Raw genomic sequence first — 72,089 nt, 5'->3', positions numbered from 1 at the left:
GCAGAACAAGGTATGATATTGGGATTTATTTAGCCCTGGATTAGGCCTGTCAGGGTTAACACAGTGTATTAGGACATTAGATTTATTAGACTACTGTAGGTGCTTTTGGTAGTAAACTCAAACTCACTGTTATTAATTTAAAAAACATGACTAGATGATCACTATCTGGTCAAAATATATACTTAATCACTATGAGTGGACAGTGAAAGTCTTTTTTTATGTCATGCATAGAAAATACTCGTTTCTGATTGGCTGGCATGTAATGTCATGCCATGACATTTTAACCAGTTTTCTAAATCAGAGTGTAATACAGTATATTATTTGGTATATTAAAATAGAAGTAACCATAGCAACAGTACTTAATGCTGTATTACCAGCTAATAACTCTCACTGAAATGGACCTAACAATGTGAACAACACTGAAAAAGGGTTTATGACTTGAACGCAGCCTACCTTGTTATTCTTTGGTGAGTGGCAATAGCATGAGCACAATAACACATCCCAAGGTGTTTGGATATAGGAAATAATAGACTCAGTGGAAGAACCACAATCAGAAAGTCATTTAATCCATGTTGAAAAGGTAAAAAAAAAACGAGAAAAAACCGGCAATGACAGACTTATGTTACCGAAACTCTAAAGTGTGCAAACATGCATGGTTTGAATCTGTTTGGACACAGCTATGATATTTATTTCTCTTAACTGCAGCACACACACATCTTCTCAAATCAAATTTTAGTGAGGTTAAACCAGACACTCTCAGTGCTTTTGATACCCATCAAAAATAAACAGTGCAGCACAGGGATGCAGGGGGGTAGGGTGGGGGGGAGTGGGGGGTACAGAGAAATGCCATCTGTGTGTCTCTTTTTGGTTTGGGAGTGTGTCTGTGAACAAATCCCCGTTGTGACTCATGTTGACGCTCATCACAGCCTTCCTAAAAGAGTGAGTCATCCTCACGCCTGCTCGCTCTCTCCTTCTCCGTCTGTTCAGTCTGTCTGAGCCACAAAAAGACAAAACTGAGGCAGAAAGGTAGTCGAACGTTGCCTTTTTTTATTACTGGCATAGGGGGAAGGCAAAGGCACATAGACTAAGGTTTTGGGTGTGAATGAGTATTGCAAGAACAGCCTATGAATACAGCTGCTTAATGGCATAAGAGTGTAGTGTACGGGCATAGTGTTTCTCTTTCATTAACTTGAAAGTTTTCTGAGACGGTAAAAGCCACCGTTTATGATACCTAGAGAGTTTATTCAGCCGTGAAGCCTGTAGTGAAAATAGAAGAAAAAACAGCCGATTATAATCAGAACGATTGTTTGTCGTAGGAATGTGTTTTCATTTTCGGTGTTTTTTCATGCTTATTTGGAGCAGCAGCTGGTCTGGGCCAGGGTTTCCCTCCCTCTCTGAGCTGTTTTTATTGGCCGGCTGCAGCAAACCCCCGACCTTGGGCCACATCGTAGGCTCCCCCTTGTTTGGACTCAGTGGTAGTGTGAGCTGTGATGGGGTTATAAGGCGGTGGGGGGGTGCTTGGGGGGAAGAGGAGGAGGGGGGGGGGGGGGGGGGGGGGGGGGGGGTCTGGTTTTGGCTTATGAAAGCGACTCTGTTGAAGTTGAAGTGGGTGCCTCGCTGAGAGACCCTCAGTGTACATGGAGGGTTGGACCCCAGGCCCAGCTGCTACAGTGTGAGCTCACTGTGTAGTAGGGGCCAAACAGATAGTGCACTTACACTGGATAAATACAGGCACTAAAAAGCTGCTTACAGGTGCTAAAGGGCCCACGGCCTGTCTGTCAGCTCCGGTTACACTCATATTGATTGTCACCGTTGTCCTGAGAGGAGCAGCATCAATAGACAACTGACAGGGAAACGCTCTGAGAACCAGACTGAAACCTCTCGATCTCTTTACACCTACAGATCAAATGAGAAGTGTGGCGTTGTGCGTGGTGGAGATGGAGGCAAGTGTCAATGTGAGGACTGTGGATTCCGCCTTAAGGAAGCCAGTGTGCTGCAAAAGTGCACCAACCTCTCCACAGAATCCCCTCCACGTAAATGCAGTCACTGTAAGGTTGCTTTCGCAGCCAAAGGTGAGGACAGACAATGGAAAACACTGACACAGGTCTGTGATGCTTCTGTTCACTCAGTTCGTCACTTTCTCTTTTGTTCTTTCAGGGAATTTCACCGAACACCTGACATCTAAGCCCCGTGGAAAAGAAACCTGTTGTTACCCAGATGACACAGGTGAAGGTATGCTATGTTGTTTATCTTTATGTGTGACTGCGTTACACATGTTGCGCTTTCTTTCGCTGCAGCACTACCAGTAAACAATGGGACAAATTGGCAGTAAGACTAAACGGTGACGCTGTATCGAGCTGTGTTAATACAGCTGTGGTTTACATTGTGCCTCAGTGCCCTTGAAGGCTCTGCTGTCAGTCAAACGTGAACACTGGCAAACCTGCTGAAGGTCAGAGGAACATTTCTACTGTATCACCAAATGATAAAATGTAGAAACAGAATTTTTCACTCATTGCTTCAAACACAGTAGATTGAGTACATTGAATTATTGGCTTTATTTGAGTAATTTGAGTCTCATGAATTTTCTTGTTTGAAGACTTAGGATTATGCACTTTGCACTAATTATGTCAAGTTATATAATTAGTCTCTTTAAGAGTGAAACATAAACACAGCATAGCATGGTCTTGGGCGTACAAGTTAAAAGATGGAAGATGCGTGGGAGAAGGTTTGACGCGGGAAACGTGGGAGAGGCTCTCATACGTTGTAATGTACTCAGCTGATTGTGACTGGCCACAGCACAGCTCACTAATGCTCGCACAGTCCGATGTTATGTCCTGGACATTTACACACATTGGTCCATTGAGGAAATGGAAGATATTTAATGACCCAACATGACATTTCATGTGTTTCTACCAGAATTTTATGCTTGACAGGGTATTAAAAAAAAAGTCCAAATGAGTTTCGGTTGTATGATTAATTTGTTGAGTTGTTTTGACTAAAGAATGGAGTTGGTTGGTGGAGTAAAAAAAGTAAAGATGAAGCAAAATGTGTTGAAAAGTGGATTTTCCCTAACCTAGGTGTCTGTGAAGACCAATCAGTTCTCCCAGATAAACAAAAAGATCAGCAGTACTCTGATCTGGGGAAAGGTGGACATGATGAGGACAGCAATGCAAAGGACAAGGAAGGTAGATGTGAAGACAGCAGGTCCAAGCTGGCTGAAAGCTCTCACACTGCCCCCTCTGACAGTGAGGAACCTCATTCAGGAGGCCAGCCGATGGAGCCCGAGCCCAGCCGATCGCTGACACTCACCCCCAAGGACTCTACCCAGAAGAGCTCGGCCAGGACCAGGAGGGCCCTGTTTGCCCGCAGACGCCTCGACGCTTCAGCTTCGGTGTCCTCCAGAGGCTCCCATTCTCCTAGTACTCAGTCCCTGACTCCACGAAGGGAGCTGTCTCCACCTCCTAGCGCTTCTCCCAGGCCTCGCCAGTCCCCCGGTCCTCCTTCCTCCCTCTCCCCATCCGGTTGTCATGTCTCCACCTCTCCACTGAGGCCAGTCTCCCCCCTTAGAGGTCTTTCTCCTGTAATAGTCCAGCCCCATGGATCGGACTCCTCTGGGCCTCTGGGCTCCCTAGCAGACACCTCTGCTCAGTGTCTTCACCCATGGGACCGACCGTCTACAGCAAGACTGGTGAGTTCCTTCAGCTTTGGCTTCCAAAAACATGATGTAAACATCTGTTTTAATATTCTACAAATAATAGCCATTATTTTTTTCTTTGTTTGTTTATGTTATAGTCTGGATTTCGCTGTGTTTACGTTGTGTGTATAATTAACGCTGGTCGAAACGTGGCTTACGTTCAAACCACAGTCTTCACTCACCTGTGACTTGATCCATCTCTGTTAGTTTAGCCTACAGTTTTAAATAAATCAGCTTTTGGCTTACAAAGCTAATCTTGTGTGGCTCAGTTAAATCCCAGTAAGTCAACACCTAGAACAAATATAGATAGGCTGGTACATATGAGGTTATTTTAAAGTCGCACATTTATTGGAAAAGGAAGGAAAGGCAACTCTCTTGTTTTATATCAGTCAAACCAAGCCTGCAGCTCCCAGCCTTAAAATAATGCAGGAGAGCTCCCAAATAGACACAACATGTTTTCCCTGGGCAGCCGCTGATAAAATGAGAAGCAGGCCGATCGTTAAATACCAGAGATTGGAACCACATGTCCACGTCGAAAACACCGTGGGTGAATATGTCAGTTCACCCTAATAAAATAAAATAAAATAAAATAAAATAAAATAAAAACACTTCTACAAACTTGTGGTGATGTTATGGTGTAACCTCACCACTTCCTCCCCACACTAATATAGGTCTCATAGGAGTAGATACTAATTCACATTCTCTACAGGGCAGTTGTGTCCATGTTAGCTACAACTGTAAACTGTCCACTCATTTTTAAATGCCTAAATATTTGATGGATCCATGTGTGACCTGATGTAACCCTGCTACACTTGACTTTCTTTATGTCCTTTCTCACGTAGATTTTCGGAACACACACATGTATTTTGCTTTTATTAGTCCGATTGTGTTTCAGCATTATTTTTCACACCATTGTAACACTGTAATTTCACCTGTAAAATGTTCCACTCAGTGTGTATCTTTAACAACCAAATGTAGGGGAAATCAAAAATTCAGAATCTAACAGGCACTAATTAATTCATTAGTGCCTGTTAACAGTTTTACTGTTGAAATCACACAGTTCAGTGTCCTCAGGCGTTTGCTGCCACAGCTTTACTTAGTCTGGAATGACCAGTAGCTTATGGTGGCTGATGTTAACTAACTCTAGATGGATATTAAGTTGGTATTGACAGTAAAACTCTCCCTAATTATTTGGGCATTAACACTTTAATCAAATCTCCAACTGAGGATCCTCACTTTAAAAGGTGGCCTCAAGCCGTCCACAGAGTCCTAAGTTGACTCTGTGGAAGTCCACAGAAAGTGCACTTGAGGCCCCGTATGGACCTGATGAATTTTGGATCTGGATAGCCCTCTGCCCTCGCAGACTTCCCAGGAATGTGCCCATTACTTCACTAAGTCTGCAAGTGTGGGAAAGTCCAGACATTTGGATTCAACCACAGTTCCTCACCAGGAGACATGTTTGTTGTTTCCTGTCTGTGGTCCCATTCCACTTGCTCTCAGGCAGGTTGCCTCATAATGATGTCTTTAAAGAGCAACCTAACAGCGGACTGAAAAGCAGTGCTTCTCTGAGTGTTTCACCACATTCATCTTCACTGTCGGGTCTTGTCAAAAGGGTAATTAGTTGCGCCTGTGACCACACCCAGCAGTGATGTGACGGTGTCCTGGGGTACACCTGAGACAAGGTGAGACTAGGATGCTCTTTGTTGCTCCTGTAGTTGGTTAGCTATGGCCAGAGTGACCTCTGTTTAACAAACGTTTCACAGCCTCTGTTTAAAAGGGATTTAAGAAACAAGTGAAGAGCCTGGACCTCTGACCAAACTGAGACACACAAACATGCTAAATGTTCTTGATGTAATATCCAGTGTGTTCTTTTGTTGCGTAAGACTGAGGCTTTTCAACCTCCAGAGATGAAAAATGTTTTTCACCACAGGTCAGTAACTCAGCACCTCTCCAGATCCTGGCTTTTATGAATTGTTTTCTCAGCACCAAGGCCAAGTAATTGTTGAGTCACTGCTATTGATGTGCAGCATTAACGGTTGTTAATCATTTAAATCTGCCTCGCTGACTTTCTGTCTCTACTGTATCCTGCTTCAGTCGCTGGTGTAGTGACCTAACTTCCCCCAGCAGATCCATTCAGGTTTTTATTTCATCTCGTTTTGTTGCAGTCAGTGGATGAGGTCGGTCTGATCCACATCACCCCACATCCCACGCGGCTTCGGGGAGCCCACAACCTCCTGAGTCATCTCCCTCTGCACTCCCAGCAGCCGAGCAGGGCCCCGAGCCTGCTGATTCCCATTGGGGGGATTCACATGATTCAGCCCAGGTCCCCCCTCCCTCTTTACAGCCTGGTGAGCAGCCCTGCAGCAGCCACGGCTAACCCCGCAGGTCCAGGGACGTCCTGGAGACTGAGTGACGCTTCGAAGGGAAGGTTCCCTCTGCTGCGGCGGCAAGACACTCTCAAAGAGACGTCGCCCGGTGGCAGAACCGACCCAGCGGACCCCAAGGCATCGGGGGAAATGTCTGGGAGCAGCCACTCTGACTCTCTGTCACACAGAAAGAGTCAAAGCCGCTTCAGCATCCAGCAACCATCGAGTCCCAGGACAGAGACGAGGCGTCCAGAGGTGAGCACAGACACACACGTTACAGAAAGGTGTGTTTACCCTGACAACACCCAAGGCCAAAAAAAGACTCCTTCCTCCCAGACACAGCTCTGATAGGAGGGAGGGTCTGAAGGGACAGTGCAAAAGACTGACGACCAGAGCCTGTGTGTGAAAATCCTGCAGCACGCTCTGGTTCAGACTCCGAGGACAAAAGGCAAGAGCACTTGAGCACCGCTTTTGAATGACGCTGTTATGTAATTATATGAATAATATATATATAGACACTATGTTAGATATGCAGTATGTTTTGTAAATCTTTTTTTACCCTCTGGTTTGATGTCATTGGTGTTAATTTATTTATGTGCTATTATGCAAATTCTGTACTATATGCAAAAGCAGCTGGAATGAAAATAGACAAAGTTTTAATCAGTTTCCCTATTAACCCCTTTGACAGCTCTAATATACTATTGCTGTGTTAATGTACTGTATTACCAAAATGGATATAGAAAGGTACTACAAATATTTATTCACCCCGACCAGTATTTTGAAGTGCAATTTTACGTCAAGATTGTGGTTTGAAATGTCATTCTTAAAGGCTGTGATTATTCTTCTTCTTATTATTTGTCAGTTGTTGTTTCTTTTTTTTCTGTTGTTGTTGTCGTCTTTGTTTGTGTTTGAAGAAGCAGGGTTACGATCACCTCCTTTTCTAAGATCTTTGAGAAAAGAAGTTTCAGATCAAGACATTTGGAGTGCACTGACAAATGATTTGATATCCAGAGGAAACCTGTTTCACCTACATGGTAGCTACGGTACAGTTTTTTTCATAAACAGATACATGTATTTTTGTGTTGTTGCTTTTATAAATGATACAATCACTGTCATTTTCATGTTTACCATTAAACTTCTCATTTTTACAGATTTATATTAAAACGGTGGTACACCTGTGTGTTTTTTTTGAGTCTGTTACAGCGACTGAGAAGTTTTCAAAATGTAAGTCAGTGACTGCCTGGACGGTTGGAAAGCCACATTTAAAAGTGACAAAATACAAAGCTGTAATGTGTGATTTGTAGTAAAAGGCTCTGGTTACCCAAACTCCAAAAACAAAAACCTTTTTTTGTAACTTATAAATGTGGTTTCTGACTTTGGTCATATTTGCACGTTTTGTGAGATTTAAGTCTCCAAACAAAAACACACTTGGAGGTGAGTGGGATTTAATTCATGGTTCTCAAAGCACCGAGAAATTACACTGAACAAATTCAACAGCACCGTGTCGTTCAACAAGCAACGTCCCGTATCGTAAAGCAGGATTAGCAGGGCAAGCCACCTTTGGCCTTGACTCTGGCTTTTCAGTCACAAAACTAGCTCAAGTTAATGCAAGTTCAGTTGCTATGGTAACTCAACACAGCAGTGAAAAGCCTGTCTTGAATTAGCCTAACGCACTGAACCAGGATTAAACTGTTTCATAACACAACTCAGAGCTAATGTGAGTACACAAAGCGAAGTGTGGTTTGTGTCATGACGTTGAAGCACAGACCTGAAACGTCCAGCACCAATTGCATCAGTTCACAGTTACAGAGAACATGTAACAACAAACAACATGTCCAGCTGTGTGTTTCAAACTGGACTCTGGTCTGGTGAATTATTTTATAGCAAGAAAATAATGTTGTCATTGCTGTTGAATTTTTCAAATGTAACTTTTCAATGATTTGTGTTTGATTTTTTCTTTTTTTTTTTGGGCTGCACTGTTGACCCTTTACAGAGCTTAAACATGAAACACCGCGTGTGTTCTTTTAAATACATTTTCAGTATATTATAACAGCTCATTTCTCTCTGCATGTCCACTGCAGCTTCAGGGTTTTACTTCCCTTAAATTTACTGCGCTGTATTTTTGTCTCATGTTGTTATTGTGCTGTGTTTTCTTTCATAATGTCAATTTCATAATTTCTTTTTGCTATTCTTTAAAAAGCCAGATTTTATTTTCCAGAGAGCTGCAGACGCTGTGTAGATGAATGTGGCAACACCCTGTGGCCGAGGTAAAGTCGTGCTCAGTGTTGAAATTCTGCTCCCCATCATGAAAACAATTGTTTTACTTCAAACCAATGTAAAGCTGCTTTGATGTTGTTATATTCCATTGTTTATGTGCACCTGATAACTCATCTGCCTGTTGTCCTCTGTGCTGTCGTCTTTATGCCTCAGTGCTGAAGATGGCCCATGTGACCACTGGGTGGCAGGAGAAAGCAAGGAAAAAGAATGATCACATCACACACTGAAGGTATTCACACTGATAACTTCTGAAGTGTAGAGGGAAGGGAGGAGTTCATTGTGTATTTTTATGGTTTCATGTTAACAGGCCATAGTTACAGAAGTCACAGAGGACAAAGATTTGGCTAAAGAAGAACTGTTTTTATATGGAGTGCTGATGATTCATTTCTTGTTAAGTGTTGTTCTTAGTCCTGTTTATCAGCCATCTACAGACAACCTGCCCCACCAAACCTGACGAAGGTGGAGGGACTGTTGTATGTGTTTGCTGTCAGGGGCTCCATGGCAACAGAAATGCTTGAATTTATGTGTCATCTACACATTCATAATATAGTTAAAACAAAAATATGAATCAAACGGTGTGACGCGTTTGCAAAGGTTGAGCGTGATAAGTTTCTCTAGAACAGGATACACAAGCCCTTTGTGTGTCCTGTTGAGCAGCGTTTCGGGGGGATTTCTTCCTCTGTACGCAGAATGGAACAACCAGCAGTGAATGGGGAGGGGGGGTCTTGACGTTTGTGGAAATCCACCTCAGTGAAAGGAAAGGAAAGGAAAGGAAAATGAAAGCCAACAAATATGAACAAATGATGCATCATGTTTCATTTTCTCCAACATGTTAAAGTGCTTGGTTTTCACTTGAAGATGATGTGAGTCAGCTGAAGTTAATGGACGTATCAAAGATTTTACAGCTGGGATAAACAGTATCTTCTCCTTTTACCTTAATGCAAGCATGCAGCTGAGGAAATAAGAATCTTTTTCCCCTCATAGAGCGGAAATGATTGGTAAATTAATTCATATTTAATATTGTCTGTTGATAGAAAAAAATAAATCAGCAGCTAATTTTATTCAACAGATTTGACGTTTCAGTCACTTTCAGTGAAAAACACCAGCCATGTTCTAGTTCAAGTTTCTCCGATGTGAGTGTTTGCTGCTTGTCCATGTTCTTATTCACTGAAAAAACACTGAATTAAAACGTGGACAAAATGGACAAAAGCCGTAGGAGGACGTTGCCTTGATCTCACAGTTTTTGGACGTTCCATGGACAGTTTTCATTCGTTGGTCTAAAACCAGATCCTGGTGCCAATGAGTCACAGATGTCTGTTGCTATGGGACTTCCACAGCCTAAGCCTTAGGTGATCTGCAAACATAGAAATAAATGAAAAGACTATAAATGGGAATAATTTTGAAATAAAATGTACGGCTTTCCATCTTAGTGAGGGACAGACAACACTGTCAGTCCAGCTGAGAAATGTTTCAGGCATTAAAAAGCATTGAATTGTCTCAGTTTTAACTTTTAATTAAGTTTTATAGGATTTTTAAGGATTTTATCCTCAGTGTTTAGTTTTTCTGTGACCTCTGTATTTCCCAGTATCATAAAGTTATTCCTTTTAAACTTTTTGTTTCAATGAGGGTTAAGTGCTCATGCTTTTTCCAGAGCTTCTGACTGCGCCGCATGGCCTTTCTCAGCTCAGTTGTCATCATGTGACTTTCAACAAGTACAGAACTTCTGGGTGTGATTGTAACCCCTGAGTCTCGTTTGCTGAAGAAGCCTATTGGATATGAACAAAAGCTTCTGAAAACGCTCGTAGACGTTTGTTCCCAAAGTTAAGATCAAATCTCTGCGCTCTCGTGCGTTGTTTAATTTGAGCTGAAGACGTTAGCGGCAGCAGTCTCATGTTTCAGAACACGGATGGTGTAATATAACAAAACTCATATTCATCGTAGCTACGAAGAACCACGTCACATGACTCAGAGCTTCCATCAGCCGTGTTCTCGTTCTTTGTGGTCTAACTGGTGATGTGTCAGAGTCTGCAGTCGACTGGTGGTTGCAGACAGGTGTAGCAGACAGCCCCCATCACTCCTTACAAATACGCAGAGTCAATCTCATTGTCGTTAGGTGTGATGCTGGTATCAAAACAACATTCTGCTCATACAGAGGCTGTTCCACATTCCTCACCTCGCTCATATCAGGGTCGTGTCTGTATGAGTCACCGCTCAGTGCTTTTCTCTCACCTCAAAACTCCACTTGCTCGCTGCCAAGCCTGCTTCCTGTCCTCCATGCATTTTTTGTCCCCATAAGGAAAAAGGAAGGCGCGGCGGTGTTTTTGTCTGATGTGATGTCACATTCTTGATGAAGTTAATGATTCAAAATTGAGCCGAGATGAGTGAGTCCTGCTGATGTCAAATAGAAAGCCACATCCTCCTCAAGTTTGGCTCACTGGAGTGTGGCCTTTCCCAAACCAGTGTAGGGCTAATGATTCGCTAACTCTTTGCCTTAAAAGTAATGCTGGGTTCCGTTACTACTGAAAGGAGTAAACTAGTTAGCTGGACATGCTATGCACCTAACATCAGAGAATATGTTTTTCTAAATTTCCAGGTTCATAAATGGCAAAGACACATTTTTATCTTTCTCACTCTGCCCTGAATGTGGGGACTTGTTTGTGTCACAGTCCATGTGTCCAACCTCATTTAAGAGGAATTTTCTAGGGATTCTGCAATAATGGTTCCGCTGTTTGGCATCACACCATCTCACATTCCTCTGTTGCCTCCAGCAGCAGCCGGAAGTGGGAAATAGATAAGGGCACATTTTTTACACTGCACAGGGGGAAAGGGACAGAGGGAGGGGGGAAATGGACAGGGGAAGGGGTACCTTTAGATTGAGCCCATTCTTCCAGTCTGCACCAATGAACAAATATTTGCTCTAGATGAGTTTTTTTTTTCTTCACTGTAACAAATTGTTGGTGTAATGCCAGTCTGTCTGAATTCTGACATCCTTTTCTAGCATTTCCTCTGCCACTTTACCCCTATAAACCACAGACAATGTTTGTCCCTGTTTCTCTAGGTGTCTTCTATTTTCCATTGAAGCTCTGATGTGAAATAATTTGACATTTCCAAGGTTTTCCATTCTTCAGCTGAAGCTCCTCAATGACAACGGAATTCATTGACAAAACAACTGTATTCCTTCCTGTTTCTGTTTGTGGCTTCCTGGTCTGACTCCTACTTTAGTTGGACTTAAAAACTATTTAAGGTAAAACTATAAACCTGAAACATGACTAATTGTAATTTCACTGGAACTTTGTTTTTGACGTCCAGAGAAAATGTCAATGACCATAGACCATAGTATTTTTAAAAAATGACCCGACTTTTCCTGCATGGAATAGCCAGCCCTTTATCACGAACTCTGATGTACCAGCAGGGGAAAACCGTTACTTTCACACTTTTAGAATATTTAAACTCTAGTAATGCTTAATGAATAAAATTAAATAAATAAACAAAATGTTTAACAATAACTAATAATGACATAAGGAATAATAATTAGTATATATTAACATATTAAGATAAAATGTTGGTGAATGAGAAACAGAAATATGGGTAATGTGGAAAACTGACTACATACAATATGCAGCATTTGGTATATGAAACATACATTTCTGTAAACGGGTCTCTGTTTAATGTCAGAGGTGTGTCCTGACTGACGGCCCTGATAAGAGGCCTTTAAAGTCAGCAGAACAGAAACACGTCGGCCCAGCCTCAGCTATGTGAACATTTAAATAATACGTGGATGTCAGACTGGTCCTTCGCTTTGACCACGTCTTTGTCCGAGTTTCGTAAGTCTCATTCCAAATTCGTCCTAATCCATCCTTTCTTCCCTGTGGCATCCTGTTATCAGATGCACGTACTGTGTTGGTTCCCTGTACTTGTACATGCCTGTGGATTTGCATTATATAATCCATTCTATAGCTGATAAGAGGAAGGAATACCTCAGGCTGTTTGCATGACATAGTGTAACTGTTTGGACTGTGTGAGCAGCCGAGCTGTGGTCAAATCCATGATGTCTGTTTTTGTCACTGGTAAGAGACAGTATGTTTGTGTGTGTGTGGGATTGTTTGTGTGTGTGTGGACTTGCACTAAATGCTTAGTGGTGTGTGTGTGGGCAGCAGAGAGCTGATGTGGCAGTCACGTTATGAAGGTCAAGGCACGTTCCTGTTGTTTGTGTGACAGTGAAGGGGTGTTTGAGACGATTGTGCCATGACCTCACCTCCTTGCTGAGGGGGGCGGTGGGATTGTGCTGACAGCTCTCCTTGACTTCATCATCCTCATATCATATGGGTGGCACATGCAAACCCTCTGTGTGTTTAGATGGTCTCTTCCAGATGCCCAGAGCCTCTTGGGGGGGGGGGGGGGGGGGGGGGGGGGGGAAGCAAAGGAAAACACAAAGAATGCCACCATTGCCTCACAGATCCTCCGGTCACTTCTGAATAGGCAATAAAAGTATGATGAACTCTTGTAATTTTGATATTTAATATTCAAAACTGCTAATAGTTGATAATGAATGAATGACAAAGTAACACAATCGATCATGTGGCATTTTATGTTAATGTAAAATTGAAAATTTGTAAAATTGCTTTTTTTTTTTCCAAAGTCAAGAATGAGCCAATGTGAGCCAATGACAGTGAGTCATACAGCCTGTATGATACCAGGATGCCGGTACTAGCTCACCTAAATGGAACGCAGCTGTCTGGTGCAAAACATGTCTGTAGGAGGTACATGAATGTAAACTGATAATTAATACTCGTGCACACACAGTAAGGATTCGTTTATGTGTGTGTCTCAGTCATTATACACCAGTTTATAGTTTTTATGAGACTTTGGCACAGAAGTATAATAATTTGTCTTTACTCTGAAACTGCACACAGACTGTGTGTGAAATTCAAACTCTTGACTTTTTTTTTAGATTTTTTTTTTTAAATCATCAGCATGTGATGGAATTTCACTCAGCAGTCTTAACTTTTTTCCTTTTACTTTCTTTTACTCTTTTTTTCTCTCGTTACATCATTTATTTTTTTAAGTTACCGCAATTTCTCTCACATTCTTTTGGTTTTCTCACTTCGCCCTTAGACATGTCCTCACACACACACACACACTAATGTGATACACTAATATGTGCAAACCAACCAAATCAGGGTTTTTCATCTTTTGTCTTTCACTTTTGAAGAAAGTCTTTACGTTTATGTTTAATGTTCCACATATGCTAGTGGAGCATATGGAGCAAAAACACTCCCTTCTTTATTGGCATGAAAAATCCACTTTGACTCCTCTTTACAGACACTAAAACCAGCCTACAGCGTAGTGTGCTGGCTCTTCTGAAAACCTCCTCACCTCTCCCTGCCCTTCTTGGCCAGCTGGGGGCGCTGACAGGTTTGTATGTACGTTAAGGTCAGTGCTGGAATGCGAGGAGGGCAGGTGGACTATGTGTGCGTTGTGTAACACCACTGTTCTGCATAGACAGATGAGGACACAGAGGTGGGAGGGGCCATTAGACATGGGATATAAGTAGGCGTCCTGGCTGGGACATGAACACAAAGCACCTGTTGCTGCTCAACACACAAGACTTTTAAGACTCGTCTACACCTCTTGGAGTGTGTAAAGTGACTGCTCCTGCTTTTACGCATCACAACTTCACACATCGAGGATGATGATGGATTCCTTCATATGCAAGACCCTGACTTTGATCATCATCTGCGTGGCTCTGCAAGAAGGTGAGCAAATGTTTTTTATATTTCTTAGGGTTTTAGTTCATCCAGTTACAAATTATGAACTTTCTTTCACAATATATTCATTTTGGCTGCTCATGTAATAAATGTCATGTAATAAAATCTTGACATAGACAGGTTTAAATAAAGGTTTCAGGGGTTTGCAGTTTACCAAAATAAGTAATGTTACAAAATTGTAAAAGTACAGATTAATTCAGCCTCTCACCCTAGAAAGAGGAGATGAATGAGCATTGGGTTCAACCTTGTACTTACTTAAGTATAACCCACATTTTATTGGAGAGTAATACATACAACCACTTCTAGTGAGCTTGCAGGATTGTTTGACTTGGATCAAGTTCCTTGATTTATAATACCTTAAATGGATTCCACTGTTGTCACAGCCCGTTTGTATTTACATGTGATAATCACTAACTTGCACAGTCATACAGCAAAGGATTAGTCGGCGCTTTTTAATCTCGGAATTTCTTGTGTTTTTCTAGGTTGTGGACTCCCCTTATCAGACCGGGCAGAGCTGCCAGCTCAGGCTCCACGCTCACAACACATCAGGACCAAACGCTGCTCCTGTAACAGCTGGGATGATAAAGAATGCATCTACTTCTGCCACCTGGATATTATCTGGGTCAACACGCCAAGGTGAGGCTGCTGAGTGCTTCAGACCCCTTACACATAGCCCCAACCTTAGGTCCCTGGCCCTAACCCCCAGTAGCACTCAGGGATTATTTCTAAACTAATCCCAGATTTGAACATCTTTTCACCAGTGTCTTAATCATTTTCAATTTCCTTCACAGTAAACTCCTTCCTTATGGTCTGGGAAGTCCCCCGTCTCGCCTTCGCCGTTCAGCCGACCGTTGCAAATGCCTGAACCCAGCTGATAAAACTTGCTCCGGCTTCTGTCGCGAAAGGTGAGCGCACTTCCCTCCCTACATTTCCTTCTTCCATCTACAAAGACCTAAAGCAGAGCAGACCCATCCCATCACGTACGCTCCTTCGGATGCTAGATAGTATCAAAGTAGTTTTTTTGTCTCCTTCCAGTTTCAGTCTGAGCCTGAGAGGTATGTTGATGTAGAGGACGAGTCAGTGAGGAGGCAGAGTGTGATTCAGTGTGTGATAATGGTTTAACAGTATGAGGGTAGGTTGGCCCGTGGAGAGAAAGGCCCGCATTTCCTTGGTGCCTTGCAAGAAATCACAAAGGTTTATTAGCAGTGCTGCTATTTCTGGAAAGTTTAGATTTCTGCTTTTGCTCACGGCAAATTTTTTTTGGCGTCTTTGAATTGCTGCAGTCATGAAACCACCCGAATGGGTTAGTCACCATCTCTAGATGTTATCCTAAGTGGTGTGCGTAAGACACACCCTGCATTTCTGCCCATGAGGCATCTAAAAATATATTAGTTTGGAATTTCAAGGAAATTGCTCAGTTGACCCTGAACTAATTTTTCTTCAAGTAACACAGTAATGCAAGACAATATCCCCCATTTGTAGAGGTTTAATTCCCTCAGGCAAGAGAGGGTTATGTCCATGTCTTAATGCTGTTGTTGTTTCTGTCCACAGCTCTCAGAATCCAAAGACTGAAATTGTGGGCCCGTTGGGGAAATCTGAGCACAGCAACAAACTGCTTGCATCTTTCAGGTAAATGAGGGCGAATTAACAAATCAACTTTTAAATCCATACTGTGCTGTGTTTGATGGTCACTGCTTAGACATCTTAACCACGTCTGACCTGTATTCCTCTTTTATTTTTTCTGCAGATCTGTGGTTAAGTCCAACATAGCTGGAGTCAACAGGCTCAAGAGCAGAACAAGGAGGTAGAGGACCGAATGAAAACCAGAAGTGGTTCAATCAGCCATTTATCTCAGCCTCAGCTGACCTTGAATCCCAGCACCAGGGTTTTCAAACAGGTCAAGAGTCTTATCAACTCTGGGGATGCAGAGATGGAAAGACGGAAGGCACAGAAAGCATGGGATCAAACGTTTGATCAACAAAACAGAGCTTTGGCAAACTGACATCTCCCCAAGATAGATGCCTCATGGGTGAAGCAATGTTGGGTGGAGACGTTCAGAGTCGTTTCTTGAACTTTTCTGAATTTAATAACAGTCTGCGTGCCAAGGAAGGATCTTGCAAAGACAAGGACATGGAAACAGACTTCAGGACTAATGGGAAACCACATAAAGAAATGTTACAATGACCAATCATGAGCAGTTATTTTATTTTATTTTTTTTGTGGGAAAATCTCTGGTTGACCTGTCCATAAGGACAGTTTTAGATCCACAACTGACCCACACTGTGGATTATAGGATCAGTACATATTCCAGAGTCATTTAAACTCTATATTTAGTTGGGAATTATTTGTCCATGTTTACTCAAATGTCTTTGAAAGAGAAATTTTGTCACTTCTAACCTTTGGTTTGGTTTCTAATTCCTCTGTATCAGAGCTGGAATCTGCTGTCCTGCCTAATGTTTATGGCAAATTAGCAAACCAATTTTTTTTTATTTTTTAGTTATAAAGCTTACTTGAAGATGGCAGCTTGAACACTCTTTGGCACACACTGTCACGGTGAAATGAAGGTCATCTCTTTGGGAGTTATCTAACAAACAATTAGCATTATACAAGGTCCATTGTCAGCTCCTCTACACACACATATACAGTACACTTTCTACCAGCATAACAACTGCAGTTGGTCTATTGTGTTTGCTGAAGTGTTTATTGCATAGCTCCGGTTTAATGTTTTGATTGAAGATAAGCCAGAAGGTTTCAATGATGTATGGCTTTGCCAAAAAATGCAACAGTTGTTTTTCTCCCCTGACAAATGTCCACTTACCCACTCTCTATTAGCTACTGGGAAATGTCTTACTTGTGTTATTCATTTCAAAAGGAATTTATCCGTGGCCCGCACTTTTTCTGTGCCATGAATCCATTCACTCCACCTGCCCTGTTTGACTGCAGTCACCAGGAACCGACAGACACATGGACATATAAGCCGTCATTGTGACAATATTTATCCTCAATGCTGTTTAGGATGGACAGCTTACTGGTCTAGACGTTTACTGTTGAATGCTGAGTGATTGAATTTATTTATTCTCTAACTTATTCAGAGATGTATTTATAATTGAATGATGCAGTACATTGTGCATGGGGAAAATAAAAGTACTCTGTCAGAATGGTGCTGCTTTGTTTCATTGCTGTGTCACTTATTGGGTCTTTGGCTACGACTCACATGTTGCAGCAAACACCTGGAATTATTTGAAGTGTTATTTGAAGTATTCAACACTGGTATGACAGTATGCTCTGAAGGGATCAGTTAACACGCTGAATTTCCTCTGGGAACATACAGTACTGTAATGACCCTGTACACAACATTCTAGATCGATTTAGTCACGTGTAGCTGATGAAAATGGGCCATAATTGTTGGCCTGATTCTTGCCGGACTTAAACAAAATTTAGTCTTGTTAAACTGCTTTCTGATCTGAATAAAATAAAAGTCACTGAGGGCAAAATACAAGAGGAGACAGACTAGACCTAAAGCTACTGCTATGACAAGGATGTAGGTGAAAGGCAGGGTGCAGAGGAGCGTAACGGAGCTGGGAGAGAGAGGGGCAGGAGGAGCAGAGTGGTTTACTTTCATGTCTCCTGCTATTGCTGGGATGATTTCCATAACTCACCTATTGCATCTTTAAATAAATCCTATCGTCAAGACCTGAAGGAGAGAATTTCTCCCCAAAGGAAGGAAATAGCACAGAAACAGTAAAGTTGTCTGCTTAGCTTCAGTGTGTAACAGCTCAGGCTTCATATTTAAGGTAGATCTGAAGGTGTGTTATTGATCTTCTCATATCTCTGAGCAAGAAACTTATTATGTAGCTCTCAATCAGCTGTCAATCAAACTCTGACGTGAGCTAAACAACTAGACCAAGAAAAGACCAAGTGTCGCATTTTGTAGATGTGTGATTTTAACATGAACAGAACTGGAGTTTATGTTTAGTTCACAAAAACACACACAGACACATGGTCGGTGCATCATCACCAGCTAGCTTACAGCTAACATACATCTGATACATGGTCTCTTTGGGATGAATGAACCCATCCTGTGTGATCTGAGCTGAAAACTCATTTTGCTTTCTTTGCAGCGTGATTTGCTTCAAGTCCAAACAGTGTGATTCTGATTTCTTCACATCAGTCCTGACAACGCGCTGACGATACAGGATGACAGCAGCCAGTCAGTGAGTAACTTGTCACTCTGTATAACTTCATGTTTACTGGTCTTGGTTTATTTGTATAAAAACAGTGTGAACACAAACTGGACCAGGATTTTGGATGATATGAACTGAACAGGTGTGAAACTGCTCTCAGATCATTTTTTCCTTCTTGCTTTGCAGGACTCTATAGGAAGTCCAAGGGCAAGGCTTTTGTGGACAGTTATTTTGTAAGAGTACGACAGATTAAGCCATTTACATGTTGACAAATGTGGCTCAAATATCCAAAAGATCTACCACGCCAGTCTGACCCATTTCGCTCATCCCTCCACTCCAGTGATCAAAGTCTATAACATCTGTCACTGACTTTGTTATAACAAACCAAAAGTATTTAAAGAGAAATCTGTAAAAAATAAATGGATTTTGATGTAGTTGAATTTGAAGGTTTGAGAGTGTAACTGCATTAAGAACCAATGTTCTAATTAGTACCAAGCTGAGTTCTAGGTATAAGCCTGTACATTAAAATGCTGAGGGATTAAATGGCAGTGGTCCCCTCCTGTACGATGCTGTCCATAAAACCCTTTCGAGCCTGACTGTGTAGAAAAAAAAGCAGGTGTGTGTGTTTCAAAGTTGCATTCTGAAGCAGTAAACAGGCACACAGTGAACCTGCAGGCAGAGGCGCAGGGAAAGCAAAATACAAAGAAGTATGTGGTTACTACACATAGGATTTCTTTGTCTGCAGTGTAACGTGCGGTGCTTATCTCTTCATGGTGGGTAGTCTGTCCTCTCGTCGCTCCATAAGCTGATGTTTACTTTAGATTAGGCTCTTCACAGAAAATGTTTATTAAAGAGGATGCTGGAGACTATTGGCTTCCTGTTATCTACAGGATGTCCTCAGTTACAGGTCAGGTGTCTAAGGAATGACAGATAATAAGAATATGTGAGTTATTAGCACTAATCAAAGTTGGTCACATCTTAACTTTATGGTTTATTGCTTATATTTTTGTGTCGTGCTCAGTGAAACTGATAGGGTATGGAGTGGAGGGACTGTGGGATGAAAAACAAACCGGACGCAGTAATAACATGCACCTGAGTCTCCATTAGTTCATGTAGTGACTTCCTAGTTATTTACCCTGACGTCAGTGTGAACTCTCAGACCCCCCAGCGTGCGCGACAGAGTGTGAATAGCTGACTAAGAGTGTGGAATGAAAACAGGATGCTTTTTTGCATTCCTCCTGGATTCCTTTAGCACAGGAGAGAACCCGGAGCGGAAAAGAAACAAAGGAAAAACAGGAGCATGTCTGCTGTTTGCGCAGGGAACTGATATGGGCTGGAGGCAGGATTGCGACTGCAAACCTAATCACGCTGTTGTCATAACAGTAGTTGCATTGTTTTGCTTTGTTTTAGTCCTTATTTGATATTGTTACCCTGATGGGTTTTCTCCTTAAGATGCAGGTTGATGGTGAATCATGATTATGTGATTGTAACTGTTTGTGAAACTCTCCCTGAGCCCCTGCCCGTTGTTTTTGACTCTGTCTGTGATACATGTAGTGTTAGGGTTGTGTAACTCATATTTCATTGCTTAATTAACAATGAAATGAACTTAGGCACTGTATGAAATTTACTCTTGAATAATGACTGGTGAGTGTAGGAGGAATTAAATCTTATATTGTAGTTTCTAAAACGAGATCTTCCCTAGTCCAGCCACACTGGCAGCTGTGTGAGGCTGCACTTTGAGCTGCGGTAAATACTAATGTCAGAGACCTAACATGATGATGCTCATGATGACAGTGCTAATATGCTGATGCTAACAATAGCTGAGTAGCCCTAAACACAGAGTACAGATGAGGCTGATGGGAATTTTATTAGTTAGTACTGGACAAAGTGAAAGTTTGACCTGATGATGACAACATATGAGATGTTAGTCATTTGTCTTTTGGGTTTTATGAATAGTTGTACAAAATGTTGTGTTGAAGATATTTCAGTCTGGACCAAAGTGGTGGACCGGCTGACGCTGCCATCCATAGAGCCACGCCACAAACATGGCTGAAAAGTCAGATCCATCTGATGTAACCTTCATATTTTTGCGGAATAATCATTTTCACAGCATTCATGACTGTACAGATCAGAAATGGAATCTCCAAGTTTGTGGTGAAGATATAAAAAGACTGAACTTGAATTTTAATACAGGTCAACTTTATATGACAACATTTTCTGTTAAGATGCATAATAAAGTGAAGGAGGACTCGACTTTTGGTAAATATAACATGAAGTGAGATGGGAAAAATACATTTGCACTTTTGTGATTTAAATTATGGCAAAAGTTTCAAAAGTTTTGCAACATTAATCTGGACACTAAAAATTCTTGCCACATCAACTCTTTTTTTTTTTTTTGCTGTTGCTGTTGCTGTTGTACAGTTCCAGTCCAAACTGGCTGCGATTACAGTAAGAGCCGGTGCTGGTACATTCCTCCTCTTCCTGGTTTTGTTTGCAGGGACCCCAAGCAGCTCGGGGACAGACTGTGGACAGACTGGCCTATCAGCACCGCCGGTCCAAACATGCCTGCTGATACCAAAACATCAAGTCTAGCCATAACCAAGCAGCCAGGTCCAACAGGAAGGAAGCAGGATTGTGCAGGGACAGAAGGAGACGTTGTTCCACTGCACAAATAGGTGACTTTCCAGTCATTTCAGAGCAAATGTCATGACTTCAAAGAACTCGCCCACAGTGAATAAACACTGACATAGATGTTTTGAATTGCAAGCATTTCCTGGATGCTTCCACACCGAGTTCAAAGGTGAGCCTCATTAAGCTGCAGCAGGGTAATCATTCAAAGCCCAGAGTGTTTAACATTAGTGTATGTGGTCGATATTTCCTACAGGATACGACCTGTATGTCATTTTTCTTCCAATAATGGCCTCAGACCACCAGACATTCCTTCCCCAGCTGTAAACACACGTTTTTATTTTATAATCCAACCTTGCCTGCATGCCTGTACTGGAGGGCATTCTTCACATTATGGTCTAGATAGTCATCACATCTTCTGTGTCCAGGCACACGTACACCAGATACAGTGATAGCCGCTCACAGCGCATCTGCGTCTCACATTGCAACAGTTTAAACAATCTGTGAAATTCTGTAAACAGCCACCGTCCTCTGTGCAACGCGACAGATTCAGATCTTAATTTGCCATTCACACACGTGACGATGTCCATCTGCTATCTCAGCCGGTAAATATAGAGCAGGTGAATACGTGATGAACTGTGGCAGATCAGTGTGAACGAGGGCAAAGGGACAGTGTTTGTATGCACGTCCACTAAGACCTGGTGGTTGAAGAGGATGGAATGAACAATTGTGATTGAAGTATGTGCAAATACTATCTGCTATCCTAGCTGCGTCCCGGCTGAGTGGGCCCCTGTTGGTTTATATCTCATGCTTACCTAGCATGTGCTCAGGGACAGATGCAAGTGGGTGGTTAAGGAAGTCTACCACTGCAGTGAATGCAACACTTCATATTTCAAGAAAGTTATAAAAATTTACGAAGTTTTTAACGTTGATATATATATAGTTTGTTTTTTATAAGTATGCGTAAAAGTTACAGCTCAGTTTAAATCAAGGATGCCTTGGATGCATCTTATACTTCTTGGCAACTGTTTCGATGCAGCTTTTTGAAGGTGAAGTTAATAAAATTGCCCTGATTTCTTTTTCTCTGTGTTTTACAACAGAGTTGAAAAGATTTGGTGACAAAACAGCACCGACCTGACTGAGTGCAATAACTATCAATAGCCTGAGGATGACTGAAGGTACGTGACAGCTCACTCTGATTTGCAGCTTTCTAGGCCTGTATGATAAAGTCAGTGAGAAAAACAAACAGTGAAACGGCGTCTGCTTTCTTTGGAAAGCCTCAGAGATCACTTCCATTCTTTCCAAGTACAATGTGCACAGTCATGCAAGGCCACAACATCTGTTTACTGCTTTGTTTTACATTTACACCCTTTTAGCTACCCCAAAAGTGAGTAGAGTTTGACATTTAACACCAGTGCTACTACTCTAGACCTTAAACACTTAATAGAGACCTAATTCCTCAGTGAATGTAGGATAGAACTTGTAGAGGCTGCAGGCCTGAATTCATGTTAATGTTTAATACTCCACACTAGAGAAATTATGCATTGGTGTCTCATATTCAAAACTTATTTTTTTCCACAGAGCAGTGGATTGTTGTTTCTTGTCTCTGATAATAAGAGAAAAATATAGGATAACGTTAGCTTTACATTTTACATTCTGCGTTTGGAAAACAGTGGACTTTCATACTTTATTATTACATTCAAAACAAATGAGAAAATTCCACACAATCTACACTGAAAAACTTTACCTACGTAGCCTAAACCAGTAGTTAATCAGTAGTCCTGATAGTCCAGTAGTCCTCTTTCTTCTTTTCGGTATCATATCAGAATATTGCCCTGTCATGGAACTTGCATGTGTCAGGGATAGCGTCACTCAGGTTCATCACCTTTCAGACAGCATTCTTCACATATGGTGGTGAAAACACAGAAAATGCCGTACCTACTTGGCTACACCTTCACTGATTCTGACGGAAAGATATAATCAGTTTTGGCCAAACGGTTTCTCTGAAGTTAAAAGAATTTCTGTCAAACTGTCTATAACCGTCACATCTATTTTTGACTTTTGTTTCTATTTGACCTTCTGAGAAAGTGACGTTCTGTGCTCCGGCATAAGATGACAAAGATCATATCACTGGGGAAGCAGTATGACCGTAAATCTGCTACCATTTGGAAAACAAGTGCTGCTTTGTTAGATGAGCTGTGAGGCGAGGAGACGGAGGTCTGCAGGAGTGTGAGCGTCTCCAGAAAGTCAAACAGACGCTGTGTGCCCGTTTCACTATGATTAATGAGCAGATACACTGCATTACATTGATCCAATGCTCGCTTTACTCCCTGTCTCTCTCTCCCTGAAGCTGGAGGTGGTGGGAGGGTGTAGAGGATTTATGGACCATATAATGGTTAGAGTAGGTGAGGAAGTATTTAATAAACAACTGAGTGGACACCCCACATGGACAAGAAAAGGAGGTAGAGATTCTTATCATATGACCTGCATGTGCAGCTGGAAATGCAAAACACTTATTTCCTTTTGTGGAAATTGTCTGTGTGGATGACATTAACAAAGACATTTCCCATACATGAATCATATGTTTAAAAAAAAAAAAGTTTTGAACATGAGACACCAATGCATAATTTTTCTAGTGTGGAGTATTAAACATTAACATGAATTCAGGCCTGCAGCCTCTACAGGTTCTATGCTACATTCACAGAGGAATTAGGTCTCTATTAAGTGTTTAAGGTCTAGAGTAGTAGCACTGGTGTTTAATGTCAAACTCTACTCACTTTTGTGTCTCAGTAGTTTCTCAATCTGTCTGTGACACTCAGTCCCAAGACCACTGGTTTCTGCTAAAGACAAAAACTTTACAGTCTTATTTTCAAAAAATGTCCAGTGATTTCCTGAAACAGCAGGGCACTGTAGTTTTTTTTTGTTTTTTTTTTTAGCAAATGTTACTCAAACAGGACCAAAAATTTGTTGGGGACCATTTTCACCAGCAGATTAATGCACAGTTGGTTCTCTAGTGAGTATTTCTGGCAGCAGTGCACAGTGTATGTGGGTCAAAATAAACTATAGCGTGTGGTAATGAAGTAACATGTCACCCAGTGCAACAGTGGGGCTCACTGATGTGTTTTTAATAGTTTCTGGACAAACAATGGAGCTCTATGGCACAGAGGATATCAGACTTTGATACACACACAATACTTGTTGGTAGCAACAGTTCATTGTTTTTGGTCTTTGCATGAGATTTGTTGACTTACTCTTTAAAGGTGGAGTGGAAAATGGTGAGTAAGAAGGGTTTTTCATTTTTAATTTCCATGGATTTTGATTAAATATAATAGCTATAAATATATGTTACAAAATTAGTAAGGAATTCATAGACCTTTTTTGATTTGTCGCAGCAGGAAAAGCACAGGTGTAACTGATAAGATTAACGGCGGCTCTGTCCCATTAGGTGTCTCAATAAACCATCACAATGAGCCAGCATGCATCGCCTCAGCTCGCTGGAACTGGCTCACCTGAATGGAATGTGGTCATCGTTAGTATTATAAATTACACCTGTGCTTTTCCTGCCATGACACGTCAAAATGTCTGCTGTGAAACAAGTCTGTTACTGTCACTCCACAAATTCCAGCATGATTATGTTTTTGGTTTTATCTGTTTCTTCTATCTTTCTTTCCAAAGAATTTAAACAATTCATGAGACAAACTGTTTTAGTTATCACTGCTGAACGAGGAAGACAGCTGAATTTTGCTAAACTGAATCAGAACACTATCGTTGCCGTATCAATATCAGGCAAAATAGACAAATATAAACTCTTCAAGGAACTTCTTGTAATTTTCATACACTTGTCTGGGAAGGCGACACGAGCCAAGACAAAACATGAGGGCATGACTTAGTTCTCACAGGAGTTTTCAGTTTTACTTTCGACTGCAAACCAGTCAAAGCAACTGACAAACTAAAATAAAACTGCTGTACGGTAAACTCATTTTTTTGGATCTGTTTTTAAAACCTAAAACCATAAAAAGAAACAATAAAGCAAGTGAAACAGGTTGCACTAAAGTCAGTGTCGTGTACTTTTTGCAAAGTGAGGCTAACCACATCCTGATGTTAGCTCTGTACCTAACCACAAAGACACAATATTGATGCATTTCATAAAATGTTGAAGTATTTCTTAAATTCCCCCTCCGTCAGTAGTGTCCCCCAAGCACAGGGGTGTTGCATTCATGTGAAGCAGGGTGTTCATTTTTACTAGGTAAATAAGGGTTAAGGACTTCTCCTCTTGGACCTGTTTCTCTCTAAACCTGTGGTCACCATGGCACCACATCTCTGTAATTCTGCAGAGCGGAGGACACCCTGACCCACTTCTCAACTCATCTAATCAAAGCCATTACCTGTGCCTCAGGCGCCTCTGCCCGTCTTGAAGCTAATGTGCTACGGCCAATGGGAGATCAGAGGATGGGAGCGATTTGCATGGCAATGACACCCTTCATTTGTGCTGCCTACTCAAACCGCAGTAAACACAATTAAGCGGCTAATCTTCAAACATTAACGCTGCCTTCAGGTAGTATATGACCATGATCCTCAGCATGAGCGCAACTAATGGCCCACACATTACCATCTTATCTTGTTTTAATGTGACCAGGATTCGTCCTTTATTTCTCTGCCTTTCTTCTAGTTGGATTTTTCCTGTTTTAACATGTTCTTCTTCCAAAAATGTGGGAGGGAAAGCCATTACAATGGCCTTGTTCACGCAAGAATGTAAATTCCAATGGGTAAATTCCATCGTAGCTCAAGACACTAACATGTCATCATTGTACATGTGGGGGAAAACTGAGCTAATGCCCTCCTGAGAATGTTTATCCCCTTATAAACATTACAGATACAAGCCTGCACCTTGATCTTATCAATCTACACTCTCACAAATTCCATAACTTCAGACACCTTTGTTTTATTTTCTAGCCTAAATATGTCTGACACTCTGCAGATATTTGGGTAACTAATTATAGTCTTAGGAATCTCCCCTTAAAACAAAAACTCTTGCCTCAAACAACCTGTTTTATCAAGTTTCCATGATGCTCCTATTCTTCTGCACATGCTCACGTCCTTAGCTTTATCGAGCGGGGACGCCCAGGATGATAGCCTTTATTCCTGATGACAGGAGAGGGGGTGGCAGTAGAGAGGGTGGTTCCTCAGCTGAGGTTTGATAGGTCTGGTCATGCCATGGCCAAAATATGGAGAATATAACTGAGCAAAGAAAAACAAGTAATCTCAAAGCTAAAACTACTAAAATGACTTGTATTTTTCTTTACAGCTCCCTCTGCTTCTTTCTTACTGATCAGATTCCCTCACTGTCGTCTTTGGGGGTTACCCTGCCAGTTCCCTTGTTTGAGCTGTCTGACCTTTGGTTTGCAGGGATTTTTCCAGGCATGTGTTCCCTGTGGCTAACGAGTCTGTGAGTGACAGCTCAGCGGTTCAGACGTTGTTCAGTGCATGAAACGCTAAGTTCAGACAGGCCAGGATCCTCCTGGTGGCACTGGAAGCCTGTGGCACCACGTCCTACATTTTTGTTTTTCTTTCCTTTTTATGTAACAGCGTCCATCAAGGAGGTTATGATTTTTGAAATACATTCAAAATACACTCCTTACACTCTTTGTGTTATTGGTATGTTAATACGATCCTCTGTGTGTCCCGTCTGCAAACCATTGCTCTTTTGTTGAACAGTTAAATGAAGTGAATGTTGCAAATTATCTAATTATCTAATTATCTATGGATCCTCAATTGCTCAATATTTGTGTTTTTTTCCAGCTTAGAGTATGCCGGGTTCCTCGGCCCAGCACCAGGCCACATACAACATGACGGTCAGATACTGCCTCCACATGTGGCCGAATTCTGGCACACACACGGAAAATCTTCCTGGCTGTCAGCCATCACTGGATGATAACCAGCCAGCACCAGCCCAGATGTGGAAGCATGTGGGTCAGACTTGGGCTGCGGACCCAGGCATATATTGGACCAGAAGCTTTCATCAGAAAAAGTTTGGTATCTGGCACTGTCAAGATTGCTAGTTATTTATTAACAGACAACAGTGCATCACTGAAAAGATAGATGCTGATAATACTGGGGGGATTTTTTTTACCTAAAAATTTTAAGCCTGTTAGCTGATTGAATTTTGATGGCAAAAGGGAGCCTCTGTATTACAGAGGATGTTATAGGCTGCAGACTCAACATTGGCCTTAATAAAATAAGCTATGCAGCTCATGACAAAATAATGTTTTTCTTGGACTAGTTGATCGGTTATTATCTCGGCTATCTACAGAGCTTATTACACAAGAAAAAGCTGAGAATCAAAGTCTTATCTGTGTGAACAGTAAGAAGCTTCACAGAGTCACAGTTTACATTTCCAATCTGGTCCATGAGATTACATGCAACTGGTGCTTGAAAGCATAAAACATCTCTTTTTAAAGCACTATAGTCAATATTTTTATATTAATTATGGCTCACATGAGTATAGGAGCAGCTTGTAGAGACAAATCCACAAAGAATGATCACTCAATTCTCCAGTTCCACTGAGCATCACTGTGCTTCCTACCGCCTTTTAACTTAGTGTTTTCTGGCCCATCAGTTCACTGTTAGGTTCAGTCACTGCTCTCATCAGTGTCATCTCCTCTGAGCTTTAAAAACCCATTGTACACAGCCTACGTCAGCAACAAGGTGAAAACAATGGAGTCATTAGCCACTAAAGAGACAGATACTTCTCTGCAGAGGTGGTGGAGACCGAAACAAGGCACGATAAAGTTTATTTACCAAAATGTCTAAGCATTTATTGAGTAAATGTGCAATAGAAATGAAATTTGACATAGTATAAGGATGTCACAGTTAGGTCACCTTGGCTGAAATCAGTGTCAGCACCTAGTACAGAAAGAAAATAGAAAGTCAAATGCTGACTTGATTTGTATGTATACAACTAGATGAAACAAGCAAATTACTACACTGCACTTTTTCCTTTTTCATCTTTCATGCTGATATAAGTAAAACGTATTCTTCATTAGCTGAGAGCTTTCAGAATGGATGACTTTCTACAGCTTGAGGGTGTCATCTTCCAAGTGGTGATGCCGGGAGGTGAAAACCAGAGCTGACCGTAAATTAAACTTCCCCACCGTTTCAAGATTATATGGTGTGAATCTGTTTGACACTAATAGTATTCATAGTGAATGTGGAGGACATTTCCCTGACCTCCCAAGACAGGGACAAGGATAGGAAAGGTAGTCAGTCAGTGAGTCAATAAATATTTTGGTCGGTTATATGAACCTGCTGTAAGTTACATGCAGCCTGGTTCTTTTAAAGCTGAAGAGTAGAATTCAGGTTCGTCTGCCATTTTTGTTTAATTTTAACTGGTCCTATTTTGCTTAAACATTAACTGACGGTTAAATCACCTTCTCCTTTAGCACTACAACATTGGCTATGGTTGGTTATCACATGAAAGGTTCTTGGGCCTCACCAATAAGCTATAAAGATGTGAATTCCCCAACAATAAAGCAAACACTACTACTTGAATGTTATGACTAGACACTGTAACGCTCCCAGTGAGTGTAATGCATAAATCTTCTATCCACCTGTCTGGCCATCATAAAACGGTGTTTGCTCGGTGCAGTCACGCTGCTGAACAGACGATGTGTCATCCCTGACAGACAGACTCGGTCCAGTCCTGACAGAAAACCTAATTTGCTTTGTGTTAAATTTGTCACTCGTCAGATTCTCAGTATGACCTTTGTGTTAGATTTGCTCAGATAAGGCTTTTGTACTTTTCCTAAACCCCTTGACAAGTTATGGAAAAATACTATTCACTTTGACTGATTCACTTAGACTCAAACCTGGTTTCAGGGTTTTAGAACTGCTGTAATAGGACTGTTTTTAACCTAAGTGGTGTCAGCCCACTGCAGGTGACGTTTCTAGAGCTCTGTGGTCCTAGCTGACTGCTCCATCAGATATTCGTTTTGTTTCTCAATTATCCCGGCACTCATCAGATTCTCAGTCACTTTAAAACAACAACAAATCTCATCTGCACCTATCTTTTCAGATAAAACTGACAGGAAAATTGGGCAAGAACTCACATTTGAGGTGAGATTGCATCATTAGCGATTTGTGTTGTTCCTTTGATCCCCTAAAAGATTGTAGTATCAGCCTTCAGGCTCATACACTATCTAAGTTTTTCAATATTTCTCTAATTGGAAATTTCAGTCTCTCGTGTCTCTGTGAGCCACATCTTAACTGAGCTCATTACCTACTTTCTTTTGGTGGTTTGCGGTTGTCAGCTGTGTCAGCTGGCTGCATAAAAATAGCCACTTATGGTGTCTGGTGCTGATTTCTTTTTGAGTGCTTTGTAGGTATAAGGATTCTCAGACAACTTCAGGATCCCTGTCCGACAATAGCATCCACATATTTTCCAGTTGTGTGAAAGAGTGTTTTCTCCTTCAGACACCAGGTGCACAAACTCAGACGCCACACCCCTGTACTTCATTGTGTGATAAAGTCAAATTAATGTGCTTATTCCACCAACAAGGGAACGTGAGCAGGGCTTGCAAATGACGCAGTGAAACCAGACATAATACCTTGTTTGTGTTCTGTCCACCGACACTTTGTTGAACTGACGCTAAAAGATAAGGTGTCACACATTTTTTATTTGCCCTGAATAACAGTGTCACATTTCACCTTGCTAATATATATTTCTTTTGTTATATTTTCATGTCAAACATATTATCATTTGTATGTATATATGTGTGTGTGTGTATCTATATACATATACATATACATATACATACACATACACACACACACACACGTATATATATATTGATATATAGATATAGATAGATATATAGACACACACATAAACACTCTACTCATCAAAATAATGTAGTGGAGTGAAAACTGTAAAGTTACACTTTGAATTTTGAAATCTTAACTTAATTTAACTTAATTGTAGCTGAGTAGAAATACTGTATAAAGTGGTTTCAAGAAAAGTATAAGTGCCTCAGTTTTAATTGCATCCCACCAATATATCTATGTGTCCTTTCTGTTTTGATGTTTGAATTTCCTGTTTTTCTGCTTTAACAACCCAGCTATCCAGTGGGGACAGTTGAAGCCTTTCTAATCGTCAGTTAGTTAGTTTCCACTTGTCCCAACACTTGTTGACGTAAAGCTTATATCGCATCCCATTAAGCCAGCAACATTAGTCGTATGGTATATTGTGGCCTAATTTGCACTGAAATAATCAACAGATGTCCAATTAGCTTTATTGGTTAAAAACACTGTTTATTTCAGAAGGTCTCTAAGTGTTGCACGGTACAGCTCGCAATGAACCTGATTGATGAGGAAATGATGTTCAGTGTCAGTGCAGTCATTCATGTACTGATGTTGTCATTCCAGCTTCTAAAGGTCAGTAAAGAGGGTTATAATCATGAGTCACCCTTGGTGTGTTTTTCAGGATAGCTTGGCATTGCCTTATCTAATGTTTGAGTGAAGCTGTGATAGGGCAGTTTATAATCAGCCTCTGTGCCCACAGTGATGAGCGTATTGTTTTTCTTTCTGTTTCCTGCATATTGACACAAGGGAAACGGAGGCGGCTCTATTATCAGGTCAGTGGCTTCACACTTGCAACCAAATATAACCCACATTTGTACTTTTGCAGTTTCACTTTTTCCAACTGTACGTAACCGTTACGACAGGAAACTAATTCTTTTTTTATTCCATTTTATCTGACAGTGATAATAAATAGTTACTTGGCAGCTTTTGGGTTAGTTGTTAGCTTAGCTGACCTTCCAAATTCAAAGTAGCCACAGGAGGGTCACCATCTATTTGGGTTAGCCAATACTGTAGCTAGATATTAGGCTGCACAAGATCAGCCACAATTACAAATGACTGAAAGTCATGATCATTTAGTTAACATCTAAATATGTGCTGCAGTCCAGTAAGTCTGAAAGCTATAAATGTGTGATGACCCTTAAAATCAGAGTGCCAAGTAAGGAAAGGATAACTCTGTGGTTTCATACAAGCCATTATCAGTGTAACGCCATCAAAGCACTACCCACACTGCAGGCCGTGTGTTCACTACATTTATTTTTCCATAACTGTTTTTCAGGGACATGAGGAGACAGGGACAAATCCCAGCATACAGACAGGAAAACACATTCATCACGGGTGCATGTGTGAGAAGTTTAGAGTCTTCCATCCCCCCGAACTGTGTTGTCTTTTCTCTGTGGACAGAAAATGTATGCAGACATAGGAGAGAACACACAGACTTTACTTGTATCATAAACGTTAAAATTTGTTTTTGGATGGGGAAAAGTGATTTCTCCTGGCAAAAATCCTTTTGGCCATCAATGTTCTGCTTCAGTTCTAATCACAGAAATGCTAAATCTGGTTCACGACTTTGAGTGAGGGCGCAGCGTGAAACTCCTGCGAGCCGTCTGATATCTATTAATCTGTTCTAAAATCTGACAGGTAGTTGAGTGAGTTGAGCAGATAAGAATCAGCGCAGCTTCCCTCTTATTCATCCATAGAATTTATGGTCAGATCGTCCAAATTTGTCACAGGAAATGAGCATCTAAAAAAAGAGACACAACAAAAGCTGAAATATAATCCAGCTGACTAATTATAAATTTACAGAAGAGGGTGAATCTAATCAAAGAGCGCATGTATTGTGAAAATTCTATTCACCGTAAAACGGTGGGACTATCTAGCATATTTATAGTCTGCCTTTTCAGGGTTCAGAGACGCAGGTTTCCTCTGTTTGTTCACTGTTTCTAAGTTTAATATGAGGGTGTTCCATGCAAGATCCCAGTGCTGATTGGCAAATTATTCTTTTAAGAGGAAATGTATCCATGGTGGGATGTTATACGGGACAAAACTGAATCTGCCTTGTGGAAAATCACTAGAAACAGAAGAACATGTACAAAATGTTCAAGAACAGTGTGTTTCTGTGACTCTTATGTCTACTGGGGATTTTACTGTAAGATCAGCCAGTAAGAAGTATTAATGACCATAATGATGATCATCATTCATAAATAAAGTTATTAATTAACACATCTTTGCAGGGAAGCTGTGTTTTCACAACCTAGTTTCTATCTATCTATCTATCTATTAAGCTGGGAAATTTTTTTCATGTATTTGATGAGTTTGTTCAATTTCAGACAACTTAAAACTGTTCTTAAAAGAAGGACAGTTCGGTTATTTCTGACATCTGATGAGTATTAAGGGGATAAAAGGGACTGGGCACACTGGTCGATGTGCAGCTTTTAATAGTGCAAATAGCCAGCCAAATATTTCAACACCACTGTGTCTTCATCAGAGTCAAAATGGACAAAGCAATAAGACAAAGACATATATAGTGAGCCTATATAACATGTACAATTGTCATTGGATAATTGGTTGAACAGGATTTCAGATCTAGTGGATAGTGGATCCAAGGCTGGGAGTTGCCATAGCCAACATCCAAGTGCCACATCCTATTCTCCAAAACTTTAGTGATGCTGCTGACCCATTGTTAGCCTGTGTGAAATGTCAAACAATAGCATAATTCACGTTTTCTATGTGTATTGCAGTTTTGTGTTCAGATATGCTCAGATAAGCTCTTTTAGTTTGTACAACATAAACCAGACCACAGACACATTTCAGCGTGTAGACAACTTCTGCTGCTGTGGTTTGTGAGGGGTTATTAATATGTTTATGGTCTAATTACGATTTTAGGAGCCAAACTTTCTGCATAATCACTCAAAGAGTTGAACTGCACGCCCATGTAATGAGAGCTGTATAACTCCTTCTACCTTAAGCCAAAAACTTATCAATGACCCCTCGTATGTGAGGTTTTATGCTACATTTTTTTTTATCAGTATGTGGATGTGTTTTATCAGTATATGGATAAGAAGTGTAGTTTTAATTATAATAGAACACTGTGTAAGATACATGGATTTAATATATATTCACTGAGCAGTTTTCCTGAGTGGGAGTTAAGTTTGCCATGTATAATGCCATTGGACTGGATTAATTTCCTTGTCTTGTTTACTTCTAATTATCTAGACATGTTGTGTTATGCTTGCTGATTGTGTGTTTATGTTATGAAGGAATACAGCTTTAAGAGGTAGAAATACTGACTAATACATGCTGCAAGTCATTTAGGACATTGCTGTCATTAGATAGAACTACATCACCTTTTCTTTCCTTTGAATCTTACTGTTCCAGCTCTTTGACAATAAGAGCTCTGTCCTACTTACACTTGAGAATCAAATCATAAAAAGGCACTATAATTAAATACAGTAAGAGGGCGGGAATCCCAGTCTACGGCTGTGAGACTAGACTGGGTCCACCTAAAGGTCACAAGCACGCTTGCTTTTGTCTGACTTTTCTTTCATACCCAACAGTTCCTCACACGGAGAGCTGCTCGGGCGAGTATTCAACAGAGAAAACAGCTCCAGACTGGGAATGGCTGTGGCTGCTATTCTCACAGCAGGCAGCACTGTACTTCCTAATGCCAGGCAAACAAAGGGCACATAAATTTTATCAAAGTTGCATGAATTGAACTGTACCACTATCAGCTCTGGCATCGATGCCTTGTTCTTGGATTACTGCAAACATTATTGGGAAGTCTCTGTTTATGTCTGTTGTTCTTTCCTGTTTGTGTAAGTTTAATGCAAGAATGTCTATTTAACATCACAGCAGGTACATCCTGTCAAAAATACATACCTCTGGTTGTATTTATTTCTGGAATTAGATGAAATATATTTTAATAAATTTTTGATTGAGTTTTTGTTTTCTGAGTCATCCAGCAACTTTTATACATACACTTATACATGACAGAGTCTTTGCCCGTCCAGTAGATGGCAGACAAATCTGTGCCACTGACCGATGGTGTATAGTCTACAAAAACATGTACTGCACTCATGGCCTGTAGTTCAGCAAATGACCAGAAGAGATCACACTCTTCAAACTTTTAAAATATGTACTGTACCTTCTGCAGACAAACGATGTATGGCATGCTCATGTGTCAAAAAGATCAGACTGGGTCTATCTTAAAATTTACACAGTAGCCTACCTTCTTTTGCATGTGGAATTTTCCAATAAACATTGTACAAACAGAACAAATCTTTGTCCATGTCAGTGTTTTTAAAAGAAAAAATATCTGCAGTTTCACTATTTCTCATTTTCAGTCAAGATCTACACAGAGGAAGGGTCATGTTAATATTATCAAATCCAAATGTTTTCCTTTATAATATCAGCATCCCTTCAATATTTACTTCAGTTAAATACAATTAAATTAGACTCAACAGTTATAGAACTGTCCAGAACTGTAATACACTCCAAGATAACTGGCAAATCAAATGTAGTAGAGAAATATATGTTAATGCATGACCTGTTTGTTTTCAAAAGCTGTTTTCAAAAGCTTTTCAATATATCTTTTCTACAAGAAGCATTTTTCATGAAAAGGGGTTTTAATACAAGCATTATGTATAATGAAATGCAGTGTGTACCACTCATTTTTAAAATGTCTGGAAAAATAACTAAAAAGAAAATGAAATGTGATTATTATATTATTTATTATGATTGATGCTGTTGCTCTGTACAATGATGTCTCTGTGTTGAAAGGAAACTCCTAAAGTCTCTTGTTTTTTTTCTCCTCATAACAAGACAGACTGCTCACCTGGATTGCATTACCCATCAAACGTGCTGATGATCTTTGAAGTGCTGCCTGTATATAGCGTTACTATGTGCATATACATTGTGTAAATTATTCATATATTACACACATATTTTGGGAATATCTACCTGATGCACAAACATACAGTGAATTACAGTATATTACTATCATTGTACAGAATATATTTTATTTAGTTAATTTTTTAACCTACCTCATTGTTTTTGCGAATTGTGTGGCTGCATTACTAGAGTTCATGACAACACTGAATTTAACAAAGCGATTGTAATTATTTCAAACGGTGATATTTCAGATGAGAGGGGACAAACAATATAAATACCCGACTAACCATGTCGACAGCCGTTTATTATCCCACCTCTCTAACCAAAGAGTTTTAGTTTCAAAACCTTAACCGTATCTTAACCACTTTTTTTTCACCTAACCTTGATCAATATGTGTTTTCTGTTTTAACACTGAGAGTTCACGAGGTCACGTGGTTCCTGAGGTTTGTGGCTTGTGTACAGATTTTTTTTTTTTTTGACTGGTGGGGGCAGAAACCACCCTGTTGAGATATGCGCATGCGCGACAGTATTTAATCTTCCCACCGAGTTAATGTGCAACACCTTTTGACAGCAAAAGGTAAAGAAAGAGGTTTTAAATACTATATTTAACTTCTCTTGGCATTTGGTATAAAGTTCAGGCGATGCTTCAATGCTTTATTTAATTCGCCTGCGTCAAAAAGTTACTTTTGTGACTTTATTTGGGTCAGAAGGTAGTTAGTGAAGCTAGTTCCGCCTTGCTTTCTCTCAGTGATGGACAGCAGCGACAAGTGTCAAAAGTAAGCAGGGGTCAACGAGACACAGGGAAAACACGTCTCCTGCTTTTCGGATACTTACCTCACAGTGGGATTTGAGTGGTCACTAGAAAAGGTGAGTAGCTATTGTGCGCCTTTAGACAAACGTCTCTTTTTTTTTAGCTAGAATGACAAGTGTGGGCTGAGTTGGGTTTGCTAACAAAGCTAATGCTACAGTACAGGGACAGTAGCCACCTGTTGCTGACTCTACTTTAGCTAGCAACAGGCAAGGATTAGCATTATGCCAGCACTGTTTGTAATACGTTTCTATCTTTAGCTCTCAAACCTGCTTTTGGCTGGTCAACTAAGAAAGGGGGACTGAACAGGGAGACCGAAAAGAGACTGTGTTATAATGTGCCTAACTTTCTTCAGTTAGCCACAGTTACCCACTACCTGTACCTGTCTGATGTTGACTTGTTAGTTTCCATGTATTGTTAGCAATAAGGCGATGCTAAAGAACCAAAAAAACAAACCTTATTTATTTCTTATTATGTCCGGTTTGGCTGCCTGTTGTACTCAGAACACGCGACCATTACAGGAATGTTGAAACCTATGAATTTTATATTTATATTATATATATTATTGTTTTGTAATTCTTCTAACGCAAACGTACATTTGCATTTGCTTTTGCATTGCAGTTGTAGCATTATATTACAGTGACTGCAGGAAAGCTTCAGGTGTACATGATTTGGAGCAGCCTTCCTCTCTGTGAAGTATCCCACAGCATTCCATTCACAGGCCCGTCTGCTTGTTCCAACAAGCACCCGGTGCTTTTAGTACTGACTGAAAGCAGTAATACGCCCTATAGGACAACGCAGGCTGTTAGAGGAGAGAAGACAAAAGGAGTTCTGGCTTATTGTATTTGTTCTAGATAGACAGCATTGTAATCAGGTCATTCATGTTATTGTGCTTTGTATACACATAGTCCTGGATTGTTGTGCCTCACAAGGATTACATCTCACTCACCGAGCAGAGGTGATGTTGGTACATTTCATCTCATAAAATACATAAACGTGGGTTGCAATATGGAATGAGGTTAAGGGATTGGGGGTGATGGGGCATGTTGCAGGACATTGGCTTTGATTTTCAGAGGATTCAAATGGTGGGCAATGAACTTCCACCATGGCATGTGACAGTAATCTTTGGCAGATAACTAACTTGTTTGTCTGGAGGTAATTTTCTACATAAAGAGGTCATGTTTGCTGTGGAGTTTGGCAGGTAGTTCGAAATGTATTCCAAAATCTAAACATTAAATGTTTTTAAATTAGATTTGGTGGGAAGTTATCGGACTCTAGAGACAGATGAAAGATTTCTAAAACGGCATTGTGCATCCTCCTCTTGAGTTAATTTTGATTTTGGAAAGTAGAATTTGATAAAAACAAGCTACTGTGGTTGGTTGAATAGAAATAAATAGAAAACAGATTTGTTGAGATGAAGTTGTCTGAGTGTTTGAATCTTATGGGTCTTGTGTGTGTCTTATATAATCAGATGTGTGTGCCATTATCAGCTAGCCATTGACAGTGGCTCATTGAGATCCATGCAGCTTGTTCTCAAACAAACTCCCGTTTGGCTCTTTATTTAGTGATTGCTAAGTCTGCAGAATGAAACTTGGCACAATGGCTGATTGTATTCCTCTCAGCTTTGCAGAGCACTGCCCCTTTATCCGATGACCTGGGAGTTATTAATGAGCTAATTGGGAGCTTACAGTGGACCAACAGAGTTGTGTAAAATTTATGAACTACCACGTAGTGCAAACAGAGCACAACTGATTTAAAAAATTTCTTTCATCATGCAGCAATCTTCGGAATAGTTTTTGCTTTGCTTAGGCCACATAGTGTTATGATAAACCAGCACATCGGTTCTATGAGAACCGAGTAAAAATATTCATTAATAAGGTTTGTTTACAGTTAGACTGCTAACATTACTACAAAAGGAAAGTGCCTTGGGCTTGGTTTTATATTTGTGTGAATAAACACTGTGAATTCAGAGTCTGTGGTTAGATGTTGCAGTCTTAGATGAATTAATTTGTGTGTGTGTGTTTTACTTTGATGACAACCAACAAACGAGGCAGTAAGCTGCTCAAAGTAGCATGATACCAGTTGACAGGGGTGGTTGGCAATCTTTTCTGTGTCTTTCTAATGTTTGCTTTGATTTATGAGAGTGATTACGCCATGGTTATCATGGCTTAGATACTAGTGAAGTGACTTTCAAGGCATTAGTTGAATTCATTATGCACTTTGAAAATCTAGATCAGTTATTATTGTGGAAAGTAAGAAGAATTGTATTTTAAGTGAATACAAAAACATGAAGAAAAGTAAATGACAGTTAAAGAATCAGTGAATTATATTTTTCTTTATATTAAACTTCAGGAAAGTTGAGTTATTTATTTATTTACTTACACACCATTTTCTAGAGTAAACATGGAAATTAGACTCATCAAATATTAATAACTCACCGTCTGCTGTGATTGTAATTGTCTCCATTGTTGCACGATTAAGGAATGTTTATGTTTGTAAAACAATGATTGGAAATCTTTTGCAATGTGATGAAGTTTATTACCTGCATTAGTATTATGATGCAACCATACAAGCATAATGGTTAGCCACCTGTTCATTTACAACCTGATTAAGCAGTCTCTTTATTGTTCAACTATAAACACCTATTTGTATTTGTCATAATGAAATGTACTGACATTTTTGCAGAATTTAGTCATACTGACATGTCAGTAATATTCTGTCCTAAATACTTTATAAATTACTCAAGGTATTGCAGCCTTATTGTGCAAACAGGTCTGAAGCCTCACCTCAACAAGAGATATAACAAAGGTGTACACTTGCACTCGTGTGAAAGTGCTGCAGTACCGCTGATGGATCCTGTTGCTAAACCTGAAAATCAGGCTGCCATTTTGCCTGCTGTTCTCTGAGTTGTACGCTTTCTAATGCAGAGATATTCCATGTGGGCCTGATACACAAAGAAATGCATGCAAAGAGTGGCTCTGGAAAGCAAGCATAAGCTAACTCAGAGACGAGGCTGCCACCTCATCAACCTTTGGATGCTCTGTATGATAATGACAGGACTGGGTGTGAACCTGTGTGTGTGTCTGTACATGTTCTTGAGGGCTTCAGCTTTACATTATGGAGGCTGGCTCAGCTTAGGTTCCCGGCTCGTATGCTCACAAAGCGGTGAACATTAACTCACGTCTGTGTTTGCTTTGCTGCCAGCCTGCACCGGTTAATTGTTGCCCTTCAGAGCTGGAGCTGTCCTGGGCCCGCTGCACCGGGAGGATATTTGAGAACAGAATTGGGTTGCAGTGGTGCTGAACTTTATCTAGTGAATTATTTGTGAGTTCAAGTGTGTATCGACTTCTCTCTCTTATGGGCAGGTTGGAAACAATGAATAATAAATGGATTAAGCCTCTTTCTTTTTAAATGGCAAGAAAATAAATTGGGCTATCATTGTTTATTAGTTCAAGATATTTTGTGTATTTCATGACATTGATATGCAGGCAGTGATTTTGCTGAGCATACAGAAACTGTAGGTCTGTTAGTTTTTCTTTTAGATATGCCTTGGTTCTATTGAGGATAGCTGTAGGTACTTATTGGAAATAAATGCAAAATCAGTCATTTACACAATCAGACTATTTATTCTCAGGTTTATGAAAGATGAACCCTGTCTTAAACCATTAAATGATTATATGCCTTTTTTATTTTCTCTGTAGCATAGTTTGCTATCAGAGCTCTGTGCTGCCACAGTAAATGAACATACAGTGTAAGCTAACCTTTTTATTTTGCCAGGAGCTCAGTTACCTTATTTAAGTCACTGTTAGGATTTAACTGAATTTTTATCTGAAGGCTCAGAGGCACTTCTCTGAATCCTCTGCGTTGTATATAATGAGTTTTGTGGACATTACTTTAACATTAGAGAAGTGGACATTAGCCTTTTTGGTGGATCATTTGAAGTGGAGTACAGTACAGACATGTAATCCTGCCTGCAGCTGTTGAGCATGTGCTGTGTGTACATTATATGCCACAACTTGTCAAACCAGTTGGACTGAACCAAAGCTGACCAGGCAGAGGGTTGTCCACTATTTAAAAAAGCTGTTACTAGCCGATTTAAAAGCTCAGGGCAGAGTTGGTTCTGTAGTTTGCACGTGAGGTAATGGATTCATAGTAGTATGACAGCTTCTTGGTATTTTTGTCTGTGGTGATGACGTATGTGGTGATGTATCCTGTGTCACTTTGTTCCAGCTTCCTGCTGCAGTCAGACTGTTTCATTCATTTCAAACATGTCAAAGATCCAAGATCAACTATCCTCAGTAGAAGTTAATCTGAATAAACTAGCCTATAGTACTTTTCTTTCATCATGGCTACATTTGAAAGCTGAATTTACAGAGAAGCTATCAGGCGTTAATAACATAAACAAATAACATAAGAACTTGGTCTAGTCCATCTGATAAGCAGGTGAAGTACTTGCCTGCTAAGCTGCATTCTCCCTTTTATTCTGCAGTGCACATATTGAGTCACACAGGTTGGGTTTTACCTGTTTGTTGTCAAGGGACTTGACATTCCAAAGTGCAGCCTGATACAGCTGTTTGGACCCTCCCCTGTCTACGTCACGATATAGCCGCACCTGCTGATTTTGACCAATTACAGTCAGGGACATCATTTGAATAGTTACTGTGAAGCTCACAGGGAACACAGATTGTATGTAAGTTTGTCATTTTCAGCTGCTTATGTCCCTATGACCTTGATGCTGGCACCGTGCTCGCTCCTCCTCTGCCTAGCTGCTCTGTCTTAAAGCTGCAGGATATTCAAAATTGGGAGTTTGTAACTAAACAGTGTTGGTGTTATTGCCATTAGTGTCTAGAAAGTAATTTAAGTGCTTGCTGCTCCTGGTTACTTACTGACTGCTGCTAAACAACAACAATGCAGTGACTGTTAGAGGGCTCTAGGCTCTAGAGGGGTGTTTCATTAAGGTGGCTATGACCGACAGAGCTTACTGTGAAAAGTCTGTCTTGAATTAATCTGACATAGTGAACCAGGATTGAACTGTTTCATAAAGCCAAGTCGGAGCTAATGAGGTCAAACCGAGTCAAGTGTGGTTTAAGAAGTGCTTGTTAATGACTTTGAAAGGCTGACCTGAGACATCAAGCACCGTTACATTTGCATGGTAACTTAGATCAAACTGATGATGGCCTCCTTTATGAAAACAGAATTTGCTTTGGCTCCTGACTGAGACTTTTTAGTCTATTTAGTTTTTAGTCTAGTTAGTTTTGCAACCATTTTTGGAGACAATGCTACGCTGTGCTATTTATTTTTTTAATAAAAAAAAATCATCATATATCATTTGAAACACCATGAGGGAGCAAGAATCTGAGTGTGAGAGAGATAGAGAGTGATTAGAGTGGAGAGGTAATGCAAGTTGCAAGGCTCTTGTCATCATGACAGCGTGGGATGGGGACAACGCTGTGTGGGATTGTGTTTGCTGACCTTTATTTTGCTAAAATTCAACTTGGATCCTTTTTTATGAGTTGATTTCCCTGGCATTGTCAAATAATTGATAAGAATTGTGGAGTGGGAGGTGGCATGAAGTTTTTTCAGCTTCTGAAGGGGGGCATGCCAGAAAAAGTTTGAGACCCACTGCACTACAGTGCTAAATTTTTGATGAGGACAGTTCAGATGAGGAATCAGCAGATAATCTCGTGCTGAAAAAGGCATAGAACTACTCTTTCCGACAGGAATGGCTCGCGCAGTTCTGAATGAATGAATGAATGTGTTGAGTGGTATGTCGAAAAGTTTTGCTCAAATTTAGTGCTGGTGCTCCTAAAATTTTAGTAGTGAGCACCAGTGCTACTACTGAAAGATGCTAGCCTGGAGCTCTGCCTTATTAACTTCTGAACTACACATATTTTACTGTTATAGAGGTTAAAGTTGTAGTCTGTCTCTCCTTCAAATGCACACACTGTGAAATACTGACTCCTTCAGTGTGTCCTTGTCAGGTCTTTCTGTTTGTTTACTCATTAAGTTGAAATCTGCATTTGCAGTGTCAGTTGGTAAAGTTGCTGCTTTGTTACTGTCCCTGTTGAATGCTGTTATGTGACATCTTCTAAATGTTTACATTATTTTCACAGACTTCCTGTTTAATTTGCATAACATAGAAACACCCATTTCACTCAGGTGTCTGGGCTTCAGTAAGAAATTTCTTATTTTAGTCCGTCAGATTTCATGTGTATTTTAGCAGTTGTTTCATTTTTCACTGTGGTTTCATATGTTATGCAGAAGACATCACAGATAGACCCATAAATAAAACCATGGTTCAAGTTTAAGCTTTAATATGGGACAAATGTATATCTCTAGTATTTTGTCCACCCCATTTATATTAATAAGGATATGCCAAATAACAGAAATGCCTCCCTGTATAACACAGTACAATTCAGCAGCCAGGTTTACACAATAAACTTCAACTAGTGTAATTTGAATGTCTCAAAACAAGCCCAGTCCCTATGAAATACACAGCTATGTCAGCGAGGCTGCCTGATGAAAATGACTCCATCACAGAATCTCTCGTTCTGTCCCACAGTAGCAGTTATCACGTTTCCAAATCAATATTTGATTCAGTGTATTTATTACTGTGTAAAACAGAGCGTATTGTTTTCCACTCTCTCGGGTATGGAGGTGAAGCAGAATTATCTGTGAGACATCACATCATGTAGGATGATTTATAAAAGAAAACTGCACACAGCGTGCTCATATTTACCATCCCTTCTCGAATGTGATTTATTCACACCAAAGGGCTTAATTGTGCCAGTGTTTCTTTTAAGCGCATGCATTTCATTCTTTGCCTCTTGTTTCTCAACTCCTGTGGGAAATAACGTATTCCCATTCTCCCTGGTTACTGCAATTGGCTGCTATTTTATTAATGGTGACAGCTGTTCTCATGTGTCTTTAAAAGAAATTCTGAATGATACTTGTTACTTTGCCTTTAGTCTGGCAGGATTCAGGATGGATTTTTTAGTTAGTGTGTGAGCTAATTAATGCACTATTTTGTCCTGGCTAACACAACAGAGCTTTTGTTCAGCTTCAGTCTGCCCCCTACCATTAGCTGCAGAGAACATCCAATCTATTCAAGTGCCCTGAGAGTCATGCATTGATTTACTGAGTAATAATGGAAAACTGGAGTCTTAAGTGATTGGAATAACTTTTGTTAGAACTGAAGTTTAACTTAACAGTATCAGCTGCTTTGGGATCCTGTAGTCCCCCAACCTCTTCATGAAATTATGCTGTTTCACTTTTTGTATTAGCTGTAATTTAAGCTAGAACATTTGTTTGTCTCTTCTTCAAGAACTCGTGTAATCAAACACACTCACATCCTATTATGAAGTAGTCCGTTATATTGTGCTATATAATTGAAATTCTACTAAAGGTATACATTTCCTTAACGATTAACGATTCCATTTGTTCATCTGTTTCAGGAACTGCTGACTGCTGTGTCACTGTGACACTGTGATGGAAAATCCTGGTAAGAAAAACTCCCCCTTTTTGTGTTTCTAGTAATTCTGCACTTTACGATTTGTAGGCTTTCACTCAAAGAAAAAAACTTAAAAACAGAAAAAAAAAAACTTTTCAGATTTTCAGTTTTTCTTTTTCATAGAAAACTTCATGAAACACTGCATCCGATTTTAAAGGTGTCATTTTAGTGTATATGCTGACTGTAGTGAAACTAATGTTATCTCAACAGTAGTATCATGATGACAGAAAGTGGTGAGTTAACAAACACAATACTATGTTATGAAGCTGTTCGTTAAGGGGCTGGCCCTGTGACGCATTGTGCTGTTGACACTGCAGCTATCTGATTGGCCCTCACCCAGAGGACACACCTGTAGGTTAGCAGAGCTGCCGGTTTCTCTCACTGCTGCATGTGGCCTTGTGTCTATTTCACCACTGACCTCGGGCGTTAGACGACCTCGACGTATCACGTATACACTCACATTGCTCAGAGGATCTTTGTTCCGAGGCTCAACTTTTGTTATTCATTTGTGACATCTGTGGGAAATACCTGGGATGGCTGTGCAGTCTGAATACATTTGTGAGTAAACCTGCCTTCTGTCTGTTGTTGGGTGTAAAAATGTGATGATTTACACTTTTATGCATTTGAATTGACTTCTTTCAATTCCTTTAAACTGTAGTCTGCTTTCTTGACTGGTAACATGTCCTTTGTCTGTTTGGTGAGACAGTATTGAGTTAAAATAATCCATTATTGCTTTAGTCAAAGCCAAAGTAGAACAGGGCATGGCTCCATGAGCACTTTATAGACAACTAGGCCATGGCAGGAACAGATTAGGGAGGCCTGATCTACTCTTCCCTGCCTGGCCCTTTGGCCAAGCAGTAAAAATAAGCTGGACTTCCTCCTTGGCTTTGTTCTAAAAGTGATGTGTTTCTGACAAGACGGCGTGGCTGTTGAACAGCTGTAATGCCTCACGTGTCTTTGGATTTTGATCCGAAAGGTCAACATCATTCAGTGTGTTGGCTAATGTTATGTTATACTGTATGTTTTGGGGTTGTCATGATGACATATTATAGTAGTATCTTTCTGAGTCATCAAGTTGTTGTTCTCGTGCACCTGGGTTTCGTGTTCTCAGGCTTGTTTAAAAGCCTGAAATGTGTTTGTCTCCATCTGCTGCTTCTCTTTGGAAAAGGAGAGAAACATTTCAATGCCGCGATGAGTCATAAGTTTGAACATGTAATTGTTTGTCATCCCTGTTTATTTACCAGTGGTTTCAAGGATTATAGTCCTAATTGTTGTCCTTGTACTAAAAGGCCGGCCTGTGGTCTTACATTCCATGCATACCTGTGTCAGAGCTGTTCTTCTGTGCTGTGGCTTTAATTGGACTGTAGAGGGAGCAACAGTTATGTGGCATGTGATGAAGTGAGCTTCTTATGATGTATTGAATGTCTGAAAACACAGGGATAGTTTGGTCTCGCTCAGCTTACCAAACCTATTCTTAGGTCGGCCTTTTTCAACTAAAGTTTAAGTTTCAGTCTAATTTATCGTAGTATATACTATCAATAATATGTTCCTACATTTTACGCTGATGATATTATCTCTCCATCCCCTCATCTGTGGAGAAAATACATCACAAACATGCTATGACGCTGCACTGTCTTTGAGCAGACAAGGATCACTTTCTATAAACAAAATTTGGTCTGATTAGCAGTGGCAAAAATGGGTAACATTCCTTTTCCCACTCTGATTTTATCTCTAATGTGCAAGGAGGAGCTTGTCAAACTCCCACACACTGATTACATACAGCCAGATCACACAGTGCTCAGATAGAGATGTTCAGATACACGATGCCCTGCTCCCTTGTTTGTGTCCAGCATGGAGAGGTTTCTGATTAAAGCCTCTAGACAGGTTTTTTTGACCATGTTCCTGCCCGGGTGTTGTGTGTTTGACACTTCATGTATGAGATATTGTTTTGTGTCTTTTCAGTGTGTTACCAAAGGATTTAGAGAGATATGGTGTGTAAAACTATACTCAAAACAAATTGAGTTGTAATAAAAACATTTGCAGTCAAACCCGGGGAAGGTGTGGTCGAGGAATTGTGTCAGTTATAGCTGTAAAACAGAGAAGCTAATATCTAATCCTTATCCGTTTACACATGCATTTCATAGTTTAAAAGGACAATCTCCGGAGAGTCACTGGACACATCCGCTGTGTCACTTCCTCTTCTCTGGCACTGAGCTCCACCTTGGCCCAGCTCACCTTCCACTTCTCCAGTTACCTCACCCTGCAGAGCCCGCCCATCACCCTTCAGGGAGTAGTGTTTTGTCAGTCTGTGAAATGGTGCTAGCGGGGGGCCCCCGCTACATCGCAAATCCCTCAAGGCTTGATGGCTGGACCTGCCAAACCTCAAAGCTCGCCTACTGTGAACTTTGCCCCCAAAAAAATCTGCTCTCGGGAATGAAAGGCATCTGAGACTGCTGGATTACCTTATTGGCGTACCTTATTCATGAAGTCAGAGCTCCGAGAAGGGAGGGACCTAAGAACTGAGTGAGCGAGTGTACTTGTGTTTTAAAGCGAAGGAAGGAGGGAGGAAGGGAGGGAGGGAGATACCAAATAACACAGGCTGAAGGGAGGGGGAGGGCAAGACTAGAGAGACTAAACGACGCAAGTGAGCAGTCAAGACTGTCTTGAGTTACAGGAGCTCTATGTCGGGTTGGAGAAGAGCGAGGTGGCTTTAGGTTTTCCTCTCCTGCCTCAGGAGAGGCAGGGCCCGGCAGGCCAGTGGGGACAGGAGCCGTAGCATGGGACACAGTGCTAGCAGTGAGACAGTGGCCCAGCAACCAGCCCAACACAACACGGGTGAGTCCGCGGCCAGAGGCTCAGCACTTAATGGTTCCTGCGAACACAACTTTGACCGGTCTTTTGACGTGGAAAAACTTGGCCAGCATGTTTGCATTTGTGTAGAATGGAAGGCTAATAAGAGAGAGAGGGTATATGTGAGCAGGTGTTTTTAAACCAGAGAGAAACTGGAAGGCGACAGGCACAGACAGGTGTAGAAGAATGCTTGCAGATGGAATGTGGTGATTGTGAAATATACAAACCACACAAACTTTTCTCTGTCTGCACTCTGCGCTCCATCTCCCTGTTGGAAGCTGTTCTGAAAAACAAGATTTGAGCGTACAAGGCACCTACTGACACCATCTCTCCACATGTGGATCTGTGTTTTAACTTAAATGACTTCTCAGGTCATGTTGTAGTCCACAGGTGTACGGTGAACCACAGAGCCCCTGACTCTGTGGTTATGCTAATAACAGTTCAAACATTCAGAACTTGTTTTTGCTGTCAAAAGAAGGATCCTCTCTAGTTGTATTTGCACACCTACAATTCCTCTTAATAACACAGCTTGCAGCTACTGGAATCTAGTATCTTTGTAAAGCAGGCCACCCACTGGTCTGTCACCTCTTTTCTTTAATTCGGTCATGGCCTTCTGTTTGTTAAACACGAACAACGACCTGTTCAATTACGTTCAATTTGATGGATCAATATTTGCTTTCTGTTTTACTGCAGACGTCCTGTTGAAACACTTTTCAACACTCTTTCTTACATAAAACGAGTAACAGAAGAACATCCTCTTTGTTACATATTTGCTCTCCATGCAGAGATGTATATTTGGCCCTGGCGTGCTATTCTGTGTAGTTGGTGTCATCGTATCATGTGATTGGCATGAGTCATATGGACAGCTTGACCAGAGGAGTCCAGGGTATTGCATTAGCTCCGACTGGTTAGTGCAGCTTTCGTGGTTTTATTAGTTCTTGGAGTTGGAGTGGCTGAAAATTTACGGAAGTGTGTGTTGTCAGGTTCCCTGTTTAGAGTCTGTTTATAAATGCAGACCTGGAGCCTTTGTGTTCGTGTTTAGTCTCGGCATTGTAATATTTGTTCCACTTGACTGTCTTTCACCTCATCTGTTTGGAGTCGGCGTCTTTGATTCTGCTGCAGCTAAGCCACATCAGTGGTATCCCAGTTCACTGCCACCCCACCCCTCCCAGTTTAACACCCACTGGTGTCTGGTTATGTGTCAGGAATAGCTGTGTGGGCCAGCACGCTGCACAGAGTTCACTGACCTTTGTGTGCCTGCATTTCAGCATGGGATTTTCACACATCCGTTCAACTGCCTGCTTTACTCACAGTCTACCCACGCAGCGTGGGCAGACAAAATAACGTAAACATTTATGGAGAGACTTTCGTGTTAACAGAATTTGAATCAGCTTTGGTCATCTTGGGTTGAATGAAAATTAATCTTCACTTAAATATGTGTTTTTGCAAATGATCAATCCTGGGCCTGCTGTTAATGTTTGTTTTGTCTAAAGACATTAAGATTTTTTTCTGTTAAATTTTAGAACATTGTGAAAATGCCTGTTTTAATTTCCCACAGGCCAAGAAGACATCTCCAAATGTCTTTTCTTTGTCCGACCTACAGTACAGAATATTATATTTGAGAGAATGGAATCAGAAAATGTTTGGCACTTTGCCTTGACAAATTAACTAAGAACATTAAATCAGTGATCAAAATAGTTTGAGATTAAAAATGCTAAATTATTTAATATGTGTAACTGAACAGTCAACTCATCATAACATACATGTGTGCCAAACTGCACACAGGAAATGTAAAAAAAATTTTCGACATAGAAACCAATCTGACTTGCCTTTGTAAAGTGTTTTTTGAGGTTATTTTTTATTGCCTGAGAAAATTATAAATTTGACGATGTCATCTTTGACTCTGGTACAAAAATCAATTAAAAAATAATAATCATGTGATTAATCTAGAATGAGAATAGTCAAAACAGTCATTTGCATCCCTACATAGTTTGAAATTGGTCATGGCACAGGCTTTGGAAATATGTACCAGAACTGCAACTAACAATTATTTCCATTATCGGTTAATGTTGCCGATTATTTCATTCATCATTTGGTCTATAAAACATCAGAAAACTGTATCCTGCAACAAAAAAGCAGCTAATTCTCAAATTAAAGAAGCCTGAACCTTCAGATATTTGGCATTTTTATAAGAAAAAGGACTTAATAGATTAGGTCAATAAAACTGTTTGCCGATTAATTTTCCTTCAGTTGTTAAATTGACTAATCGTTGCAGTCTGGATCTGAAAGTGCTGTGTAACTCATAGCTGTCATTGCTTGCTAGATTATAAAATCCCATTTATTTGTAATCCATAATTTCTCACATTGTAATCAGATGAAACACATACATACATAATACAAATCTGAAGCATATGAAGTTATAAAAGTAGAGTTTTGGCCAGGAAACATGCAAAGAGTACAGTCCCCAGCTAAAGATATCAGTGGCACACTGCAGACAGACACAGACATTCAGCTTAAATTAAATTAGATCATGAAAAGCACTGAAAAAGAGCCGAACCCAAACGTGTATCAATGAAAAGGGCTGTAGGCCACAAATGATCACAAATGGCTGCCCATTTTCATTTTTAGTAAAAAAACAACTGCTCCATTTTCTTTTTTCTTTTTTTATTATTAATAACATGATCATATCGTAATGTTTAAAGGTGAATTGTAACTCAGCGTTCATAAACTTCTGGGGAACAGATGAATTTGCATGAATAAATGGCATAAATGGACTGGTTAGATAAGGGCTGCAGTCTGGGGGAGCTCAAACTCTACCCTGTCTGACAGATGAAAAACTCCTTGTATTGTGTCAGTGGCGTGTGGTCTGATTGTGGTTGCCCACTGTACACACGGCACATTTATCTCAACTCTATGGAAATTGGATGGCAGCCACTGAAAATGCCCCTATGGACAAAACCAGCGTGTGGACATTTGCACTGTCATCGCTTATATTCCTGATTGATCAGATTTTAGCAGGTGATTAATAGCTCATGCATTAATCATTAACACCTGCATTCAATGTACTCCAAAGTCCCCTCCCCCTCTCAAAGGAGCCTAGTGTCCTGAGCTTTCCTCTCTGACTCACAGTATTGTCTATATTTATCTGTGACCTTGAAAAACTCATCCTCAGGACATGGGTTTCTGTAGTGATTATAAAAGATAACAGTCCACTTTAAATCCCTCAGTGTAACACCTGCGTTGCAAACCTGTAGAATCCAATACCAGCCGCCCCTCTGTCAGACATAGCTCAGTAGCAATCAGTCTTTTATAGTGTTTGTGAAATGAAACCAGAGATCCCATCTTCTCACCTTGTTTGCACTTTTTTCTCATGTCTTGTCTGACCTAACCCATTTTGCCTCCACTGTTAATGTTGGTTTTCCCCATTATTTCATTTAATTTCACCTTGTTTTACATTCTGTTTACATGGTCTTACAGTTTTGTCTGACTGTGAGCAGTGCAGGAACGTGAGAATAATTAAGTGACTGGTTTGATACCAAAAACCACAGGCCTTCTGCACGCCTCAGAGCTGGTTACCATGTTTCACTGTGTTGTGTAACTGCTGCCATACGACTCATCTCCCAGGAATTATAATAGTGGTTTCACACCCAGTTATAGCTGTCTTTGGATTTTCAGTAGTGTAAGACTAACCTTGGGGATTTTGACTCATGGTTTCTGTCACAGTTGCTGCTTAAATGTTTGTTTATTTTTGTTCAGTTTTAATCATATTCTTACAATTTTAGATGCCTTAGTCTGGTTTACAAGAAGAATATTGAAGCTTTAGACAAATGCAGAGGAAGGTACATGATCCTCTACCTTTCACTACCATGGCAAAAATCGCATTAATTCACACCACCCTGTAGATAATACCAGAAGAGACTGTACCCGTATTTCACGGTGTGACTCCCATGTGACAGTTGAGACAGCTAAGTAGACATTAAGAGTGGAATTTGGACCAGCCTTGTTTAGAGGTTTGGTCCTTTATTGTGACACATTAATTAAAACAGCAGCTTAGAGTTGAAGCCCTGCCCTATAAATGGACATACTCACCTGATCAAAGAGCCAGAAAAGATGGACTGTTTCATTGTTAGACCTTGTCACTATCCCAGCGCTGACACAGTCGATGCCTGAACTGTATTATTGTGTACATAGTCACAAGCTACTAGCAGCTAGCGGGCAGATTACATTCCATTGTGTCCAGTTTGTAATAGAGGCTGGCCAAGAACTGTGATAAGCATGAAGAACATGCAGGTTGTCAGTACAGTGTGACTTATCAGTGACATTCACATGAACACAATGAACTGTACTGCACTTTAAAACAAGATGTGTGTATCAAATGTGTGATCAGTGCAACTGACGTGCACTATTACTGAAATGCACTATTGTGGGTACATAGAGGTCACAACTGCTTGACAAAATAAGGCCTAAAGTTATTTTTATTTTCCTGTAAAGGTTTATTTTGTCGAGACGGAAATCCAGCATGAATGTTATTATGGTTATTCGTTTTTCATTATCCGCCACATTGGTGTTAATCAATAAACCTGCTCATGAGTGATCGCATGTTTTCCACTATGTCATGTTCATGCAGATGATGACGTTGATCTGCAACACAGCACAGCAGGGGGTGAAGAAGGAATCTCTGGTGGGGGGACACCACCAACCAAGCGCAAAGGCAAGTTCTCCAAAATGGGAAAGATCTTCAAGCCCTGGAAGTGGAGAAAGAAGAAGCCGAGTGAGAAGTTCACTGAAACATCGATAGGTATGTTGGGCGCATGTTGGCTTACTGTTTCCACCCGTTGTTTTCATTACTCTATGCTTGGATTTATTTATGTATTTTTCCTTTTCTTCAGCTTTGGAAAGAAAGATTTCTGTTAGAAAAAGTCGCCAAGAGCTGATTGCAAGAGGAGTTCTTAAGGACATCCCAGAAAATGGTACGTAGAGCTTAGCTGTTTATATTAAAGAATATTCCATGGGTGAATTGGCTCTGTCTTCATTGACACTGATTTCACCTCTTGTGTCTTCATGGACAGAGAGCAATGAAGTGAACCACTCTAAACCTCCACCAGTGAAAAATGGACACCCCGTGCCAATGGACGTGGACAGGGTGTCGGAAGCTGGGGCGCGAGTGTCTCGAGGGGAATCTGACACAAAGATGAATCCCCTCAGGCTGCCCCAGGGAGATGAACGTCAGAGCAGAGCACCGTCCGATGCCTCCCGAAGTAATCGAGCACCTCTGGATGTGGACTCTCATGCACGGCTTTCTGTGGATGTAGACAGAAGAAGCCGTCTGCCATCAGATGTCGATAAGAGAGGAGGATCTTTACCCCGAGGACCTCCTCAAGACGATAGATACCGCAGAGAAGAGAGGAGAGATGGAAAAGATGACAGAGAAGACAGAGGAAGAAAGGACAGGGAAGATATAGAAAGAAGGGACTGGCGAGAGGAAAGGGAAAGGGATGGGGTAGTTGACCGGCGGGAAGACAGAGACCCCAGAGAAAGGCGAGAATGGAGAGATGACCGAGAGAGATGGAGAGATGAAAGGACAGACCGGGAGAATAGGGACAGGAGAGATCATGACGAGAGGCAACGGAGAGATCGGGATGAGAGGGAAAGGAGGGATCGAGATGAGAAGGAACGAAGAGACCGTGAGGAAAGAGAGCGGAGAGATCGAGATGAGAGGGAAAGGAGGGATCGGGATGAGAAGGAACGAAGAGACCGTGAGGAGAGAGAACGGAGAGATCGGGATGAGAGGGAAAGGAGGGATCGGGATGAGAGGGAAAGGAGGGATCGGGATGAGAAGGAACGAAGAGACCGTGAGGAGAGAGAACGGAGAGATCGGGATGAGAGGGAAAGGAGAGATCGAGATGATAGAGAGAGGAGGGACCACAGAGACAGGAGAGAAGATAGGGATCGGCGGCTTGAGAGGGATAGGAGAGAGAACCGAGATGACAGAGAAGAGGGGGATAGGAAAGACGTGCGAGCAGAAAGAGATGATAGAGACAGAAGAGATGATAGAGATAGAAGAGATGACAGAGACAGGCGAGAAGACAGGGACAGGAGAGAGGACAAGGACAGGTGGGATGACTGGGCCAAGAGAAATGAAAGAGAGCGACGAGAAGAGCGGGAAAAGAGGGAGGAGAAGGAGAGAAGAGAAAAGCCGGATGACCCGCGGCCTATAGTCAGGCCTGTCTCTGAGATGGACTTGAGGCCTAGTCTACAGAAGAGCTCCTCAGAGGACAACAAGAAAGTCCGTCCTGCGTCAGAGGCTGACCGGAGGAGTACGCTGCCCAGATACACCCCATCTGTAGAGTTCAGAGAGCGCTCAGGTAAGACCTCTTCCTTAAGAGATAGAGATACTTTATTAATCCCCGTGGGGAAATTCGTTTGTAGCAGCAGTCACTGTACTGACTAATCTAGGCTGTCTTTTTTTTTTTTTCTTTACTTTTCAACCTTCCAGTTTGTGACATTAAGTGGTGCAATGGTAATTGAGAAGAAGAATCTGAGTCCCAGGGCTATCAAGTTTATGAACAGTATAAAGCCTGTTCATCAGAGATCTGGAGTTATTTTTCTCAGTAAAATTCGGCCATGTAGGTCTACTCAGTTGGTAAAATTGAGCAGTTACGAGGAGTGCAAGCCCATAAACTGAACTCAAGGCAGCAAAGCCAGATTTATGCTTCTACATCATGGTGTGGAGACACTGGAAGTACCGCCAGAGTCGACATGCACGACAACAAAAATGTAAATATGTAGAGGTTACATAGAAACCGTGTGGAGACAACAGAAAGTATGATTATATTTTTCCATTTTCCTGATGCTGGTGGAGATTGATTATAGCAACTTGGAACAAGATAAATAAAGGCTCTGTAAGTTTCTTCTCCTCTCTCTGTGGACACATTTATAGTTTGTGAAATAGCAAAGTCATTTTCAGAACAAACATTCTTCTCATGATAATCCTGCTTTCAATCACGGTCTGTGAGACAATACAAACCGAATGACTTCAGGTCAAACAGTTTTTTATTTGCACAGCAGTCGTTTCCCCCTCTATAAGCATTTGTACTTTGTGATGTAGGTGGCAAAGCCATTTCCAGAGTAAACCATCCCATTGTATCACAGTCAGTGAAGGAATGTAAGCACAGTTACCGTAGGTATAATAAATAGACAGCCTGACTTTCTCATGTTTAACCTTTTAGTGTAATGATGATTGCGTGACAGTCTCACAGTGAATCACATCTGCGTTCCTAACAGTGAGACAGAGCTGAACTACATGCTTTTGTCTTTCTCACTGTGGCAGTGACCTTGACCTTTAAAGTGATAACTGAGTGTAGAAATGCTGAGATGATAAGCAAAGATTGGACCAGTTTTAACTTGACCAACAGAAATGACCACAGATGGACTGAGTACAGTTCAGAGCACTGCTGTTTGTGTTTGTCAAAAACTTCTTCTCGGCCACTTTTCTGGTATATGTACAATTTTCACTTGATAGGCGTCAGTGGAAATAGATATTGTGGTTGAGGCGTGATGTACTTTATTGTAACTGCATTCATTATTCACAAGTGTCCGTGGATGAAACATTTAAGTCCTTCTTGTTCTTACATTTGTTGTTTCGGGCTGACGTGGGAGCTAACTCACTTGGGTGCTACAAACCATTTTCTCAGTCAGTGAGTGAGTGTTTTGCAATGATGAAACACCAACACGTGTGCAAAGCTCAAGTCTCCTGATGGTGCTGTAAAGGCATTTTGGGTAAATGATTGAACAGTAACTCTGACAGGGGTTATGAAGCTGAAACATATGAGGCTTTGATACGTGGATTTAGGTGAACATGAAAAGAGGGAAGAACAAATCATTAGGACCCCACTGTGCTTCTTTGATCCTTCTCCGTGTCTGCTGTGTGTGAATCTTTCATCCTGTAATAACCACAGAGCCTTGATCAGACTGGCCCTCAGGATGAGCTCTGAGAGATCTGCTTTTTTTTTTTTTCAAAGGTTCACAAACACCTCAGCTTTGTCTTCACTGTGTTGCTGTATATGTTGACTGTTTTGTGTTTAAGTTTGTGCACTCTCCATTAATGTCTGTCTTTGTGTGCATGTGTGTGTACCCCTCTGTAGAATCTGCTGCTGTCCGCTTTGCCCCTGACCCTCATCCAACGCAAGACTCACAGCAGGAACCTCCCCCACCCAAACAAGCGCTGCTTCCCCCCAAATTCCTGACTGCTCCTTCCGCTGAGTCCGGCAGGAGTCCAACCCCCCCCTCCTCCTCATCCTCATCCTCCTCATCCTCGTCCTCGTCCTCTGCTCCTATCTCTGTGGTCAAGCCTCCAAGGACTGTCTCCCTAATAGCTGATGATCCACCTCGACCCCCCCTTGCTGCTCCTTCCTCAGCCGACTCTGACGCACCACCCCCAGTCCCTCCCCATGCCAAGCAGCCTCCTGTCCCTCCACCCAAACCCACCAACCGCAACAGCAACCCTGCAGTACTCGGTGAGTTTGTTAGTGTCCGCCTCTGTTGTTTTATTGCACACATAAAGTTAGCCTCTCTCTATAAACAGCTGCTTTGGTCTTTGTGCTGTTAGTCAAACAAGCTCTGTGGGATTTTAATGAGGACTGGGAAACTGTGTACTGTACCTCTGAGAAACAATGCTCTCAAATCACCTGTCAAATACTGGACTTAAACAGTCACCCCCACCGAGAGCCATGCACCACGTTGGCATTCTGATGTCAGGCACAAAGGCATCCAGTATATGTTATCTACCGCAAAACTAAGTAAAAACAGGTTGTACCACACAAGTCTGTGAAACCCTAGAGCCAAGATAGAGCTTAATATATACACCTTCCACAGACAGGTGGAAGTCGTTCCTTATTAGCTGTTGTTGCTGTTAGAATTATGGGAGAGACTAACAATAGGTGAGCCAGAGAAAGTTTTGCTTCAATATTTACGCAGACAGCATTTTTCCTGAGACATACATCTCTTTACATTTATAATGATTGTCTTTGTAAGAGAAGCTTGTAACTGCTTCAGTATTTTTTCCATTATTAATGACCATATGTATTTATTTAATGCAGTCCTCTTCACAGTCAGTGAAAACATCAGAGCAGAACAGGAGCAAATGATAATGAAATTATTAAAGAAATAATGGACAAGCATGTGTTGTATCATATGGTAATGTCACTTTTTTTTTCTAATTTCTTTAAATGCAACATTAGTGTCATAAATCACAATTGCATTCTCTCTTATAATTGACTTTACTATCCAGATTGATTCAGTTAGACTTTTTTCCCTTCCATATTCCTTTTTAAGTATCCAAACGTTTTGTGCTTCTTCTTATTACAATGTCTCATATGATGTTGTTCTAATTAATAGATCTAACCAGTTTTTAAATAAGAGTACATTTGGACTCCATTCTCTGGGGACCAACCTAATCATTGACACAGAACCCATACATAATCTGTTTGCCTGTATTTGATTCAGGCCAGGTACATTAGAGAGATTTCTACAGTCGCTTTTTCCTTACATCAGTCTGCTGCACTGGTTTTGCTCCCCTGTTTTTTCTTGGACGCTGAACTGGATGAAGCATCGCTCTCTGCCACAGTGTTTTGATTGCAGTCGACTTGGTTAAATTGTAGTGTAAGTAGAGGTTGTGCAACACTGTGGTTAATTCAGTGTGAAGCTAAACGAGTTACAACGTGGCAGACAGTGTTTACCTTTGCCATGAAATCACGAGATCCGACTTACGTTTTAGCTGGTGCGACAGGCTGCATGTGCATAGCAGCAGTGTATTTATTGCCTCACTTCTGATTTGGGAGCTGTTTTTTCAAGCCTGAAATATTCTTGTAGATCAAAGGTGCTTTCATTCAAACGAAACTACTGTTGCGAGGTGTCGGTTAAGGTTGGGGATTTACATGGTATGTGTTGGGTGGTTAGTGGCCACACCTATTTCAAAGATGCAGATGGTACTTCTTGTTTGTTGTGGTGTGGCTGTAGTCACTTTTTGACAGACTTAATTGTTTGTGGTTGGTGTGTGTGGACCAAAGAACTGAGGAGGACACTGTAGGTGGTGGAGCAAGATATTCCTTGACAGTACAGTGTGTCAAAAATGTGCCGATGCAGCAAACTGTTATTCCCCTCCATCTTTGAGTAAAAGAAGATAACTGGTAGATAGATTTCATCTGTGTTTTGTAAAGATGGTTTTCATCAAACTCAGTTCAGTGAGTTCACTCCCTGCAATGATTGGATTGCTTTTGAAATGTTATAATTCTTTATTCATTGGTAAAGAAGTAAACTGATAATGATGAATTTCTAGCAGGCGGGTAGTTGTCAAGGTGCTGCTGGTAGTTGTCATCATTCCCAAAAATAAAAAAACAACATCCTCATGGGATATTTTTGAGGCTATTAGGGATTGACAGTAAGTCTCGAGCCTGCTGGTTGCTGTGTAGGTGTTTTCCTGCATGTTGCTGATGCGCACACTCCGTGGGTGCAGCCACCAGTCTCTGGGGGGAGGACACGCACTGGCTTGTCTTTGCACCGTTTTATGCAACACCAGCACTTCTCTGGAGGTTAGATAGAAACTGATTTCATATCCTTTGTCCCAGCATGCCACAGCGGCTCTTGTTTACAACCTCCCCACTACTGTCTGTTTGAAACAGTGTCTGTGGCAGTCACACATTCCACCATTGGTTAGCTGTTAGTTTCTGTCCATGTTACTGCAGTTCATTTCACACTGTTCTGTATGCAGTATGCGGGTGTTTTTTTAGCACAGCTTACCTTATTGACTGCCTGAGATTACATTAGTAATGGATTCTAAGTGGACAGTGTTTGTTTTCTATTTTCCCCTGATTTCTGTTGTTGAATATATGTTATTTATTATGCGCTGTATAGAGATTACAGCCTAACCGATAAAGGATTTTTCAAGATGTTTCTTCCAGTGATATTTGGGAGATGAAAGGGCCAGATGATGATATATTGGCTGATAATATTTTTTTTTAAACTTAAACACACACATTACCTTGATGTGAATCCCTTTTATTTGTTTTTTTCTTTGAATTAGGACCAAAATACATAATAGTGCTACATTTACCAGTGTAAAAATCAGCTTGTCAGTGCTCTCTGTTGGAGAAGCTCTGTAAAAGTGACACTTTTTCCTCAGTCAAACCTTGTTTGGCATTTCTGTTAATACCAGCCTAATAGCTGTAACAGGGATGAATAAGCTAAAACAAATTAAAGTTGGGATTCCCTGTGATTAATTCCCTGACGGGGACAGTGTTACTGTCATGAATGAGCATGTAAGAACATCATCATAATGAAACTGTGTCAGTGGGAAGAGCCACTCTGCAGTAGTACCTTATATAATCAGGAGAATTCACAGAAGTATTTTTTATCTTGTGCTGAGTTATTTTCCACAGAACTTGTTTATCATCTAAGGAAGGATGTATACTCTGCTTCTGGATAGTGTCAAGACAAGACAAGGCAAACATTTTCCGAAACCACCCTCTTGTGTTCCCTCCCAGTGTGGAATGTAAACCCAGCCCCATCCCTGACATCTCCACTCATTTTTGCCAGCTTCCTCATTGAACAGGGGCTCTAAGGCCAGGCAGCCTTGTTCCTGGACCAGCTGGAGACGTCAGAGCGAGCTCGGCCTCTACCTTTCTCTACCTGTGTACCTGCGGCACAGGGCTGGAGGTACCTGCTCAGGTACCCAGCGGGGTGCCAGATCTCAATCCATCTTAGTAACGCCTGTAGGCTGGTGGTATAGATCCACCAGCTTCAAAGCTATTTGGAATACCTCACCTCCATCTTAACACCAGTACTTCATCGCATGTGTATTGCAGCCAGTGGAGCTGTTTTCAGCTCAGCTAACATACTCTGCATTCCTGCAAGAAAACATTGCATGGAAACTGGATGGATACCGAATGTGCTGGAGTGCATTGAATGTGTTTGTTGTTCTCAGTGGATGCTAATTAAAGACTGTTGATACAGTTTCTGTTAATATGTGTGTGTGTCACCCTCCACTGACTCATCTGTAACAGGACCATTTGTTTCTCTCCCCGACTAAAACTGCTGTTGAAATAATTGAGCTTATTTTTTGTTAATAAAACTAACTTCACCCTTCTACAGAGCAAGTGTGCATCTTCACATTCTGACTGCAGGTTATGTTTGTTGTCGTCATTACATATGACCAGCACTGACTATTGTTGTTGGTTTATTCACAGCGGAGCTTTCACAGCCTGGCAGCGGTGTCATCGTAGTCCCAGCACCCGCTAAGCGCTCTCCACCCACCCCACCAAAGAGGATGACCCCTGTCACCAAGCGCCACTCTGTGGATCCTACCCCTCCCAGTCAGGTTCCAGAGTCTGCCTCCACTGACCTGGCTCCCGCGCCTGCACCGGCGCACCCTGCTGTCCTTAAAGGAGATAACAGCGAAGACAAAACAAATGCAGCTGCTCCTCAGACCTCCACCGACCCTCTGCCTTCACCGCCGTCCCACATTCCTCCATCCCCTCCCAGGGTTCAGTCGCTCCAGCCACCCGCCAACACCTCCTCTGGTCCTGTCCCCACAGTGCAAGCGGATCCCCCCAGCCCGACCACTGAGCCTCCCAGCCAGCCTCCAGCCATCCCCCTACACATCCTCATCCAGAGAGCTCTTGCCAGCCCCGGCCCAGTTCAGCCAAATCCAGACGGTTCCCAGAGGGCACACTCACTACTATTTGAGTCTCCTCCAGATTTCCTCACCGAGGCGGGGGGTAACTCACGGCATTCTCTCCCTATCACCATTGAACCTCTCAGGCTGTAAGTGCTCCATATACTGTACATTACATGCTCTTCATTGCTTTGATAGTTGAGAATAAAAGGGAGCAGCTCTTTTTATTGTTTGCTTTGACCCTAGTTGAGACATTTTGAAATGTTTTATTTAATTTGGTGAAATTCCTATAGGAAGAGTCTTTTTTCACAGGAAGTGAGATTGAAAATAAACCTGTAAATTCACCAGCTACCATTTTCACAATCACTTAATGTCTTGAAGTCCTTTTTCAAGCAAAGGTTCAGTGGTTACTTTTTGGACTGTTGATCTAAAAAAAAAACCAAAAAACAGTACATTCAGCATTTTCTGAGATTTCACAGATATAAACATAGATATAAACTGCAGCTTGGCTGGTTCAGGGAGGCATACAACTGCAAAGCTGTAATTCTAGTTTATCTTGCTTGAAACTTGTCTTTATCTCGGGCCAATGACCAGCATTTTATCAGAAGTTAGGAGCAGGAAATTATGTGACATCCAGCTTTTCACAGTAGACAAGCAGGCAGAGGCTCCTGAGTATCATCAGCCGTGGAAATTAATTCCATGACTATATAATTTGGCCAAGAAAAAAAAAAAAAGAAAAAAAAGCAGCACAGCCAAGAACAGAGCCCTGGCGGACTCTGGTATTTCACATCAGAAAGTATGGCTGCAGTAATATTATAGGAAATGTGTTGTGTTGTTTCAGATAAGTAGAACTTTAACCATGTGAGAGCCGGGCCAGAGACACCAACTTGTTTTTCCAATCGTTCTAGGAGTATACAATGATCTATGGTGTGAGTAGCGGCTCTGAGATTGAGTAAGAGCTGGAATCTGAATCCATAGCAAGCAGAAGGTCATTTACCCGTTTAGTAAGTACAGTTTCAGTGGCATGACAAGCCCTGAAAGCAGATTCTGTTACTTGAAAGCTGCTGAGACACAACTCTTTCTCCGGCTTTTGAAAAAAGTGAGAGTTAGAGACTGGGTGATAATGTATAAGAGCCCCTGCATCAAGGTGTGGCTTCTTAAGAAGAGGTTTAACCACAGCAGTTTTAAGGCTAGTAGGAGCGATGTCTAACATGCTCAGCATTGTAGCTGGTAGGCTCAGAATTTGTTGAATCAGACTCAACACAGATTCAACACGATGTTTAAGTCAGTGTCATCAGGGTTAGTGCAGATTTGACTTGGAATCTGTACAACTGTACCTTGTTAATCTCTTCAGCAAACAAATGCACTTGTTTCCTCAAAAGGCAGAAGGCTTAAAAATTGCCCTCAGCTGTGCATAACAGTACTTGGCAGCACACCAGATTAGAATATCAGGGCTCGGAGTGGAAGTCTGAAAGTGTTCGAGTTTGTTGTCACCCTCAGACATAACCGAAAAACAACCCACTCTGTGTTGTCTGTTTAGGCCCGAAGACGATGACTTTGACATGGAGGAAGAGATGCGGAAGCTGCAGCCGCGGAGGCCTCCCCGCCAGCCGGAGCTGGAGCCCCGCAGCAGGAGGGGTTTGGTCGGCGACCCCAGAGTCAGCGTCATCCCTGAGGGCGGAGGCCCCGGCGACAGCGAGGAGGAGTCTGACTCTGACGGCCCCATCCTGTACAGAGATGATGATGATGAGGACGACGACGATGAGGAAGGCCCTCCAAGTAAGTTTTGGCTTCCTTATACTGCTACATTAGGGTCAGATGGGAGAGACTGTAGACACAAGTGCTGCGGTTAAAAATACCTCTTAACCTTCAGTGTGTATAAACAAGCGGAGCAAATTGTGCCTGTTTCACATAAAACCAACAACATCAAATTTTATCGCTGCCCTGAAATCGTAACCTTTAAAATATGCTAAGATCCTAACATATCAGAACCATATATTTCCATGTATAGTTATATGTAATTATATAGTAGTGCACTTGAGTATTTAAATTTGGGTACTTGCTTCTGCTCTACTTCATTACAGAGAGAAATGTTTGAATTTTTCCTCCACTACATTTATTTGACAGCTGCAGTTACTAGTTACTTCACAGATGATTAAAACCTATAATAAGCCTGTAACATACTAGGCATTGTTATACAATAAATGAAGCCAAGTGACAGTATGTAAAATGAACTGTAGCTTTACCACAGTCAGCTACAGTATTTGAATGCTACTTGCATGTAAATAACTTAATAATGATAAACATCCAATAGTATAACATTCAGAAATGGAACTGACAGAGCCCATAACACTGCCTGAATTCTTCTTCTACCTCTGATATGTTGCTTGCCACATACTTAAATGTCTAATACAGAAATCATGACAGGCTGACATTCAGAGATGATGATTAAGTAGGATTAAATAAGCACAGTTACTTTAAAGTGTATAATTAGCATCGTCTTCAGCACCATGGACAGCTGAAGCTCAGAGTCTTTCGACGGCGTCCTTATGCACCCAGCAAGTGTGTATGTTTAAGTGTATCCGCCATGTGTCACAGGTGGTCTGGCGAGTCGAGTGAAGAGGAAGGACACGTTAGCCCTGAAGTTGGAGAGACAGGAGAGACAAGAGAGAGATGAGAGGGAAGCTCAGGAGAACTACGACGGCATGAGCTGGCAGAACAGGGAGCAGTGGGTGGCAGTGAGGAACAAGATCGGCACTACACTGACACGGTAAAGGACTTGCATCATATCAGCTGACTGCACATGATAATGATATGTATCTGTATTGTAAAATTGGATGTGGCAAGTCGATCCATTTGATGTAATAGCCATCATACAGTTTGACTGATTACATGCATGATTTGTAGTGTAATCCATACAGTTTGACAGGCTCTCCATCCACACCAAGGATAAAACACACTCATAACTTTAGCTGAACCTTTTCGGAAAAAAAGTTTTCTCTTAGTATGATCCATATCGGCCTTTAAAAATGGTTAATGAGCAGCGTTCTCCATCTTCAGGCGGCTGAGTCAGAGGCCCACAGCAGAGGAGCTGGAGCAGAGAAACATTCTTCAGGGTGAGTCTCCCTCTGTCTATGCCTCATTTCTTCATCCAGGTGTGTTTCTTTGCCTTCGATTCCTCAGAACCTCAAGACCAAAACGCTTTTTGATGAAAAATATCATCTATTACTGAACTCAGACGTCTGCATTAGTCATTTGTGTTTGTTGTCTTGCCTCAGGTACATTGATAGTCATCATGGCAGTTTTGTATTGGTGCTGATTTCGGGTTATAGATATATTGTCTCTGAACTGAGTCGTAGAGCCACGCCAGGCCAGTTTGATATTAGTGCTAAACTATTGATTACCTCTTTGACATTAATGACAGTGATTAAGATAAATGATCACCGCCAGTGACTATATCTGTGATTAATAAGTTACTGACACAGTATGTGCTGTAGTAAGAGCAGCTGTCTGTCATGGCCAAGTGCCAGGACGGAAGTGTGAGGACGCCACCAATGTGACACCCAGTCAACCTGCAAACTGTTTGCGAGTGCATGGATTTTCCGTGATCAATCAAAAACAGTGAAACACATTTTGAGCCATGTACCATCAGACCGAGTGCAGTAAAAACTCAGTCAACTTGCATCCCAGAACCAAGTATGAACATAATACATCTCAGAATCTGTCAACACGCGTTGATCCAGGATTCATACCACCACACTGTCTCTCGCCTGTCCTCAAATGACTGGGCCAAGACGACGCTTCGCACTTGCTGTAAAACAATGCCGCGCCTTGTGCAGAGCGAGGCGGTGATTAAAGATTCCTGTTACGGCAGCGTGCCGACAGCAGCTCAGATGAAATGTAAGTGACTGGCTGCAGTGTTTCCCCTCTCTCATGGAATGTGTTTTCCTCCCGCAGCCAAGAATGAAGCGGATCGACGATTAGAGAGATGCGAGATCAAACGGAGGCTCACCAGAAAGGTCAGGATGCAGCAAAATAGCTGTATCATCATACGTCTGACAATATCTTTGGGTTGTCATCATTACTGTTATAAACACCTGGCTTCAATACTCCTGTTCCTTCTGCCATCAGCTGTCCCAGAGACCCACAGTGGCTGAGCTCCAGGCGAGGAAGATCCTCCGCTTCCACGAATACGTCGAGTCCACCCACGCCCACGACTATGACCGGCGAGCAGATAAACCGTGGACAAAGCTCACTCCTGCTGACAAGGTGAGAGCTTCTTAGTGAGAGAGAGCCTAAGCCCTGTGCGTTTTTTACCTCAGTGTTTTTTTACTTTGGTCAACTCTGAGAGGATTTGCATTCCAAGCAGATTCAGTATCGAGGAAGAATCCCAGGAATGCAATACAGACGCTGCTTAATGATCGGGTTGAGTTTTACCAAGTGAATTACCTGGTCCAGTGAAGCTTGGATAATATGTAGGAACGGAAATTATATGTACGTTAGAGTTGGAAGTGACATGATTTCACAGAGTACATGCTGAGTTTGTTCTAAAAAGGTTAAAAACCCGCCCTCCTGAGTTTGTCTGGTACACCAACAGAGAAGAGTAATCTAAATGGACAGGTGCTTTGATCACACTCTTCCTTTCTTGCTTTGTGCCTTGCTATAAACGACTAAAGCCTGTTCCCGCTGAAGTGCTGTTTTCTTTCATGTCTCCTCTCAGGCTGCCATTCGCAAGGAGCTCAATGAATTCAAGAGTTCAGAGATGGAGGTCCACGAAGAAAGCAGGATCTATACCCGGTCAGGCTCCTAAACAGCACCTCAGCACATCAATAATTCACCTCAGTTGTTTTCTAAGATTATTCAGCAGACTCATCAATATTTCATGAGTTCTGTTTTTTCTTTTGAAGATTTACTGTTTTATTTGCAACATGGAAGTATCTAAAATAACCTCTTGACCTTTTTTGCATCTCTTTCCTTCAGGTTCCATCGGCCTTAGCTGTCTTTGCTAATCGGTATAGCACTTAGACTGGGAGCAGAGAGGCGGAACAAGCCCTTCTCCCCACTATGAGCTGAACATGTGGTCCACTTGGTTTGTCTTTTTTTTTTTTTTTTTTAACTGACTGCCTGCTAAACTGCATCAGCTGAAGATGCTGCTGACGCTGATAAACTGGAACCAAAGTGAAAGAAGCCACACACAGTTCAACCACGGCTGGTTCTCAAACATACTCCAGTTCTTAGTCTGTGGAATTCAGGACAGGAGGAGTTTGTTTTGCTCGTGGTGCCAACACTAAAAGAGTGAGGAATCCCTCCTCCATCCCACTGCTGTGGGCTCAGAGAGAGAGAGAGGGAGTTCAACTGAACTGAAAGGGTGACTCTTCGGAGGGTTATCACACTGCCTCCCTCAGAGGAAACCGCTCTCACCATGCCTTTACCTGCCTTCGTGATATAATTTCTCCCTCCCTTTCAGAACAGAGACTATGCACACAATGAGATAATTGCGGTTCCTGTTAGCACTGATGGTGTTACCACTGAATGAATCCAGAGTCTGTTTAAACACTGTGTACATGTGCATGTTTGGTTTGGTCTGCCCTAAAGGTGCCACGCGGCACTGGCCTTACTGTACTACTCACGAGATCTAACACACTGATGTAACTTAAACTTTAGACAAAATGTGAAAGATGTTGGGACAGCAGTGTGTTTCTTATTTAAACCTCAGTCGTAGCTTCCTTTGAATCAACCGCTGAGCTCTGATTCTGATCCACTCTCCTGAAGTGTGCATTTTACTGTATTTTCTTGATCATTTAGGTGATTCTCATGGAGAACATATCACTAAATTATCTTCTAATAAGGCACCTTATGTTCCTTAATTGGGTGTATAGAAAATTGAAAAGTTTTGAGCCTCAAATTCTTTGTTAATAATAATTGAATTATTGAAGCAGGAAAATATACATAATATACATATCTTATTTTCCTAGCTGTTTTATGGTACTTTATATGTGTAAGTCAATAGATGGCTGCAAGTGTATAGATCAATATGTAGATTTGATTAACTTTATAACTTTATATTGTATATCTACAGTAATGCTGACACGTTTTAATTGTAAAGTGTTTCTCAAATGTTATTTTCAAGTAGTAATGGTACAAAATTCCTTTTTTTTTTTTTTTTTTTGATACAGAGATCTTTAAACTTTTTGCAACCACACTGTATAAATGAGCAATCCACTCAGAAATTAAAATAATCTGTGATTTTCATTTCAACGTGCTGTGATTACTCCAGTCTCAAACGGAGAGTTAGTTCTGGTTCAGGCTTTGCTTGAACTGTCCACTACTTAAGCTGCTATAGGCTGAGGCTGCCGGGGGGACTTCCCATCATGCACTGAGCTCCTCTCTCTCTCTCTCTCTCTCTCTCTCTCTCTCTCTCTCTCTCTCTCTCTCTCTCTCCCTCTCCCTATGTGTTCTCATTCATATCCCATTAATACATGTTACTAACTCCCTTTCCTGTAGTTTTGTTCTTCCTCTCCTCTCTTCTCTGCTGCTGTCTCTCCCTCAGGTTCATCTGCCCTCGGAGAGCTGTAGAGTCTGGATCTGCTGCTGTGGGCCATCTACTGCCCTCATTACTAGTCCAATTCATTATTATTATCAGTCCTATTAATGGTCTTACCATCATTAGTTCTTTTATTGTTGTTGTTTGTATTGCTATTAGTCCTATTACTAATCATACTACTGTCCTCTTATTACTTTTAATCTTGCTGTATTCATGAAACCTGCATTGTCCCCCCCCGCCCCCCCTCTCTCTCTCTCTTTCTCTCTCTCTCCCTCCCAACGTGTCGAGGCAGACGGCCGCCCACCATGAGCCAGGTTCTGTTCAAGGTTTCTACCTGTTAAAAGGGAGTTTTTAACCTTGCCACCGTCGCCATGAAACGTTGAGTAGATAATATTATAAAGAATATGGCATAGATCTGCTCCATATGGAAAGTGCCTTGAGATAACTTCTGTTATGATTGGGCGCTATATAAGTAAAATTGAATTGGTTTGGTTTGAAGGATACTTTAGGAATATGGCCTCCTAAAATGACCAGATGAGGGCAGTGTTATATAAATTCACAAAGCATTCAGCTCAGTGTCTCAGTGCCTAAATCCAACAATGTGGTCTAAGACAAAGGAACTCATGAAAACAATTTGTTCCCCTCACAGAGTTCTGGACCTGTGTGGTTCACTGCCACTTACCTGAAGAGTAATTTGCTTCAGATTAAGTGCAATTGACATTTCTTTGAACAAACACAGTGTTTGCCCCTTTAACCTCCTCCCTGATGCTAATTAGCAGCATATCGACATGGAGTCAGTCAACAGAGATGCAGCTCTCCTCCACTCAGCCTTCAGACAGTAACTGAATGTCAAATGATTATCAAAGTGAATTGGAGAAAGGGCAAATCCTTTAATTTGGTCAATTGTTTTACTATCCTCAGATCCTATTGAACAATAACATGTTCTCCAGTACAAAATCTATGTAAATAATCAGTTTAATATGACCAGTAATTAATGAACACGCTTTTATTGCAAGCTGCAAGTATTTTAGAGAAATATCAAAAGCCTGTAACACAAACTAAAACTAGAGAGAGAACATCATCTAATTTAATGAGAGTTTTAAATTTTAAATGCATGGATGTTTTACCAGGCATCCTTAGATTCTTAGCCATGAGAAACTAAAGGCGTCGGATCACTCCCGTATTAATTCTGCAGCATGACAACGACCCCAAACACACAGCTGGTGTCATGAAGAACTATCTGCAGCAACGAGAAGAACAAGGAGTCCTCCAACAGATGGTCTGGCCCCCACAGAGACCTGATCTCAGCGCCATGGACTCAGTCTGGGATTGCATCAAGAGACAGAAGACACAGTCACACCAAGTATTGATTTGAATTTTTTTTCCCCTCTCATAATGCTCTATAGATATAGATAGATACATACATATATATCAGTGGTCTGTAGTTTAACTGTATGAAGATGCACAATATCTAATTTATCAACATCTTCATCCTTTTGTCTTTTGTCTAATTTGTTTATTTGTAATATCAGTGACAGTTTTGGTTTTGCAAAACCAGAAAATACAATACCTGCACCAGATAACTGAAAAACAAATGGTTAGAGGGGCACCAGAGACTTCAGGACTCAAAAAATAGATGCACCATTTTTTAGTCTTAAAACAATATTCAGGAGCCCATATGAAGACTGAAAGAGTTTTTGCTTTCTGTGATCATTAGTCCTGTTTGTACTGGTCTTGCATGATCTATTCCTTATGCTCTTCCTATGGAAGTGATGTGGGAGATCCACAGTTCCTGTTTTGTGTAAAACTGTGTTCTGAAGTTAATCTGAATTTTCCGATAAACTGGGATTTATTGATGCACAAAGTGAGGACTTTGTGGATTCGGTCCGCTGTTGTTTCCATGTTAGAGAGGGACCTTTAAGGAGGAATGATTACAGCAAACTGAATGTACATACAGTACAAGTATGTGAGGAGTGTTTTAAGTGCATTATGTGTCCTCATGTGCCCTCATTTAGAGCGAGCCACACCTGGTCGACCTGTGGGTTTGATTAGATGTCTTCAACCCTTCATAGGCTGGTTTAAACGGATCCTATAATTACATTAACTCTGAGTATGTGGGTCCTTATCAACAGATTGTCAGACGACTTCATCTCTAAATTGGTTTGCTAGATCTCACACTGTCAAGCCGTTTGCACAGAGGAGCATGTGTGGAGCTAATTAGAGCTGCTGACATCTTGGCCTGTAACCTAAATACACCAGAGAGAGAGAACAGCAGTATACTTGCATGCTTCTTTATCCTGTTTTTATCCCTGCCAGCAGCATGGGATGGCAACGTCAGTGGGTTCTCCGCCACTTTACTCCAGCTTGGAATGTCTCAACACACCACTGGTTGAATTACCACAGAGCGTTTGTACATATATTCATAGCTCCCAGAGGATGATGATGCTCTAGCGCCACCATGAGGCTGGTGTTTGTGGAAATATCTCAGCAAGCATTAGATGGATTGCCATGAAATTTGGCATAGACAGTCATGTCAGGATGCTTGTATTAACTTTGGTGATTCCTTAACTTTTCCTAACTTTTCCTTCTTAACTGCCATCATCTGCCAGGTTAATGTGTGCAGTACCTTGGTTTATGACTAATACCTGCAAAATGAATAAAATCCCCATCAGTCTCAGTGGATGCTTACAGATGCTGCACCTTGTTCTTAGTGCTAATAAATATTAGCACACTAACAGGCTAAAGTTATGTGGCAATCAGTGTAACATGTTAATATTTGCTTTTGTTAGCATGTTGGTTTTATGGCATCAGCATTAAGCTCAACTGGCAGGAGCTCTCATAGAGTAGGGTTAGCCATATTAGTGGCTTGCCTCTGTGTTGGCCAGTTGAAATTGTGCTAATTAGCAAACCTTACAGTGTGTTAGCATGCTAACACACTGAACTAAGATGGTAAAGCCTTATCTTCTACCATTGTTTTGTTTGCCTTGTCAGTGGAGAAAACTGTGGGGATCAGTCAATCGTTAGTCCTATTGATTAATCAATAAGTAACATCGCCTTTGGCAGGAAGATGACTTATAGCTTTACTTATATTCATGTTATCAGACTCTACATTTCATCTGCTTCTGCCTGCCCTGTTGCCTGCCCCTTAATTGGTCTTTATTATTTATTCTAACACTTTAACACATCAGGACTACCAGGGCACCGGAATATATCTGATCACTTCAATATATCAGGACTGTTTCAACTGAGACCTTTTTATTTATTATTCTAATCACTTCTCTCTTTGCACACTTACAATATTGATTGTATCTGGACATTATCAATCTTCATCTGTAGCTTATTTATAACCCAATTATCAGTCAAAAACCCCTCTTGTTTGCACATTATTCGTAACTGGACGATCGTCAGCATTTATCCATTTGGTAGGCTTTCTGCTTTTTTTTCCACATCATGAAGACAAATCAAGCTTAAAATATTGTACAAATGTTGCTTTTTTTTTTTTTACAATTATTTTGCACAAAAATTTCACTTTTATCAGCGAGCAAGAAAAACAAAATAAGCCAGTACCTCTGTTCTTGGAAACCGGCTCTGCATGAATGTATAATCAGCAATGAATCCCAAGTGTTGACGGCAACTGTGTTTACTGGTGAGTTATTATGTTCTTGTAGGGAAAAAAAGGAGGAGGGGGGGCTGCACTCGACTTCATCCTGGATATGAGCATTTAATATTTATGACTGCACTGGAGCAATGAAAATTTTATGTCCAATTTGTCTTCCTGGAGACTAATCAATGCACTGAGTTTTTGTGGCAGGCAGCCACAATTAGATAACAAACCTCTATTAGGGCCAATTCATAATCTAACCACAACATCACATCTCAATAACACGTCACGATCATGCTGTCATGATTATGTTGCTACGCAAGATTTGGGAGACATGCATGAGCTTTCACGTGACGGTCACGTTCCAGTTTGAGGATTATGATGACAATTGCTCTCAGGTTATTACAGCGAAACCAAACGCCTCGCCCTGACCACCTTCTGCTGACAAAGCACAAATGAAGACGTTGCTGTGAAGACAGTAGCCTAGAGGAAAGCTGTTTTTGAAGCAGCATAAGATGGATTGTAAACGAGGCCAGGGGGTGTGGGGAGGGGGTGGGGAGCATCACTGGATCATTAGAGCACCCTGGGAGTCTCCACACAGTGGCTCCTCAGGAGAAGACTCGGCGGTGGGATGGGGGGGGGGCGGAGTCGTTGTTGCGAGACTGTAATTACATTTCATGAACATAACAAAGCCTGCTGCCACTCTCCATCGTCACAGTGGCGAGCGAGGGGATGTGGTGATTGGCGCGAGCGATGCTCGTGGACGTGGATCCGGAGAATGTGTTCTGCCGGATGATGAGGGGCTTTGTGGTGGAGGCAGATGAAATAAGACTGGGAATGGAACACTGAGAGCGAACTTCAAACACATCAATTTAAAGCAAGCTCTCCAGCAGGGGTTCGGTGTTTCCGGCTGTGTGCCTCTGCTTTGAATGTAATTTGCAGGAAGCTCAGGATGAGAGAATATAACAGGATCCTGCATGGCGCCATTACAACTTCCTGTCTGGTCTAACTACACTGTTTTTACTTCATTTTATAAGGTTCCAAAGCCCAAATGACCCAAACTGATCTGAGGTGTATGACAGGGTGGTCTATTATTAAGATTTGACTCACCAGTTAGTTCAGTTAGCCTCTGAGATGTCTGCCTTTAAAAGCAAACACGGCGACAAGAGTCCTGACAGTGGAGAGTAAAGTGATAGCTGATGTTACTATTATTGGTTTTCGAAAGGTCAGATGACTTCATTACCCAGAAATCAGGATACACAACATCAGTAAAGCGTACACCCCTCTGGCTTAATTGTCCTGTTTGGAGAGACGTGTGGGGGTTGATGGCGAGTCCAGTCGTCTCTGGCCTTAATGTACAGATACAGTACATAAAGACAGATACATCCTGAGCAGTTTCTGATGTGTACATTACCATTCTCTGCCCACTCACCACAGCTACTGGTGTGAAGAGCTAATATAAGCCCTTCGTATATAACACTCCTGCAGTGTGCTAAGCACTCTTCTGACAGGGGGTAACTCTGAGTGGGAGCTATACATCATGTGCTACGCTGAGCTCTGTGTGCATGTAGAAGATATATTTACCCTGCTCAGTATGAGCTAAATTATTTTTGCAAAATATGTAATTAAATTAAGAATAGTATATACTGTACAGGAGTATATAGCACCTGATGCACAAATTTACATACCTTCATATTCTTTATATTACTTTTATATTACTTATAAAACAGAAAAGAAAGCTATGCTAGCAACTATGTGAGGGTGCACTGAGCAGGAGGAGAGAGATTTTTTTTTTTTTTTTTTTTTTTACAACTGCGAGGTGGTGATTGTAGTTTCCCATGCACCAGGTCAGAAACCATACCTTCTATCATGGATGGGGTTTCCATTTGCCTCAGCTTTCATTTGGCTACTGGAGACGTAGGTGCATTCTGCATCGTGCTGAATCAGAGCCCTTTGCACTGAGAGCCCTTATGAAAAATGACTGTTTTCAAAAGGAGTGGAAGCTACACAGAGGAAGAAAAAGCAATGGGCATCAGAGAGAGGGGATATAGGACGGGGAAGCCAGAAATGAAGTACTGAAAGCTTATGTGCTCATATAGACTCTCCCTCCATAAGAAGTGTGCTGCATCCATACAAAATGGATCTCCAATGACAACCTATCAACTGTGCTATTAGGCGGGGGAACACTTTGTTGCCCTGCAGCACAAACTGAATTCATTTCTAAGAAAGGCAAAAAGTGATTCATCTCATCAGCTTCATTCCAGCCGAGCCTTTTCACAGCGCAGCCTCCAATTTTATGCTCATCTCTTTTGATTACCTTTCTTTTCAAAAATCTTTGCCCATGAGTCCCTGTATGTGCTAACCACCTGCATTTTAGTGTTGTTGATGGCCCCCACCTCCCCCCCACCCGTCCTCGCTTTAAAATGCCCTGGAGATGAAGCAAGTGGCTGAGCTCTTCTCCAACAGGCACGAAGCTAACTGTGGTGTAATTAGAGGAATGCCACTGCATGCCTTGCAATCTAGACTAATTAGCAAAGCTTTGCTGAGTTCCCTATCCACAAGGGCCCTACATGAAACAAACAAAAAAATATGCTAAAGTCAGTGAGGGGCAAACAGATGTATAAATATTGTTGATTCACTATCAATCTTGTGACTGAGATTTGAGGTTTCCTCTGGAGAGGTGGAGGCTGAAATTACACTGCGTTGTACACCAAAGGAGGCGTTCAGCTTTGGATCTGCAAATACACACTGCAACTGCTTAACCTATGTGAAGCAAAGGAAGTTTGTAAATGACTTTGGCTTGTTTTAAAATAGCTATTAATCTACATAATGTATTGTTCATTTATGTTTCATTTTTCATTCTTCGTTCATTCTATTTTATGTTCAGAAAACAGCTCTGTTAGATAAACTACACACCGATGTGGGCCTGTTCTCCTGGGCAGAGCTCATCTTGCTGGCCTGCTGTATCATTTAGCCTTTTTAGCTCTGTGGTCGTTGAGGGGCACAGACTCTCTGCTTTCCACAGGTTCCCAAACTGTGATATCAGAGAAAAGCATAGATAAAAACAACGATGAAAGTACGATAAGGAGGAGTCATCGTGTGTTTCTGAAGATAAAACAAGACAATTTCCTGTGGCTCCACTTTCTTTCACACTGTCTGACAGTGGCCACTTTAGAGAAGCTGCCACTGTTTTTGCTTTGTTTCTGGACTAATGGCCACGCTCCTGTGGTGTGCAGCTTGAATCCTACAGTCTGTGATCATGTCCTCTGGATGATTTTTGACACCATGGGTGGCCTTTTCTGACCCACCCAAAGTGCACTGTCTTTGAAGAACTGCTGGACGGCTTGAAGTGATAGTATTGAAGTCTAGTATCAAGTAAGTCACATTCTGTTGGGTTTTTAGCCTGGCTGGCAGTGTGGCTCCATGGATGGCAACCTCAGCTTTAC

General features: G+C 41.3%; 3 protein-coding genes across 7 annotated transcripts in view; all 3 read left to right on the top strand.

The window, feature by feature from the left end:
* Positions 1-7,188, top strand: part of hivep3a (HIVEP zinc finger 3a) — a 12,269-nt gene extending 5,081 nt beyond the window's left edge. The window contains exons 3-6 of the mRNA XM_041053011.1: positions 1,903-2,072; positions 2,158-2,232; positions 3,078-3,688; positions 5,860-7,188. Of these exons, the coding sequence (XP_040908945.1) occupies positions 1,903-2,072; positions 2,158-2,232; positions 3,078-3,688; positions 5,860-6,408 (1,405 nt within the window). The 3' untranslated portion in view covers positions 6,409-7,188. The remainder of the gene's footprint in view (positions 1-1,902; positions 2,073-2,157; positions 2,233-3,077; positions 3,689-5,859) is intronic.
* Positions 7,189-13,926: 6,738 nt separating this feature from the next.
* edn2 (endothelin 2) lies at positions 13,927-17,263 on the top strand. The gene is made up of 5 exons (XM_041053019.1): positions 13,927-14,093; positions 14,588-14,741; positions 14,897-15,010; positions 15,657-15,734; positions 15,853-17,263. The coding sequence occupies exons 1-5, from the start codon at positions 14,027-14,029 to the stop codon at positions 15,911-15,913; spliced, it is 474 nt and encodes a 157-aa protein (XP_040908953.1). The 5' UTR covers positions 13,927-14,026; the 3' UTR covers positions 15,914-17,263.
* A 17,934-nt stretch (positions 17,264-35,197) lies between these two features.
* On the top strand, positions 35,198-64,744 carry phactr4a (phosphatase and actin regulator 4a). 5 transcript variants are annotated; one of them, XM_041053015.1, is made up of 15 exons: positions 35,198-35,527; positions 42,923-42,969; positions 50,456-50,626; positions 50,718-50,798; positions 50,898-52,193; positions 53,973-54,344; positions 57,421-57,540; positions 58,071-58,647; positions 60,039-60,277; positions 61,097-61,268; positions 61,559-61,614; positions 62,456-62,517; positions 62,630-62,767; positions 63,219-63,295; positions 63,479-64,744. In XM_041053015.1, exons 2-15 carry the CDS (start codon positions 42,957-42,959, stop codon positions 63,492-63,494), a joined length of 3,390 nt encoding a protein of 1,129 aa, XP_040908949.1. In that variant the 5' UTR covers positions 35,198-35,527; positions 42,923-42,956; the 3' UTR covers positions 63,495-64,744. The 5 variants fall into 5 exon arrangements, with proteins under 5 accessions (XP_040908949.1, XP_040908948.1, XP_040908947.1 ...); XM_041053014.1 differs by lacking the exons at positions 35,198-35,527; positions 42,923-42,969 and adding an exon at positions 43,396-43,536; XM_041053013.1 differs by lacking the exons at positions 35,198-35,527; positions 42,923-42,969 and adding an exon at positions 45,596-45,813.
* Positions 64,745-72,089: the final 7,345 nt, after the last annotated feature.

This window comes from Toxotes jaculatrix, chromosome 13 (genome assembly GCF_017976425.1).
Source record: "Toxotes jaculatrix isolate fToxJac2 chromosome 13, fToxJac2.pri, whole genome shotgun sequence".
Taxonomy (NCBI): Eukaryota; Metazoa; Chordata; class Actinopteri; family Toxotidae; genus Toxotes; species Toxotes jaculatrix.
The sequence above is the reverse complement of the archived record's forward strand: the minus strand, read 5'-3'. Positions and strand labels throughout refer to the sequence as shown.

Excerpts from the sequence above, each read along its gene's own strand:
- edn2 (XM_041053019.1), top strand. The coding sequence starts at position 14,027 with ATGATGATGGATTCCTTCATATGCAAGACCCTGACTTTGATCATCATC. Across the intron at positions 14,742-14,896 it reads ATCTGGGTCAACACGCCAAG|TAAACTCCTTCCTTATGGTC; the intron begins GTGAGGCTGCTG and ends TTTCCTTCACAG. Across the intron at positions 15,011-15,656 it reads TCCGGCTTCTGTCGCGAAAG|CTCTCAGAATCCAAAGACTG; the intron begins GTGAGCGCACTT and ends TTCTGTCCACAG.
- phactr4a (XM_041053013.1), top strand. The coding sequence starts at position 45,756 with ATGGGACACAGTGCTAGCAGTGAGACAGTGGCCCAGCAACCAGCCCAA. Across the intron at positions 52,194-53,972 it reads AGAGTTCAGAGAGCGCTCAG|AATCTGCTGCTGTCCGCTTT; the intron begins GTAAGACCTCTT and ends ACCCCTCTGTAG. Across the intron at positions 57,541-58,070 it reads CCTGCGGCACAGGGCTGGAG|CGGAGCTTTCACAGCCTGGC; the intron begins GTACCTGCTCAG and ends GTTTATTCACAG.